Source organism: Aegilops tauschii, chromosome 1 (assembly GCF_002575655.3).
Source record: "Aegilops tauschii subsp. strangulata cultivar AL8/78 chromosome 1, Aet v6.0, whole genome shotgun sequence".
Taxonomy (NCBI): Eukaryota; Viridiplantae; Streptophyta; class Magnoliopsida; order Poales; family Poaceae; genus Aegilops; species Aegilops tauschii.
This window is the reverse complement of record NC_053035.3, coordinates 118,885,398-118,957,486: the sequence shown is the minus strand read 5'-3', so window position 1 is coordinate 118,957,486 and position 72,089 is coordinate 118,885,398. Positions and strand designations below refer to the sequence as shown.

Sequence of the window (72,089 nt, the reverse complement as noted above, 5' to 3'; positions counted from 1 at the left end):
GAAGAAGTTCAAAATGGATCAAGCAAAGAAAGGGTTCTTGCCTGTGTTACAAGGTGTGAAGTTGAGTAAGACTCAATGCCCGACCACTGCAGAAGATAGAGAGAAAATGAAAGATGTTCCCTATGCTTCAGCCATAGGCTCTATCATGTATGCAATGCTGTGTACCAGACCTGATGTGTGCCTTGCTATTAGTTTAGCAGGGAGGTACCAAAGTAATCCAGGAGTGGATCACTGGACAGCGGTCAAGAACATCCTGAAATACCTGAAAAGGACTAAGGATATGTTTCTCGTTTATGGAGGTGACAAAGAGCTCATCGTAAATGGTTACGTTGATGCAAGCTTTGACACTGATCCGGACGATTCTAAATCGCAAACCGGATACGTGTTTATATTGAACGGTGGAGCTGTCAGTTGGTGCAGTTCTAAACAAAGCGTCGTGCCGGGATCTACATGTGAAGCGGAGTACATTGCTGCTTCGGAAGCAGCAAATGAAGGGGTTCATATCCGATCTAGGTGTCATACCTAGTGCATCGGGTCCAATGAAAATCTTCTGTGACAATACTGGTGCAATTGCCTTGGCAAAGGAATCCAGATTTCACAAGAGGACCAAGCACATCAAGAGACGCTTCAATTCTATCTGGGACCAAGTTCAAGTGGGAGACATAGAGATTTGCAAGATACATATGGATCTGAATGTTGCAGACCCGTTGACTAAGCCTCTTCCATGAGCAAAACATGATCAGCACCAAGGCTCCATGGGTGTTAGAATCATTACTGTGTAATCTAGATTATTGACTCTAGTGCAAGTGGGAGGCTGAAGGAAATATGCCCTAGAGGCAATAATAAAGTTATTATTTATTTCCTTATATCATGATAAATGTTTATTATTCATGCTAGAATTGTATTAACCGGAAACATGATACATGTGTGAATACATAGACAAACAGAGTGTCACTAGTATGCCTCTACTTGACTAGCTCATTGATCAAAGATGGTTATGTTTCCTAGCCATAGACAAAGAGTTGTCATTTGATTAACGGGATCATATCATTAGGAGAATGATGTGATTGACTTGACCCATTCTGTTAGCTTAGCACTTGATCGTTTAGTATGTTGCTATTGCTTTCTTCATGACTAATACATGTTCCTATGACTATGAGATTATGCAACTCCCGTTTACCGGAGGAACACTTTGTGTGCTACCAAACGTCACAACGTAACTGGGTGATTATAAAGGTGCTCTACAGGTGTCTCCGAAGGTACTTGTTGGGTTGGCGTATTTCGAGATTAGGATTTGTCACTCTGATTGTCGGAGAGGTATCTCTGGGCCCACTCGGTAATGCACATCACTATAAGCCTTGCAAGCATTGCAACTAATGAGTTGGTTGTGGGATGATGTATTACGGAACGAGTAAAGAGACTTGTCGGTAACGAGATTGAACTAGGTATTGAGATACCGACGATCGAATCTCGGGCAAGTAACATACCGATGACAAAGGGAACAACGTATGTTGTTATGCGGGTTGACCGATAAAGATCTTCGTAGAATATGTGGGAGCCAATATGAACATCCAGGTTCCGCTATTGGTTATTGACCGGAGACGTGTCTCGGTCATGTCTACATAGTTCTCGAACCCGTAGGATCCGCATGCTTAAAGTTCGATGACGGTTATATTATGTGTTTTGATGTACCGAAGGTAGTTCGGAGTCCCGGATGTGATCACGGACATGACGAGGAGTCTCGAAATGGTCGAGACATAAAGATCGATATATTGGATGACTATGTTCGGACACCGGAATGGTTTCGGGGAGTTTCGGGCATATACCTGAGTACCGGGGGGTTACCGGAACCCCCCGGGGAGACTAATGGGCCTATTGGGCCCTAGTGGAGAAGAGGAGGGGCGGCCAAGGGCAGCCGCGCGCCCCCTCCCCCCCAGTCCGAATTGGACAAGGAGGGGGGCGGCCCCCTTTCCTTTCCCCCTCTCTCTCCTTCACTCTCCTCTCCTACTCCCACATGGAAGGGGGGAGTCCTACTCCCGGTGGGAGTAGGACTCCTCATGGGGCGCGCCTAAGGTGGCCGGCCCCCTCCCCCTCCTCCACTCCTTTATATACAGGGAGGGAGGCACCCCTTGGAGACACAACAATTGATCCCTTGGATCTCTTAGCCGTGTGCGGTGCCCCCCTCCACCATAATCCACCTCGATAAAATCGTAGCGGTGGTTAGGCGAAGCCCTGCGTCGGTAGAACATCATCATCGTCACCACGTCGTCGTGCTGACGGAACTCTCCCTCAAAGCTCGGCTGGATCGGAGTTCGAGGGACGTCATCGAATTGAACATGTGCAGAACTCGGAGGTGCCTTGTGTTCGGTACTTGATCGGTCAGATCGTGAAGACGTACGACTACATCAACCGCGTTGTGCTAACGCTTCCGCTTTCGGTCTACGAGGGTACGTGGACACAATCTCCCCTCTCGTTGCTATGCATCACCATGTTCCTGTGTGTGCGTAGATTTTTTTTTGAAATTACTACGTTCCCCAACAACAAGTTCGTATCCGCCTATTGTGCAATAGTGCTAGCGTCTCTCTAGTGTTGTGCAACAAGAGCATTTTCATGGATTCCACATTTTGGCTCATACCTTAGTTGCACGACCCCACTTATCTATTTTTGTGTGCGTTTTCGTGTACCACATCTTGCTATTGGTCTACTTGTTACATTTGCAAATTTGCGAATCTTTTCCAACATTATTGAGTCTCACTTACAATTGCATCAAATTTTTTGCCACCATCCTAACCGAGCTCCACCATAAGCTTTTACTTGTGTAGGTGTGAGAAACCGACAAGAATTGGTACCAATTGTGCTATTTCCTTGTTACACATTGGATTGATCATTGATTCATCTTCAACATCGGTCAAGGTACATTTTGTATAAGTTCTTCTCTTTCTCCCACTCACATAGTTGTTGCTATGATGGATAGGCCAAGTACTTCTACCAACCCACTCTTCCTTGAGAAAGACGACGACCCGAACAACTACGTCACCAAACTACACCTCTTCGGTACACAACGAGCTTTGCATGAAGAGCAACTAGCAATGAGCGACCGCATCGACAACCTCGCCATCGACTTGCGACTCTCCGAGCAACGTACACGAGAATACTTCGACAACAAGCTCAACGAACACAAGCATGAGAAGGACGCAAGAATGGACGAGATTCGTGCCTTGTTGGTCAACCGCTCTTCTACCACTTCGTCCTACTCAAGAAGGAGCCGCTCGAGTCGACATTCCGACGACACTATCTCCGGCTCAAGTACCCCGACATCGAATACTCTTCATCATGCCACGTGTCAAAATCGACAAGCCAACCGCAATCCTCTACACGACACCGACTCTCAAGAGCATCGACATCGTCAAAACCAAGCTACATTCGCACAAGCACAAGAACGGCAACGTCAACGCCAACAAGAACAAGAGGAGCGAGCGCGCCAACATCAAGATGCACAAGACGCCGAGGCACAACGTCAAGAACAACAACTTCGTGAAGCTCAAGCACTTGAGGCACAATGTGCCCTTCGAGATTCAAGTCATGCCGGAGCCAACCGAGGCCGACAAGCTCGTCTTCACCAAGAAGCGCTTCGCGATGAAACTCAAGAGAGAATTTTCCAAGCACGTGTGCATCAACAAGATCCTCCTCAAGTTCGACAAGCTCCTCCTCAAGCTCGACAAGCTCCTCCACAAGCTCGCCAAGAACATCAAGTTCAACAAGAGCAAGACGACAATGGAAATCCTCCAAGACAAGAGCAACATGAGTTCGACAACCCTCCTCGCCAAGAGCAACATGAGATTGTCAATCCTCAACGACATGGGCGTCATCATCCTCGACCCCAACACAATGAAGAGCAACGATACGGCAAGCTAAAGTTCACCTTGCCCAAGTTCACTGGAAGCAATGACCCCGAAGAGTACATATCATGGGCATTGAAGGTTGACAAAATCTTCCGCTTGCACAACTACGAAGAAGAAAAGAAGATCGCGATGGCATCCCTTGGATTCCAAGACTACGTCCTCATTTGGTGGGAACAAGTCATTGAGCGCCGAGAGGCAAAAGGTGAACCACCGATTACTACTTGGGCGCAAATGAAGGATGTCATGAGAGCACGATTCGTGCCAAACTACTACAACCGCGACCTCTTCAAGAAACTCCAACTCCTCAAGCAAGGAACCAAGAGTGTTGAAGAGTACTACAAGGAAATGGAGATTGCCATGATAAGATCCAATGTCACGGAAGATGATGAGCAAACTACGGCACGTTTCTTGAATGGACTCAATCATCCTATCAAGAAGATCGCTGACTTCCAACCATACTCGAACCTCATCGAGCTAGTGCATCAAGCTACCAAAGCGGAACGTCAAGTGCAAGATGACCTCAAATATGCCAAGTTCTCATCCAAGTCATATGGCTTCTCCAACTCTCAAGCGTCAATGACTCCAACACCTTCTACCTCAACCAAGCCATCTACGAGCAACGGCGACAAGTCAAGTTACAAGAAAACTTCGACAAGCTCAAGTCGTCCTCCAACTACAAGCAACTTCAAGCCGAGAGCTTCATCATCATCTACCCCAACCGATGAGACCATCAAGACAAGTTCCTTCAAATGCTTCACATGCGGCGGCCGAGGCCACAAGTCCTTTGAGTGTACAAACAAGCGCACCATGATCCTCAACGACGACAAAACCTATGACTCAATGAGTGAAGGAGAAATGGAAGCCCTTGATCAAGTGTCCATGCACCGGAAAGTGAACAACGAAGATGAAGATGATCAAATCTTTTGTGACAAAGATTCAAGCCCCACTCTTGTTGTCTCCAAGGTCTTGACTCTTCAACATTAACAAGATGAAGACCAAAGATGCCATATCTTCCACACTAAGGCCGGCATCAATGGAAGGTCCGTCAAGGTCATCATCGATGGAGGGAGTTGCCATAACCTCGCAAGTGAAGAACTATGCTCCAAGCTCCAATTGGTCAAGATGAAGCACCCGCACCCCTACAAGGTTCAATGGCTAAGCGACACCAGAACCATCCAAGTCGAGCATAGAGTACAAGTTTCTTTCAAGATCGGAGCTTACGAAGACACTTTGGAGTGTGATATCCTTCCGATGACCGTTTGCCACCTCCTTCTTGGACGACCATGGCAATTTGACCGAGGTGTCATCCACAATGGGCGTACAAATCATTATAGCTTCAAGATGAAAGGAAAGGAGGATGTGCTACGACCTATGTCACCAAGCCAAGTGATCGCCGACAAGCAAGCCACCCATCATGGAGAGAATAGCGAGAAAGCGAGCCACCGAAAAGAGAGTGAGCGCCACAAGCCCAAATTGAGTGCCTCCACGATGAGCGACAAGAAAAACTTAGTTCTATTTGCCACCAAACGTGAGATGAGAGAAGTGTGTGAGAACCCATCAAGTGTCCTACACTATGTCCTATTGTGCAAGGACGAGGCACCAAAAACTAACACCTCTCACAATCTACCTTTGATGTTATCTTCTTTATTGCAGGAATTCCAAGATGTTTTGCTCGACGAGCTACCTCCACTACGAGGCATCGAGTACCGCATCGACCTCATCCCCGGAGCGCCACTTCCAAACAAGGCCCCCTACCGAGTCAACCCCAAGAAACCAAAGAAATACAAAGGCAAGTAAAGCATCTCATAGACCATGGACATGTGTGCGGAAGTTTGAGTCCTTGTGTCGTACCGGTCATTCTTGTGCCAAAAAGAGACGGTAGCTTTCGCATGTGTTCCGATTGTAGATCCATCAATGCTATCACCGTTCGCTATAGGTACCTCATTCCACGCCTTGATGATATGCTTGATGAACTTAGCGGTGCCACTATCTTTTCCAAAATTGATCTTAAAAGTGGTTACTATCGAATACGCATACAAGAGGGTGATGAATGGAAAACCGCTTTCAAAACAAAGTTTGGTTTGTATGAGTGGTTAGTCATGCCTATGGGTTTATCGGAAGCACCCGGTACTTTCATACGTCTTATGCATTATGTGTTTCGACCTTATATTGGTGAATTTGTTGTTGTCTACTTTGATGATATCCTTGTTTTTAGCAAATCCCTCAAAGAGCATGTCACCCACCTTCCCACCGTGCTACAAACTCTTCGAAAAGAGCAACTTTATGCTAATATGGAAAAATGCCTTTTTGGTGTTGATAAGCTTGTTTTCTTGGTTTTGTAGTATCTTCTAAGGGTGTTCATGTTGATGAATATAAGATCAATGCTATTAAAACTTGGCCCCAACCAACCAATTTGCAACAAGTGCGTAGTTTTCTTGGTTTAGGCGGTTTCTACCGTAGATTTGTGAAGGATTTTAGCACTATTGCGTCTCCTTTACATGCTTTGAGCAAGAAGAATGCACCCTTTGTTTGGGGGCCATATCAAGATAGCGCATTCAATGAGCTTAAGAATTTGCTTACTCATGCTCCCGTGCTTGCATTACCCAACTTTGACAAACCCTTTGAAATTCATTGCGATGCTAGTGGTAATGGCATAGGAGGTGTGTTAACACAAGAGAAGCGCCCCATAGCATACTTTAGTGAGAAACTCTCCGGAGCGCAACTCAATTACCCCATCTATGACAAAGAGCTATATGCTTTAGTGCGAGTTTTGCATGAATGGGAACATTACCTTCGCCCTCAAGAATTTATCATCCATACCGATCATGAAACGCTTAAATATCTTAAGGGTCAAACTGAGTTGAACAAGCGTCATGCTAAGTGGAGTGAATTTATTGAGTCTTTTCCTTATGTCATCAAGTATATTAAAGGTAAGGAAAATGTTGTGGCGGATGCACTTTCCCGTATATGCATGCTTGTTACTCAACTTGAATTGAATGTCATTGGTTTTGAACACATAAAAGACTTGTATGAGCATGATCCTACTTTTGCCATCCCTTATGCCAAATGTTTGACGCATACATCTTGGGAATGCTATTACATCAAAGATGGTTATCTTATGAGAGCTAACAAACTATGCATCCCCGAGTCTTCTCTTCGTTTGTTGCTTTTGCAAGAATCTCATGGCGGAGGCCTAATGGGACACTTTGGACGCGACAAGACACTTGCTACGCTCTCCAAGAACTATTTTTGGCCAAAGATGTTTTGCGACATCAACCGCTTAACCAACCGATGCTCTACATGTCGCAAAGCTAAGTCTAAAGCTCAATCTCATGGCCTTTACATGCCACTCCCAATTACATATCAACCATGGGAAGATATTAGCATGGATTTTGTGCTTGGTTTGCCTAAGACTAGAAATGGCGAGAATTCCGTCTTTGTTGTTGTGGACCGATTCTCTAAAATGGCACATTTCATACCATGCAACAAGATAGACAATGCTTCACATGTTGCAAATTTATTTTGTGGGAAATCTTGCGCCTACATGGAGTGCCAAAGACAATTGTCTCGGACCGCGACGTCAAGTTCCTGAGTTACTTTTGGAAGACCTTATGCGCCAAGCTCGGAATCAAGCTACTATTCTCCACGGCATACCATCCACTAACCGACGGCCAAACGAAGGTGACAAACCGTACGCTCTCCACTCTACTACGCGTGTTGATAAATAAGAACATCAAGGAGTGGGAGGAATGCCTACCTATCGCCGAGTACGCATACAACCGTGCAAGACATAAGACTACCGGCAAGTCCCCCTTCGAGGTCGTCTATGGCTTCAACCCATTGTCACCATTGGAAATTCTTCCTCTACCACTACAAGAGCGCACAAATATGGACGTGAGTGCCCGAGTCAACTACCTCAAGAAGATGCATGAAGATACAAGGCACACCATCGAGCGCCAAGTACAACGACTCGCGACAAAGCTCAACGTCAACAAGCAACCCATGATATTCAACATTGGAGATCTTTTGTGGCTACACCTTCGCAAGGACCGCTTCCCCAACGAACACAAGTCCAAACTTCTACCATGAGCCGATGGGCCCTTCAAGGTACTTGCACGCTACAACAACAATGCCTACAAGGTCGACATCCCACGCGACAAGTACTCCGTGAGCGACATCTTCAACGTCAAAGATCTCTCCCCGTACCATGGTGATGAGGATTTCGATCCGAGGTCGGATCTTTCCCAAGGGAGGGGAGATGATGCGGAGCATCCCAAGGCCATCCCCATGGACCTACCTACATATCCCACGACACCACTTGGACCAATGACAAGAGCCCGTGCGAGAGCCATCGAGAACGAGGTTAACTCTCTCCTTATTGAACTTCCCTTTGACCCACTTGAGACATGGCTACTACCTCAAACGGAGATGCTTTGTGTGCTTAGGTACCATGTAAGCAACCAAGGAGAAGGAATGGTGCAAGATGGACATCAAGAGCATGGAGACAATCTGCCCAGCCCAGAAGGACCGGAACAACCGCCTAACTACTGCCCGGGCGGAACAACCGGTCGACTACCGCCCAACAACCGGTCCACCTTCTGTGATCGAGCGGTGCAAGGCCGGTACTTCACCGGATGTACCGGTAACTACCAAAAGACCGGTACTACCGCCCCGACAACCGGTACAACCGCTGGCCCCTTCGACGTTCACCTCTAGAAGCCAGCGCCTGACCTCCCAGCGGTACTACCACTCTCCAGGTTCGGTACTTCCGCCCTGCATGAGCTCCCAGCGGAACAACCGCCCCCATGACCGGTACTACCAGCGTGCCTGTGCGCAGTGAAAGGGTCAACGACCCGTGTAACCCCAACTTACCCCTTGGACTATAAGTACTCGTCCCCTAGCTCCGAATTAGGGTCAGCATTGGTTTATCTCATATGTGAGGATAGCTTTTGCTCATCCATACGGATCATCTCCTCGAGAGAGACCGCGGCCCCTCTACGGAGAAGATCCCCTTGGATTCAAGACCCCCTTTTGGGTGGCCCCATCAAGACCTCCTCTAGGAGAAGAACCGTTACCCTTTGTATCGTCCCTTGTTGGATTTGAATCTTGTATCCCCTCTCGTGTTTCGAGGATCTAGCATATGTGTGACTATATCTTGTTGGTTTAGTGATTCCTCTTGTGTTTTCCCTCGTTTCCCCCTCGTGTTCTTCATGTTCTTAGTCGGGATCCGCTCCTCTCGTGAAAGATCGGTCGTTTAGGGTCTCACCCTACATCATCTGGTGCCTACGCATGGCAATTGGTGACAACTATGCGGCAAGGAGGCACATTGGTGGGCCTACCAGTTGGAAACTGAGTAAAACACTCTGGAGAAGACAGGGAGACGATGCTTATACTCACAATTTTTGTTATCCTCCGTGTGTGTTGGTACCTACATCGCACACACATGTTTCTTAGAAAATCGCTTGAATGCTATTCCACACCGTTTAAGGAGTAGAATTGTGTGAATATTGTTGCACATATTTTATTCAAACCCAGATTGTGCATACTATAACACAAAGTTTGTTTTGTCAAGTCATGTTCGATGTGGTAAGTCATCGCACATAATTTATTTAATCGAACAATATGCATGACATCACACATAGGTCACTTAAACCAGGTGTGTGCAGTGGATTTTGCATTACACACAATTGATTTATGCAAATCATATGCACGTTAGCGCGCAAAGTTCACCTTAACATGGCATGTGTGATGAATCCACCATCGCACACATTTGTTTTTTGGTCAAGCGGTTCTATTTTTATATCATGTGCGATGCCTTCATCACACACATTTCGGCTCTGTTGTGTGCAATTGGGGGGGACTTAATAGTACTGATCTGCCTTAATGCACCATCTAGTCAAACCCATCCCACAAATTAGATCGCTCTACATACCCTTGTCTAAGCAAGAAACCTACAAAGCATGCCTTCTTATGAACCTTAACGCTAGCCTCACCCATGATGGTTTTGGCCCTAGGTTTTACAGGAAATTGTGTCACCATCTCAAACACCAGATCATCCCCTTCTTCTGTGAATTACCATTTTTTGCTTCGACACTGAACGCCTTAATAGAACGAGCATGGTCTTGTTTCCTCAATAGGACGACTGTAGGACAACAAATGATTTTAGAGCCATTTCTCTACAAAAACGCCCTAAAGGTATTGCAGAAGTCTTTACCTATAGGCAAAAAAATTCAATCTCCCTTGCTTCCGTGGAGACTAAACATGCTTCATTTATGACCACAACATCTCTCATAACTTTATCTGCGCAACTAACTTCCCTAAATGTTGTCACACTAGTAAAGCTTATGTTATGGTCATCAAGATAGACTATCGTAATGCCTTTCATTGTATTGTATCTCCTGGATGTCCATTTGAAAAATACAAGATACCCTAATGCTTATGCTCCTAGATTGATGTCATCTTAACCTCTAAACTAGTTATCCCTCTAAATTGGTTCCAAGGGACTAGATTGCTTGAGGTGATGATCTTAGACAAGATGGCCGCCCTAAGCATAGTTTTCATTATTTTTGGTCATGTTCTACGACAATTCATCCTTACCTCTTGCAATGATGGCCATCTTCAACACCCATTCACCACAGTCTTCCGCGCATGGGTCCTTCAATAGGCCAAAGATACTCTCACCATTGCCTGCTCCTCCACTCACCCTACCTTTCATATCAAATCTATCCTTTTCAGCTATTCACTCGCCATTGATCTAACCATTAACTTCATTAAGAACACCTTCATCGCTATCAATAGCTCCCAGCTGGTTGGTTGGTCCAGCACCTAGACCTTCACAATAATGCCTCATCCTTCCCACAAACCAACCTTGGCCTACCCACATGACCATGAAAACTCCCGGACGCTTCATGCCCACATATCTTCTCCAAATCCTACATGTATCTCTTCGGTCGGCATGCAAATATCCTTCGTAGAGTAGGCCCATCCTTCTCTTTCCATCCTCAACTCATTGGCAGCGTACTTCAGGTATACCCCTATCCATTCTCTTTCCTAAAACGGTCATCAAAGTAATTTATGCGCTCAAACGTACATTTTTATGCACCGTGGAGGATACATGCATTGGTGCAAAAAGTTAATTTCTTGCGGAAACATTTGCACACCAATTTATTTGGTGGGTTAGGGATCAAGAAACTTTTTATGCAAAAATTATTGCCTCCTCCTGAAATATGCCTTTAGATACTTCACTCTAGCTTACCCCAAATAAATTGGTACGATAAGAAGCACCCAACTCCATAATTGCCACGCTTTGCTAGTCCACCTTTGTCTAGAAAATTGTTAACACCAAATTACCAACACTCTAGAAATTTACCATTGTAATTACCAACAATAGGGCAACCGCCTTCTTTTGGAACAATACTTGACTCTCCACCGACCTTTAGCTAAAGGCTACACAAATATAGTTTTCACATTCCCTCGAGACAAACATCCTAACCTCTACGATCATATAATATGGGCTCCTCTCAAACATGTGTAATAGTCTAACTACTATTACGTTATGGGAGCTGGATGTTTTTTCTATGTCGTTTCGAGACTTCTGGTTGAATGATGAACAATGTCAAAGCTTCCTCGCCCATGGCATGGGGTTCTCCTCAAAGATGAGATGTGATCTATTCACACATGAAGAGTTGGAGAATGTCCACACCGACCTAATTTGACATAGCAGAGTACCAAACAAGCTGAGAAAAGTTATCACCTATTCACCAACTACCCGAAAGCCGAGTGGGTTTGGCATAACCTCATCATCGCACCTGCCCAATGCTTTCAGGATCTTTGTAGTGCCCGTATGCCTGCACACCTAGACTTTGTGATCTGGCCAGAAGTTCTACTCTATGTAGTTTGGAAAGAACTAGATAATACAGTTTGAAGATGACTGTGTTTCCTGGAGAACCAAATTTGTTTTGATGTTGACTTATGGTCTATCTATTGGAAGAACCGAATGATAAGGTCTCCGACTTCTCATGGGAGATTACCTTTCTACACACATTGTCTTGATCTTGTAATTCTCAACCTAAATGATTGCTTCGAGTAATATATTCTAGTGGGACTCCATGGGTTTCTTGAAATAAGAAAATTTGAAGCCTCTTCGTTGATCAATGCCCGTTGCCAAGTTTAGCTTAGTCATGATAGATGGGGGTGATGATTTCAAAAAATATTGCCGTAACTTCCAGTCCAATTGTGAATATTTCCCTAGAAGTCTTATACCATGTGTAGCCACACTCACCGTCCCTTTCTATTTAGTTGAACAGATCACTTCAAAATTCATATTAAAATAAAGAAAAAATCAAATTGATTGTATTTTAAGTTAAGCCGGTGTGATGTTGTTTGTCTAGTAAATAAACATGACGATAGTTCTAACTTTAAATAAAAAGTTGTGTCCTCTTCTGTCTCCATTCTATTGGTGGCATCCCTGCCCGTGAGGCTTCAGGACATGGAGTGATAGCACTCTTTAAATGCTCCCATGTATTCAATTTGTAAAAATCGCACTCATATGTTTAGAAAAAATCTGAAAAAATAATATGATTGCTCACAAGACATGTGTCTATAAATCTTTAAAAAATCGGATCCAAATACAGAACACACAATGAGAAACAGAAAAAACAAACCTAGAATGGATAGTCTCAAAAGAAGACAAAATATGAATAATGTAAAAAATGACACTAATCACATCTGGATTCGTCGTCTTCGTTTCTCAACGTGTGTTTTGAATTTGGATCTGGGTTTTTTTTAGGGGTTATAGAAACATGTCTTGTGAATGTGCACAAAAACTTTAAAATTTTCTTGAACCACTTAAATTTAATTTTTCTAATTTGGGAGAATGGGAGCATGGAAAGGCTGGTGTCACTTGATACTCTCCCGTGAAGGACTACGACCCTGTCGATTGCAGCCTCTCACGCCATGACAACACAAGACGAGACAGGTATAAGTGGAACCCAATAAGCTTATGCATCCCGAGTCATTCAGGCCGGTGTCAACTATGAGCTTTCACTTTACTTCACGTCAAACTAGAACCCGGTCAGTGGACTAACCAACCTATCGATAAAACCACAAGGCATGCAAGCCACGCGATTTTAAATTTTTAATTGCAACGAACGTAGTAGTATGTTGATCAAGTTGGCGGACACCTCGCTAGCTGCACATGGATAGGGATACATGCATGATCCAGTTAGGTATATGTCCCCACTAGAAGCAAAAAGATGAAGGAGAAAACTATGTTAGTTAACAGGTTGATTCCATTACTACCGTGCATGTTCTTGCAACTTCCTGTGTGCCACGCCGATGTAGTTTTCCCACCGGTGAAGAGGCGACTCTTCAATCTTCATGTACGTGTACTACATACTCAGCAGCTAGCCAACTTTAATGAACTCGCCATCAAAGAGGGGGAAAGTGACCTAACATCTTGCTTAGCACAAAGGCCATTTAGCCCGTTAACTTGCCTATCAACTCGATGTATGACGCGAAATGAGCATAACTGAGATGATTAGATTCCTTGTATGAAACCAATCTAACAGGGTTCAATTCCTAGACATGATATTGGTGGTCGTCCTTTCCTGGGTTTATTTTATCCCTTTCGATGATATGCGTTCAGTGGGACGAGACGTCTCCGTCGACTATGAAGACATATGTGATGACTTCATCAATCTCAAGATGTTGTGCCATCTCGCAAGGGCAGAGCGTCGGTGGGACAATCCCGGGTCCTCCCCCCTCCCAAAAAATTTAATGCAAAGAGAAGCTAATCATATTGCTAAACTCACTTCTGATTACCCAACCGCGCGTGATGTTGTTTAGCCCCCTTAGATTCTGTTCACGCTCCGCCACTACCGGTTTGGTCTCTCGGAGACGCTCATAAGAGTGTACGTGCGTTCATAGAGGTGAGTATATGTGCGTATCTATGAGCATTTGTGTCTGTACTCTGTTAAAAAAACTCGATTGTACGACGAATGTAAAAAAATAGCGGACATAAAAAGAAAAACTGGACCGCATGATGAAAAAATTGGCTGGCAAGATGGCATGTTCCTCACTATATTATGATGATACAAAAGAACGTCAATTCGAGGATGATATTAAAAACGTTAACTTGAGGATGATCTTTCTTAATGCGGTGCACAATTTGTTTGTAGTGCTGTCCCAGGCTGCACCCTCCAACGATAGGAACTGATATTTTAGATGATTTAGTAGCAAAGTCGAAACGCCACATTTGCATCCGTCCAAAAATTGCTCAGTTGATTGGTGCATAGGAAAGCAGCTCTTAACACAAAGCTTACAAAGGGAAAGATGGTAACCTGGATGATAACCACTGGGAAGCCATAGAGATATTTAATTTGACACGCTGGGCGAGTTGCTATCCACACGCGAGAGACGATGTGTCATCGAGTACATTTGAGAAAATGTACACCGCACAACTAAATATCAACATCCCAAGTGATATTTATCTGTTTATTTTCTGGGGGGGGTGGGGGGGGGGGGGGGGGGGGTTCTTTTTGTTTCTACCTGGAATGTTTGAAACCGCGACTCAAATGCAGAATATGTGTTGAACATGTTTCCCACATGCATGGTTATATAACATGGTTTATCACGGAAACTCGTAGAGGCACGCACCTGTCTAGCCGTACCGGCAGTCCGATTGCTTACCTATCCACAAAGTCATTGGTTTTCGCATGAGGGCACAACAAGTTTTAAGTTTTAGTTTCTGAAACTTACGACTTTGTCGGTTGCAGGTCCCGGAACTAACGATTTTTTCGGTTGCTCGTACCAAGTTTCAGAAGTTGAAACTTAACGGAGTTTAAAAACCCGTCAAAACGTATTCAAAATGGATCTCATTTTGAAAGTCCTCGTCGTCATCAAAAACTCAAATATGCAAATGAAATTCAAACTTTGGTTCAAAAGATATGAAAGATTGAAAGCCAAGAGAAAAAGTGGCTGGATGGCCTCGCCCATGCGTGTTACAAATCCCCTCTTGGGTTTATCACCATGGCTTTTTTGTCTTCGGTGCAAGAACCACTCTATGGTCTAGTGAAACTGGCGATGAACCTTTATTGCGACGATACTATTAAAATACTTACGTATTCCGTGTGCGTATTGTTATGAGTTGATATAAACTATGGTTCGGTGTTTGTTAGGATATTTGCTCTATTTGTATAGCTGGCTTGGGAGTTAATATATGTCACGTTCAAACTGTATCACATGTAACCTCTCTATGTTATATTAACGCACACAAGTCCCTATCTGAGCTACGGCAAACTACTCCACCAACTTTACATGGTATCAGAGTCATCTCTCTTTCTCGCACATCTCATCTGAACCATGGCGTTGTCTTCCTCCTGCTCTGTGATGTAGGCCAATTCTTTTGGTTAGCAGGTAATGGAACGCCTCACCAGGGATAACTTCCCCCTCTACAAAGCTCAAGTGCTCCCGCATATCGGAGGCTCACATGTTTGGCTATCTCGATAGAACCATCGTTGCATCATCTAAGCAGCTCATAGTGCAGAAGGCAGATAAGAGTGGCTAGAAGAAACCAACCCAGCCTATAAATTCTCCCATCAAGTGCTAGCTTACGCATGGGGTTTCTCTCCCCGGTGATCCTAGCCCAAGTCATCGGCATTGCCTCCTCTGATGCGCTATGGAAGGCCATAACCGAGATGTTTTCTTCTCAATCCCTGGCGTGTGCAATTCAAATCCACAACCAGCTCATGAAAACAAAGAAGGGAGATATGCTGGCCTGAGCTTACTTCACCAAGATGAAGGGAACCGTCGATGATATGGCTAGCATCGGTTAAAAGAACTTGAGGACCATGATTTGATTTCTCAGATTCTCTCTGAATAACGACTACAACTCATTTAGCAGCACCATCGATCTTTAATACAGTTAAATCCACCTGGCCAGTCATAGATCTCCCTCGGTGATCTCTACAGATAGTTGCCCTCGGTGGAGGGGCGGCTCGTGTCGCAGATTCCTGGATATCATCAGATCTCATGAGCAATGGGGTCTTCGATCCACCTGACTAGTCATTGATCTCCCTCGCTGGGATGCACGTGGCTATGACAGCCTGAGAAGCGGTGCCACTACCTAGAAAGTGGCGGTGGCTACCCGTCTGGCAACCGTCAGCCCAAGCAGGGCGCCAGTAGCTATTGAGGCGGCGAAGGAAGCAATGGTGCGGTTGGGGAAAAGTCCCAGATTTTCCGCCATGAGGGACATGAGGCATACCGTTGATGGAAATTGTATGACTGATGAGTGATATTTTTACACTCCTCTACCCTTTGTTTAAATCGAGATATTTCATAAAAACCGAGATATTCGCTCCGATATTGCCACTAATGACTCATGAATGCATAGGATTCCACAAATCCTATCTTTATTGTGTTTCTATAGGAAATGGGCTAAATATTGACGAAATCAAGTGAGAACATGGAAAGGAGTAAAGGAGGAGATAGAAGAAATCAGGATGAGGCGCACCATAAGAAACAACACCAAAGACGGTGTTTCATGCGACCGCGACCGCTCGCATGAGCGGTCGTATTGTATGGCAACCGAGGCCTCTCATTCACCTGAACAACTTTTATAAAGGGGTCGAGCCCGAAATGTCAACAGGACATCCGCGAGAAGAACCAAAACAGAGTCATCCTCATCCATCTCCATCAACCCTGACCGCTGCCATTTCCATCTCCATAGCCACCATCACCACCATAGTTCTTCTTCCACTAGATCATACTTGACCGAGCCATTTAATTACATTTGCCATCTGTATCTTAAAAGTATTCTGTCACATACATGCACTTAAATTGATCGATTTTCATCTGTAGTTTTTTTGGAGAGACGCTCCATTGGCAATCATCACTTCTTTATGTTTTACTGAGATATACATGCTCTTATTCCTAGGTCAGCTGAATGGAAGAAAGGATGACCACGCAAGGTGCAATTGGTTTGTTTGTTTGGTCATCACATATCAATACTGCTAGGAACATGTGTGCTCCTCCTGGTAATGTTGCTGTTGAAAAGAAGAATTTTTGGAGCACACATGTGGTTTGGAGGGCGTCACCATGGATGCTAAGGGGAACCGAGAAATGTGAAGGCGAGGAAGGAGACGGGTAGGGACTCACATAACAACTTTCTGGCGGTTGCGGTGATGGTGCATGTGAATAAAAAAGAAATAAGATGTGCCTCGCCACAAGGTTTGACGGGAACAACTAATGCCGATGTTGCACCTTGCGATGGAGGACCGGTGTGAAAGATTGTATTAGTCATTATGGCTATTAGCATCACCGAGCAAGAGAATAGAAGGGTGAAATTGGAATGTACGGATGTAGTACATCAGAGAAAAAAACATGAGATAGTATTATTGGCCTATAAGTGTGTTGCACGTGCATGCGTACTAGTCTATTTGAGAAAAAAATGCAAATTTGAAAATAAATAAATAAATAAGGACAGAGAAAAAAGTAAAAAGGTAAAAAAATGAAGAAAGAAGAAATGATGAAAAAACATGTATGTAATCATAGCTGCTGCGCGTTCTTTGCAGTTTAGGAAACAAAAAAAGGTGAAATGAGTCGGCCCAACATTATGAGGGAGTGTGTGTCGTTTGGAAAATAACGAAGGAACGGGTGCCATGGTTGCCCTTTAGGAAATACCTTCGACGCGGGAGCGACAAATTTTTTTTTAAGCAAAGGGAGGGACTGATATGTATCGCTTGTACCGAGCGAGGTCCTTCCTCTTACGTTGTTGGGCAGGGCCCACGCGATGAATCGTTCCCTCTCACCTGCCTTGGTCTGCTGATGCACGTGCGGACACTGCATACCTGAAAAAAGCGTTAGGTTCGCAGGAAAAGTCGATATTTTTTAAAATTCTTTTCAATTCGAAAAGAATTTTGGAGAGCTCATGAATTCAGAGAAATGTTCACGAATTGGAAAAAAAAAGTTCATGAACTTGAAAATGTTCGCAAAGTCAAAAAAATATTTCTCTGAATTACAAAAAAATGTTCCTCAATTAAAGAAATGTTCATGAATTCAAAAAAGGTCGTCAATTCAAAAAAGGTCGTGAACTTCAAAAATGTTCATGATGTGGAAATAATGTTCCTGAAATAGAAAAATGTGCATGAATTTGCAAAATGTTTACAAATTTGAAATATGTTCGTGAATGTGAAAAAAATGTTCACGAATTTGAAAAAATGTTTGCGAATTAGTAAAATGGTCATGAAATAAAGAAATGTTCACCAATTAAAAAATGTCCTCAAATTCTATGGATTGCAAAAACTGATCACAATTGAGAGAATGATCAAGGACTTATAAGTGTTCCCATATTCAAAAGTGTTCACGAATTCAAAAAAATGATGGATTAGGAAAAATGTTTGTGGATTCAAAATAGTTCATGAATTCAAAAAATATCATGGATTAAAAAATTGAGAATTGAAAAATGTTCGTGGATTAGAATAATATTCACGGATGCAAAAGGGGTATTAAAGAAAATAGGAAAAGGAGATAAATATGAAAACTAAAAATAAACAAAAGGGGGTATAAAGAAACATGAAAAGGAAAAACCGGAAAACAAATCGAAGTAGAAGAAAACAGAAAGAATAAACCTTCTGTAATCTTCCCAAAACCAGGTGAAAGATTCTAGAAGTTTCCTAAAATCGGCTGACGAAAGCCGCTCCCACATTGCTCGCTCAACTCTAATGGGTCGGCCAAGATATGGATGCATTGGGCGATCGCCGTGATATGTATCGCAAGGAACGATACATATCATTTGTGTCAGCGAGGCCGAACCACTCGCTACAAGCGACCCGTTTTTGAGAACTAGGTGATGCCCCGTGTTGCTATGGAAATCTTGCTAAGAAATGTCTAAATAATTGCCACCAAACTTCTAAAACTGATGGAAGTCAAATGTAAACTTAGAAAAAATGAAGCATATAAAAAGAGAAAATAAATTGTAGTTAAAAGAATGCATTTATAACAAAATGTGAAGGATGAACTCTAATGCAAAAAAATCACCTTTGAAAAATATGCATGAATTAATATTGTGATAGTGTTTTTGCATGCATAGAATAGTGCAAAAAAGTAATTTATGGCTTGCGACTTGCTTATGTGTCATGTTTGCATGATTAGAAAAAATAGGTAGTGAGTTGTAGTTAGAACTGGTAGTGGGCTGTACTAGCTATTTAGGAATAGAAGATGTGCATGAAAACCACTAATGGGCTGGTCCAAGAGAGGAATACAATGGGCGAGCGCTATAAGTGACCAAACCGCTAACTCATCTAACTCCTATTTGGGGTCTTAAGGGTTGGTCATAGTGCAATATGCAAACTGGCGCACCTCCCCACGCACTGTGTGCGTAAATGGGTCAGCTCATGTACATCTTGTTTTTAATAGTTTTTTAACCTTCCCTTGATTGTTCTGAAGGTTCTTCTGAGTTGTTTCCCCCTAGTGGGCTGTACTAGCTATTTAGGCACTAATGGGCTGGTCCAAGAGAGGAATACAATGGGCGAGCGCTATAAGCGACCAAACCGCTAACTCATCTAACTCCTATTTGGCGTCTTAAGGGTTGGTCATAGTGCAATATGCAAACTGGCGCACCTCCCCACGCACTGTGTGCGTAAATGGGTCAGCTCATGTACATCTTGTTTTTCAATATTCTTTTAACCTTCCCTTGATTGTTCTGAAGGTTCTTCTGAGTTGTTTCCCCCGGCACGGGTTTTGCCTTTTTCCCATTATCTTTTTCTTTTTCTTTTCTCTTTTATTTTTATTTTTCATTTTATTTTTATTTATTTACTTATTTTGTTCTTTCTTTTTAAATTTTACTTTATATCAAATTCATAAAGTTTTTCGAATTTGGTATTTCTTTGCCCAAATTTTTCTGAACTTTATTTGAATCCACTAAATTTTCTCAAATTAGTCGGTTTTTTATAAAAATATGATTATTTTTTCAAATTCATAATCTTTTTTCATTTTCACGAAGTTTTTTCTTTCAATTTATGCACTTTCCGAAAGCATGGTTTTCCCCAAAGTTTCATGAACTTTATTCAATTGTGTTGAGCTTTTTTACTAAAAATAAAATCAAGTTTTTCTTTACGGAAAAGCTATTTTCCAGTCGACCGGAAATTAACGATAGATCCACGGCTCGTTGGATTTGGATGGTAGGGTCGCCAGCACGCGTAAAGTGTAGGCGGCTGCTGGGCGCCGGCGCGCCGGCCCAAATTTGGGCCGGTCGGCCCACAGCCGTCTAATTTGATTAATAGAGACCGTTCGATTTGTTTCTGCATTGTCTTCTTCCCCTCGTCCCTCCCTTTCCTACGAGGCGGCATGAGCGCCCCCACCCTCCCAGTCCCCCCCTGATGACCCGATGACCACGACAACTACGAGCAAGATGGTCGGCCTTCGAACTTCGCCGGCTCGCCCCCACAGATGGCCGTGACCATGTATCAAACTCCGCCGTGGTAGCCATTGCAGCTCGCCGCATGCGCAATTCCAGCACGCCGAGTCATGGTTGCAGCACACCCCGGCCACAATTCCTAGCTCACGGCCCCCCATGCATGGTTTCCAGCTCGCCGTGGTGAAACTCCTGCCATCCTCGCCGCCGGTCAGCCGCATGAGTTTTCTTGAACAACGACCAGCAATCACACCGTGGGGAAGGATGTAGCAAAAAAACCTGCAGGTTGTAGCAAAAAGCGACATTGGTTGCAGCGAAAAACAACGTCCCCGTCGTCGCGAGTCGCGGCTCCGCCATGAATGGATGTAGCAAAAACTGCCGCCGGTCGTAGCAAATAGCGATAACGATTGCAGCAAAAAATCAGCTCGCCGCCGTCGCCTGAAGCTTATCCACCACCGGTTGTAGCTTTTTCCATCGTCGCTTGAAGCTTTTCCATCGCCGGGGTTGAAGCTTTTCCACCGATGGTTGAAGCTTTCTTCCGTAGGTTGAAACTTTTCTCTCACGCCGGTTGAAGCTTTTCCCACCGCCAGTTGAGGCTTTTCCTACGCTGGTTGAAGCTTTTTTCACTGACGGTTGAAAAAATCATCGACGACCGTCGCCGCCGGTTGCAGCATCGTCGTAGGCCGCTTCCAGCACTGTAGGTCGCTGGTTGTAGCAAAAATCCATGGCCGCCCCGCTGGGTTGAAGAGGATGGACGACGGCCATAAGCACAGCAATGGACTGCACGGCAGCTGAAAAGGATCAGACTCACGCAGTTGGCGTTGGGAAAAAAGGCATGGCGAGATGCTAGGGAAGAAGACGATAGGTGGGAAGGAGATAAATGAAAAATAGGGAGAAACGAGCGGTGGTTTGTTACTCGCGAAGCGATAAAGTTTGACTTTGCGATCCACGCCTGGCCGAAGGATCTGTTCCAATCCAACACAGCGCGTGCGACCGGCGGAAGACTCGGCCGGTGCGCCGTGTCGAAACGTTTCCCTAAAGTGTAACGCATGTTCGGAGGAAAGGGTGAGGATGGGAATCGAACCTACTACCTCCTTTTTTTTGAAACTCACACCGAACTTTATTTAAACCTCCCAACCAGGGATTTTGTCCGCTACAACCTGTAAGATACAGTCTGGTGGAACATGCATCCACACCTTCCAGAGATTATTCGTCACACACTCCCTCGCTAACCGATGAGCTGCATTATTTGCAGACCGTCGAACCCATGTAATCTTCCATCTATCCCTTGAATCCAACATTTGCTTGACCTCTTCAACAACAGGGCCGAGCGGTGATAAATCCTTCTCCTTGCTCTGCAGTTTGCATACAATCTCCCGGCAGTCCATCTCTAAATGGAGGTTTTGAACATTCAGATTCTGCGCGAGTTGTACTGCTCTTCTGCAGGCTAATAGCTCCACCATTGCCGGTTCTTTGCATTGCCTGAAAGCATGACAAGCTCCTCCTAGGAACGCCCCCTCCTGGTTTCTGAGCACGATACCTACTCCTCCCCTATCGCCAACCTTGGACATCGCCCCATCTACGTTTGCTTTCACCCACTCATCCTCTGGTGGGCACCACTTCTCCCTAGGGGCTGGATTATCGAGCTTGCTCTTCTTTCCATGGATAGCTTGCCACTCACACATTAAAGCAAAAACCCTTCTCGCAATGCCATCAGCATCTTCTATTCTCTGCCCGTCTCTGGCGTTATTACGAGCCAGCCACAACGCATAGGTTCCTTGGACCATGATCGCCCTTTCATCATCCGATGCGTCCGCAAGCCAAGATAGTAGCCATCTCGCTAATGCATTCTGGGGCTTGACCGACTCTGGTGGGATCGCCACCGGCACCCCCAACTCCAAACGCATTATCTTCCAGAACAATCTTGAATGAAAGCAGTCCCAAAACCTATGATAGTTCGTTTCCTCCCTGCCACAAGCCACGCAGAACACTCCCTCTTTAATCTTCCTCCGCTTAAGCTCTGTGCCTACCGCCAGACCATTTCGTATCAAGCGCCACATGTGAGTTTTAACCTTTCCCGGTGCTACAGTATCCCACAAGCTGAGCCACGCCTTGTGATCAGCCACCGTTGACGAAGATTCCGGCTGGCCAGCTTTGAGGCTTTTCTGCGCCGTCCGCAGATGATGCGCCGAGCGTACTGAGAACACACCATTTTTGGTGTAGTTCCATGCCAAGTAGTCCTGCATTGTTGGCCCTCCCACCGTGATATGCAAGATCTCCTCAGCCTCATCAGATGAGAACATGGCACACGCCTTATCTTGATCCCAAGCACTCCTTTGCTCATTAAGCAGGTCACCCACTCTCGTTATTCCATGTATATATCTTTGGTCCAGTGGCCTTAGACTTCCCTTCCTAGGAATCCAGTTGTCATGGTGAACCTTGATAGCTCTCCCGTCTCCTATTCTCCAAATAAGTGTTGGGGAACGTAGCAGAAATTCAAAATTTTCTACGCATCACCAAGATCAATCTATGGAGTTTACTAGCAACGAGAGGGAAGGAGTGCATCTACATACCCTTGTAGATCGCGAGCGGAAGCGTTCAAGAGAACGGGGTTGATGGAGTCGTACCCGTCGTGATCCAAATCACCGATGATCCTAGCGCTGAACGGACGGCACCTCCGCGTTCAACACACGTACGGAGCAGCGACGTCTCCTCCTTCTTGATCCAGCAAGGGGGGAGCAGAGGTTGATGGAGATCCAGCAGCACGACGGCATGGTGGTGGAAGTAGCGGGATTCCAACAGGGCTTCGCCAAGCGCTGCGGGAGGAGGGAGATGTGTCACGGGAGGGAGAGGCAGGCGCCAGGGCTTAGGTATTGCTGCCCTCCCTCCCCCCCACTATATATAGGGCCAAGGGAGAGGGGGCGCAGCCTTGGCCCTTCCTCCAAGGAAGGGTGCGGCCAGGGAGGAGTCCATCCTCCCCAAGGCACCTCGGAGGTGCCTTCCCCCTTTAGGACTCTCCCTTTATCTTATCTCTTGGCGCATGGGCCTCTTGGGGCTGGTTCCCTTGGCCCATATAGGACAAGGCGCACACCCCACAGCCCATGTGGCCCTCCCGGGGCATGTGGACCCCTTGGTGGACCCCCGGACCCCTTTCGGCACTCCTGGTACAATACCGATAATGCACGAAACCTTTCCGGCGACCAAAACAAGACTTCCCATATATAAATCTTTACCTCCGGACCATTCCAGAACTCCTCGTGACATCCGGGATCTCATCCGGGACTCCGAACAACTTTCGGGTTACCGCATACTAATATCTCTACAACCCTAGCGTCACCGAACCTTAAGTGTGTAGACCCTACGGGTTCGGGAGACACGCAGACATGACCGAGACGACTCTTCGGTCAATAACCAACAGCGGGATCTGGATACCCATGTTGGCTTCCACATGCTCCTCGATGATCTCATCGGATGAACCACGATGTCGAGGATTCAATCAATCCCGTATACAATTCCCTTTGTCAATCGGTATGTTACTTGCCCGAGATTCGATCGTCGGTATCCCGATACCTTGTTCAATCTCGTTAGCGGCAAGTCTCTTTACTCGTTCCGTAACACATCATCCCGTGATCAACTCCTTGGTCACATTGTGCACATTATGATGATGTCCTACCGAGTGGGCCCAGAGATACCTCTCCGTTTACACGGAGTGACAAATCCCAGTCTCGATTCGTGCCAACCCAACAGACACTTTCGGAGATACCTGTAGTGCACCTTTATAGCCACCCAGTTACGTTGTGACGTTTGGTACACCCAAAGCATTCCTACGGTATCCGAGAGTTGCACAATCTCATGGTCTAAGGAAATGATACTTGACATTAGAAAAGCTCTTAGCAAACGAACTACACGATCTTGTGCTAGGCTTAGGATTGGGTCTTGTCCATCACATCATTCTCCTAATGATGTGATCCCGTTATCAACGACATCCAATGTCCATGGTCAGGAAACCGTAACCATCTATTGATCAACGAGCTAGTCAACTAGACGCTTACTAGGGACATGGTGTTGTCTATGTATCCACACATGTATCTGAGTTTCCTATCAATACAATTCTAGCATGGATAATAAACGATTATCATGAACAAGGAAATATAATAATAACCAATTTATTATTGCCTCTAGGGCATATTTCCAACAGTCTCCCACTTGCACTAGAGTCAATAATCTAGTTCACATCACCATGTGATTAACACTCACAGGTCACATCACCATGTGACCAACATCCAAAGAGTTTACTAGAGTCAACAATCTAGTTCACATCACTATGTGATTACCACTCAATGAGTTCTGGTTTGATCATGTTATGCTTGTGAGAGAGGTTATTAGTCAACGGGTCTGAACCTTTCAGATCCGTGTGTGCTTTACGAATATCTATGTCATCTTGTGGATGCTACCACGCGCTACTTGGAGCCATTTCAAATAACTGCTCTACTATACGAATCCGGTTTACTACTCAGAGTCATCCGGATTAGTGTCAAAGTTCGCATCGACATAACCCTTTACGACGAACTCCTTTTCACCTCCATAATCGAGAAGATTCCTTAGTCCACTAGATACTAAGGATAAGTTCGACTGTTGTCATGTGATCCATTCCCGGATCACTGTTGTACCCCTTGACCAACTCATGGCAAGGCACACTTCATGTGCGGTATGTTGGAAATATGCCCTAGAGGCAATAATAAATGGTTATTATTATATTTCTTTGTTCATGGTAATTGTCTATTGTTCATGCTATAATTGTGTTATCCGGAAATCATAATGCATGTGTGAATACATAGACCACAACGTGTCCCTAGTAAGCCTCTAGTTGACTAGCTCGTTGATCAACAGATAGTCATGGTTTCCTGACTATGGACATTGGATGTCATTGATAACGGGATCACATCATTAGGAGAATGATGTGATGGACAAGACCCAATCCTAAGCGTAGCTCAAAGATCGTGTAGTTCGTTTGCTAGAGCTTTTCCAATGTCAAGTATCTTCTCCTTAGACCATGAGATCGTGCAACTCCCGGATACCGTAGGAGTACTTTGGGTGTGCCAAACGTCACAACATAACTGGGTGGCTATAAAGGTGCACTACGGGTATCTCCGAAAGTGTCTGTTGGGTTGGCACGGATCAAGACTGGGATTTGTCACTCCGTATGACGGAAAGGTATCTCTGGGCCCACTCGGTAATGCATCATCATAATGAGCTCAATGTGACTAAGGAGTTAGTCACGGGATCATGCATTGCGGTACGAGTAAAGAGACTTGCCGATAACGAGATTGAACAAGGTATTGGGATACCGACGATCGAATCTCGGGCAAGTAACATACCGATTGACAAAGGGAATTGTATACGGGATTGATTGAATCCTCGACATCGTGGTTCATCCGATGAGATCATCGTGGAACATGTGGGAGCCAACATGGGTATCCAGATCCCGCTGTTGGTTATTGACCGGAGAGGCGTCTCGGTCATGTCTGCATGTCTCCCGAACCCGTAGGGTCTACACACTTATGGTTCGGTGACGCTAGGGTTGTAGAGATATGAGTATGTGGAAACCCGAAAGTTGTTCGGAGTCCCAGATGAGATCCCGGACGTCACGAGGAGTACCGGAATGGTTCGGAGGTGAAGAATTATATATAGGAAGTCAAGTTTCGGCCACCGGGAAAGTTTCGGGGGTCACCGGTATTGTACCGGGACCACCGGAAGGGTCCCGGGGGTCCACCGGGAGGGGCCACCTATCCCGGAGGGCCCCATGGGCTGTAGTGGGAAGGGAACCAGCCCTTAGTGGGCTGGGGCACCCCCCATGGGCCTCCCCCCTGCGCCTAGGGTTGGAAACCCTAGGGTGGGGGGCGCCCCACTTGCCTTGGGGGGCAAGTCTCCCCCCTGGCTGCCGCCCCCCATTTAGATGGGTTCCAGGCCGGCGCCCCCCCCAACCAGGGGGCCTATATAAAGGGGGGAGGGAGGGCAGCAATACTACAGCCTTTGGCGCCTCCCTCCTCCCCTGCAACACCTCTCCCTCTCGCAGAAGCTCGGCGAAGCCCTGCCGAGATCCCGCTACATCCACCACCACGTCGTCGTGCTGCTGGATCTCCATCAACCTCTCCTTCCCCCTTGCTGGATCAAGAAGGAGGAGAACGTCGCTGCTCCGTACGTGTATTGAACGTGGAGGTGCCGTCCGTTCGGCACTCGGTCATCGGTGATTTGGATCACGGCGAGTATGACTCCATCAACCCCGTTCATTGGAACGCTTCCGCTCGCGATCTACAAGGGTATGTAGATGCACTCCTTTCCCCTCGTTGCTAGTATACTCCATAGATGGATCTTGGTGATGCGTAGGAAATTTTAAAATTCTGCTACGATCCCCAACAGTGGCATCATGAGCCAGGCCTATGCGTAGTTACTATGCACGAGTAGAACACAAAGCAGTTGTGGGTGTAGATGTTGCCAATTCTTCTTGCCGCTACTAGTCTTATCTTGTTTCGGTGGTATTGTGGGATGAAGCGGCCCGGACCGACCTTACACGTACGCTTACGTGAGACAGGTTCCACCGACTGACATGCACTAGTTGCATAAGGTGGCTAGCGGGTGTCCGTCTCTCCCACTTTAGTCGGAACGGATTCGATGAAAAGGGTCCTTATGAAGGGTAAATAGAAATTGGCATATCACGTTGTGGTTTTACGTAGGTAAGAAACGTTCTTGCTAGAAACCTATACAAGCCACGTAAAAACTTGCAACAACAATTAGAGGACGTCTAACTTGTTTTTGCAGCATGTGCTATGTGATGTGATATGGCCAGAAGATGTGATGAATGATATATGTGATGTATGAGATTGATCATATTCTTGTAATAGGAATCACGACTTGCATGTCGATGAGTATGACAACCGGCAGGAGCCATAGGAGTTGTCTTTATTGTTTTGTATGACCTGCGTGTCATTGAATAATGCCATGTAAATTACTTTACTTTATTGCTAAACGCGTTAGCCATAGAAGTAGAAGTAATCGTTGGCGTGACAACTTCATGAAGACACGATGATGGAGATCAAAGGAGCAAAATGATATTGGCCATATCATGTCACTATTTGATTGCATGTGATGTTTATCATGTTTTGCATCTTATTTGCTTAGAACGACGGTAGTAAGTAAGATGATCCCTTATGATAATTTCAAGAAAGTGTTCCCCCTAACTGTGCACCGTTGCGAAGGTTCGTTGTTTCGAAGCACCACGTGATGATCGGGTGTGATAGATTCTAACGTTCGCATACAACGGGTGTTGACGAGCCTAGCATGTACAGACATGGCCTCGAAACACACGCAATACACTTAGGTTGACTTGACGAGCCTAGCATGTACAGACATGGCCTCGGAACACGGAGGACCGAAAGGTCGAGCATGAGTCGTATAGAAGATACGATCAACATGGAGATGTTCACCGATCTTGACTAGTCCGTCTCACGTGATGATCGGACACGACCTAGTTAACTCGGATCATGTTTCACTTAGATGACTAGAGGGATGTCTATCTGAGTGGGAGTTCATTGAGTAATTTGATTAGATGAACTTAATTATCATGAACTTAGTCTAAAATCTTTACAATATGTCTTGTAGATCAAATGGCCCACGTTGTCCTCAACTTCAACGCGTTCCTAGAGAAAACCAAGCTGAAAGATGATGGCAACAACTATACGGACTGGGTCCGGAACCTGAGGATCATCCTCATAGCTGCCAAGAAAGATTTTGTCCTAGAAGCACCGCTAGGTGAAGCACCAATCCCAGAGAACCAAGATGTTATGAACGCTTGGCAATCACGTGCTGATGATTACTCCCTCGTTCAGTGCGGCATGCTTTACAGCTTAGAACCGGGTCTCCAAAAGCGTTTTGAGAAACATGGAGCATATGAGATGTTCGAAGAGCTGAAAATGGTTTTCCACGCTCATGCCCGGGTCGAGAGATATGAAGTCTCCGACAAGTTCTTCAGCTGTAAAATGGAGGAAAATAGTTCTGTTTGTGAGCACATACTCAGAATGTCTGGGTTACACAACCGCTTGTCTCAGCTGGGAATTAATCTCCCGGATGACGCGGTCATTGACAGAATCCTTCAGTCGCTTCCACCAAGCTACAAGAGCTTTGTGATGAACTTCAATATGTAAGTGATGGAAAAGACCATTCCTGAGGTATATTCAATGCTGAAATCAGCGGAGGTGGAGATCAAAAAGGAACATCAAGTGTTGATGGTGAATAAAGCCACTAAGTTCAAGAAAGGCAAGGGTAAGAAGAACTTCAAGAAGGACGGCAAGGGAGTTGCCGCGCCCGGTAAGCCAGTTGCCGGGAAGAAGTCGAAGAATGGACCCAAGCCTGAGACTGAGTGCTTTTATTGCAAGGGAAGTGGTCACTGGAAGCGGAACTACCCCAAATACTTAGCGGACAAGAAGGCCGGCAACACCAAAGGTATATGTGATATACATGTAATTGATGTGTACCTTACCAGTACTCGCAGTAGCTCCTGGGTATTTGATACCGGTGCGGTTGCTCATATTTGTAACTCAAAGCAGGAACTGCGGAATAAGCGGAGACTGGCAAAGGACGAGGTGACGATGCGCGTCGGGAATGGTTCCAAGGTCGATGTGATCGCCGTCGGCACGCTACCTCTGCATTTACCTACGGGATTAGTTTTAAACCTCAATAATTGTTATTTAGTGCCAGCTTTGAGCATGAACATTGTATCTGGATCTCGTTTAATTCGAGATGGCTACTCATTTAAATCCGAGAATAATGGTTGTTCTATTTATATGAGAGATATGTTTTATGGTCATGCCCCGCTGGTCAATGGTTTATTCTTGATGAATCTCGAACGTGATGTTACACATATTCATAGTGTGAATACCAAAAGATGTAAAGTTGATAACGATAGTCCCACATACTTGTGGCACTGCCGCCTTGGTCACATTGGTGTCAAGCGCATGAAGAAGCTCCATGCAGATGGACTTTTGGAGTCTCTTGATTACAAATCATTTGACACGTGCGAACCATGCCTCATGGGTAAGATGACCAAGACTCCGTTCTCCGGAACAATGGAGCGAGCAACCAATTTATTGGAAATCATACATACCGATGTGTGCGGTCCAATGAGTGTTGAGGCTCGCGGAGGATATCGTTATGTTCTCACTCTCACTGATGACTTAAGTAGATATGGGTATGTCTACCTAATGAAACACAAGTCTGAAACCTTTGAAAAGTTCAAGGAATTTCAGAGTGAGGTTGAGAATCAACGTGACAGGAAAATAAAATTCTTACGATCAGATCGTGGTGGAGAATATTTAAGTCACGAATTTGGTACGCACTTAAAGAAATGTGGAATCGTTTCACAACTCACGCCGCCTGGAACACCTCAGCGAAATGGTGTGTCCGAACGTCATAATCGCACTCTATTGGATATGGTGCGATCTATGATGTCTCTTACCGATCTACCGCTCTCATTTTGGGGCTATGCTTTAGAGACTGCCGCATTCACTTTAAATAGGGCTCCGTCGAAATCCGTTGAGACGACACCGTATGAATTATGGTTTGGGAAGAAACCTAAGCTGTCGTTTCTAAAAGTTTGGGGATGCGATGCTTATGTCAAGAAACTTCAACCTGAAAAGCTTGAACCCAAGTCGGAAAAATGCGTCTTCATAGGATACCCTAAGGAAACCATTGGGTATACCTTCTACCTCAGATCCGAGGGCAAGATCTTTGTTGCCAAGAATGGGTCCTTTCTGGAGAAAGAGTTTCTCTCGAAAGAATTGAGTGGGAGGAAAGTGGAACTTGATGAGGTGATAGTCACCCCTTCCGAACCGGAAGGTAGCGCAGCGCGGGAAGATGTTCCTGTGGTGCCTACACCGACTGGGGAGGAAGTTAATGATGATGATCATGAAGCTTCGGATCAAGTTACCGCTGAACTTCGTAGGTCCACAAGGACACGTTCCGCACCAGAGTGGTACGGCAACCCTGTCCTGGAAATCATGTTGTTAGACAACGGTGAACCTTCGAACTATGAAGAAGCGATGGCGGGCCCGGATTCCGACAAATGGCTAGAAGCCATGAAATCCGAGATAGGATCCATGTATGAAAATGAAGTATGGACTTTGACTGACTTGCCCGATGATCGGCGAGCCATAGAAAACAAATGGATCTTTAAGAAGAAGACAGACGCGGATGGTAATGTGACCATCTATAAGGCTCGACTTGTCGCTAAGGGTTATCGACAAGTTCAAGGGGTTGACTACGATGAGACTTTCTCACCCGTAGCGAAGCTGAAGTCCGTCCGAATCATGTTAGCAATTGCCGCATACTATGATTATGAGATATGGCAGATGGACGTCAAGACGGCATTTCTTAATGGCTTCCTTAAAGAAGAATTGTATATGATGCAGCCGGAAGGTTTTGTCGATCCTAAGAATGCTAACAAAGTATGCAAGCTCCAGCGCTCAATCTATGGGCTGGTGCAAGCATCTCGGAGTTGGAACATTCGCTTTGATGAGATGATCAAAGCGTTTGGGTTTACACACACTTATGGAGAAGCCTATGTTTACAAGAAAGTGAGTGGGAGCTCTGTAGCATTTCTCTTATTATATGTGGATGACATACTATTGATGGGAAATGATACAGAATTCTTGTAAAGTATAAAGGCCTATTTGAATAAGTGTTTTTCAATGAAGGACCTTGGAGAAGCTGCTTATATATTAGGCATCAAGATCTATAGAGATAGATCAAGACGCCTCATTGGTCTTTCACAGAGTACGTACCTTGACAAGATATTGAAGAAGTTCAATATGGATCAGTCCAAGAAGGGGTTCTTGCCTGTATTGCAAGGTGTGCAATTGAGCACGGCTCAATGCCCGACCACGGCAGAAGATAGAGAAAAGATGAGTGTCATCCCCTATGCCTCGGCCATAGGGTCTATTATGTATGCCATGCTGTGTACCAGACCTGATGTAAACCTTGGCGTAAGTTTGGTAGGAAGGTACCAAAGTAATCCCGGCATGGAACACTGGACAGCAGTCAAGAATATCCTAAAGTACCTGAAGAGGACTAAGGATATGTTTCTCGTTTATGGAGGTGACGAAGAGCTCGTCGTAAAGGGTTACGTCGACGCTAGCTTCGACACAGATCTGGATGACTCGAAGTCACAAACCGGATATGTGTATATTTTGAATGGAGGAGCAGTAAGCTGGTGCAGTTGCAAGCAAAGTGTCGTGGCGGGATCTACATGTGAAGCGGAGTACATGGCAGCCTCAGAGGCAGCACAGGAAGCAGTCTGGATGAAGGAGTTCATTACCGACGTAGGGGTGATTCCCAATGCGTCGGGCCCGATGACTCTCTTCTGTGACAACACTGGAGCTATTGCCCTTGCGAAGGAGCCCAGATTTCACAGGAAGACCAGGCATATCAAGCGTCGCTTCAACTCCATTCGTGAAAGTGTTCAAAATGGAGACATAGATATTTGTAAAGTACATACGGACCTGAATGTAGTAGATCCATTGACTAAACCTCTCCCTAGAGCAAAACATGATCAACACCAGGACGCAATGGGTGTTCGATTCATCACAATGTAACTAGATTATTGACTCTAGTGCAAGTGGGAGACTGTTGGAAATATGCCCTAGAGGCAATAATAAATGGTTATTATTATATTTCTTTGTTCATGGTAATTGTCTATTGTTCATGCTATAATTGTGTTATCCGGAAATCGTAATGCATGTGTGAATACATAGACCACAACGTGTCCCTAGTAAGCCTCTAGTTGACTAGCTCGTTGATCAACAGATAGTCATGGTTTCCTGACTATGGACATTGGATGTCATTGATAACGGGATCACATCATTAGGAGAATGATGTGATGGACAAGACCCAATCCTAAGCGTAGCTCAAAGATTGTGTAGTTCGTTTGCTAGAGCTTTTCCAATGTCAAGTATCTTCTCCTTAGACCATGAGATCGTGCAACTCCCGGATACCGTAGGAGTACTTTGGGTGTGCCAAACGTCACAACGTAACTGGGTGACTATAAAGGTGCACTACGGGTATCTCCGAAAGTGTCTGTTGGGTTGGCACGGATCGAGACTGGGATTTGTCACTCCGTATGACGGAGAGGTATCTCTAGGCCCACTCGGTAATGCATCATCATAATGAGCTCAATGTGACTAAGGAGTTAGTCACGGGATCATGCATTGCGGTACGAGTAAAGAGACTTGCCGGTAACGAGATTGAACAAGGTATTGGGATACCGACGATCGAATCTCGGGCAAGTAACATACCGATTGACAAAGGGAATTGTATACGGGATTGATTGAATCCTCGACATCGTGGTTCATCCGATGAGATCATCATGGAACATGTGGGAGCCAACATGGGTATCCAGATCCCAGTGTTGGTTATTGACTGGAGAGGCGTCTCGGTCATGTCTGCATGTCTCCCGAACCCGTAGGGTCTACACACTTAAGGTTCGGTGACGCTAGGGTTGTAGAGATATGAGTATGCGGAAACCCGAAAGTTGTTCGGAGTCCCGGATGAGATCCCGGACGTCACGAGGAGTTCCGGAATGGTCCGGAGGTGAAGAATTATATATAGGAAGTCAAGTTTCGGCCACCGGGAAAGTTTCGGGGGTCACCGGTATTGTACCGGGACCACCGGAAGCGTCCCGGGGGTCCACCGGGTGGGGCCACCTATCCCGTAGGGCCCCATGGGCTGAAGTGGGAAGGGAACCAGCCCTTAGTGGGCTGGGGCACCCCCCATGGGCCTCCCCCCTGCGCCTAGGGTTGGAAACCCTAGGGTAGGGGGCGCCCCATTTGCCTTGGGGGGCAAGTCTCCCCCTGGCCGCCGCCCCCCATGTAGATGGGTTCCAGGCCGGCGCACCCCCTCCCAGGGGGCCTATATAAAGGGGGGAGGGAGGGCAGCAATACTACAGCCTTTGGCGCCTCCCTCCTCCCCTGCAACACCTCTCCCTCTCGCAGAAGCTCGGCGAAGCCCTGCTGAGATCCCGCTACATCCACCACCACGCCGTCGTGCTGCTGGATCTCCATCAACCTCTCCTTCCCCCTTGCTGGATCAAGAAGGAGGAGAACGTCGCTGCTCCGTACGTGTGTTGAACGCAGAGGTGCCGTCCGTTCGTCACTCGGTCATCGGTGATTTGGATCACGGCGAGTACGACTCCATCAACCCCGTTCATTGGAACGCTTCCGCTCGCGATCTACAAGGGTATGTAGATGCACTCCTTTCCCCTCGTTGCTAGTATACTCCATAGATGGATCTTGGTGATGCGTAGGAAATTTTAAAATTCTGCTACGATCCCCAACACGGTACACAGCATAGCATACTGTAGAGCCTACGTCTAAAGCATAGGGGACGACCTTCGTCCTTTCTCTCTCTTCTGCTGTGGTCAGGTCTTGAGTCTTACTCAATACTCACACCTTGTAAGACAGCCAAGAACTCCTTCTTTGCTGATCTATTTTGAACTCTTTCAAAATCATGTCAAGGTGTGCGTTCCTTGAAAGTATCATCAGGCGTCTTGATCTATCTCTATAGATCTTGATGCCCAATATGTAAGCAGCTTTATCTAGGTCTTCCTTTGAAAAACTCCTTTCAAACAACCCTTTATGCTTTCCAGAAATTCTACATCATTTCGGATCAACAATATGTCATTCACATATACTTATCAGAAATGTTGTAGCGCTCCCACTCACTTTATTGTAAATACAAGTTTCTAACAAACTTTGTATAAACCCAAAAACTTTGATCACTCCATCAAAGCGTATATTCTGACTCCGAGATGCTTGCTCTAGTCCATGGAAGGATCGCTGGAGCTAGCATACCTTTTAGCATCCTTAGGATCGACAAAACCTTTCTGATTGTATCACATACAACCTTTCCTTATGAAAACTGGTAAGGAAACTTGTTTTGACAGCCATCTGCCAGATTTCATAAATGCAGCTAATGCTAACATGATTCCGACGGACTTAAGCATCACTACGGATGAGAAAATCTCATCGTAGTCAACTCCTTGAACTTGTGAAAATACTCTTTGCCACAAGTCGATCTTCATAGACGGTAACATTACCGTCCATGTCCGTCTTCTTCTTAAAGATCCATTTATCTCAATGGCTTGCCGATCATCGGGCAAGTTCACCAAAGTCCATGCTTTCTTCTGATACATGGATCCTATCTCGGATTTCATGGCTTCTAATCATTTGTCGGAATATGGGCCCACCATCGCTTCTCCATAGCTCGTAGGTTCAGTATTGTCTAACAACATGATATCTAAGACAGGATTACCGTACCACTCAGGAGTAGTACATATCCTTGTCGACCTACGAGGTTTGGTAGTGACTTGATCCGAAGTTTCATGATCACTATCATAAGCTTCCACTTCAATTGGTGTAGGTGCCACAGGAATAACTTCCTGTGCCTTGCTACACACTAGTTGAAGTTATGGTTCAATAACCTCATCAAGTCTCCACCATCCTCCCACTCAATTCTTTCGAGAGAAACTTTTCCTCGAGAAATGACTCGTTTCTAGAAGCAATTACTTTTGCTTCCAGATCTGAAATAGGAGGTATACCCAACTGTTTTGGGTATTCTATGAAGATGCATTTATCCACTTTGGGTTCGAGCTTATCAGCCTGAAACTTTTTCACATAAGCATCGCAGCCCCAAACTTTTAAGAAACGACAACTTAGGTTTCTCTAAACGGTGTCGTCTCAACGGAATTGCGTGGTGCCCCTTTTAACGTGAATGCGGTTATGTCTAATGCCTAACCCATAAACAATAGTGGTAAAGAGACATCATGGTATGCACCATATCCAATAGGGTGCAGTTATGATGTTCGGACACACCATCACACTGTGGTGTTCCAGGCGGTATTAATTGTGAAACACTTTCCACAATGTCTTAATTGTGTGCCAAACTCGTAACTCAGATAGTCATCTCTATGATCATATCACAGACATTTTATCCTCTTGTCACGACGATCTTCAACTTCACTCTGAAATTACTTGAACCTTTCAATAATTCAGACTTGTGTTTCATCAAGTAAATACACTCAACATCTACTCAAATCATCTATGAAGTAAGAACATAACGATATCCACTGCATGCCTCAGCACTCATTGGACTGCACACATCAAAATGTATTACTTCCAACAAGTTGCTCTCTTGTTCCATCTTACTGAAAACGAGGCTTTTCAGTCATCTTGCCCATGTGGTATGATTTGCATGTCTCAAGTGATTCAAAATCAAGTGAGTCCAAACGATCCATCTGCATGGAGTTTCTTCATGCATATATACCAATAGACATGGTTCACATGTCTCAATCTTTTCAAAAACGACTGAGTCCAAAGATCCATCTACATGGAGCTTCTTCATGCGTTCTATACCAATATGACTCAAATGGCAGTGCCACAAGTATGTGGTACTATCATTACTATTTTATATCTTTTGGCACGAACATGTGTATCACTGCGATCGAGATTCATTTTAGGTGCAAGACCATTGAAGGTATTATTCAAATAAACAGAGTAACCATTATTCTCCTTAAATGAATAATCGTATTGCGATAAACATAATCCAATCATGCTTAACGCAAACACCAAATCTCGATGGTAGAGGGAGCATGCGATGCTTGATCACATCAACCTTGGAAACACTTCCAACACATATCGTCATCTCACCTTTAGCTAGTCTCAGTTTATTCGCAGCTTTTATTTCGAGTTACTAACACTTACCAACCGAACCGGTATCTAATACCCTGGTGCTGCTAGGAGTACTAGTAAAGTACACATTCATATAATGTATATCCAATATACTTCTGTCGACCTTGCCTGCCTTCTCATCTACCAAGTATCTAGGGTAGTTCTGCTTCAGTGACCGTTCCCCTCATTACAGAAGCACTTAGTCTCGGGTTTGGGTTCAACCTTGGGATTCTTCACTAGAGCAGCAAATGATTTGCTGTTTCATGAAGTATCCCTTTTGCCCTTGCCCTTCTAGAAACTAGTGGTTTTACCAACCATCAACAATTGATGCTCCTTCTTGACTTCTACTTTCGCGGTGTCAAACATCGCGAGTTCCTCAAGGATTATCATAGCTATCCCTGATATGTTATAGTTCATCACGAAGCTCTAATAGGTTGGTGGCAGCGACTATGGAGAACCATCACTATCTTATCTGGAAGATTAACTCCCACTCGATTCAAGCGATCGTAGTACTCAGACAATCTGAGCACATGCTCAACGATTGAGCTTTTCTCCCTCAGTTTGCAGGCTTAAGAAACTTGTCAGAGGTCTCATACCTCTTGACGTGGGCACTAGTCTGAAATCCCAATTTCAGTATTTGAAACATCTCATATGTTCTGCGACGTTTCAAAACCGTCTTGTCGCCACAATCTTAAACCGTTAGAATTACGCACTGAACTATCACGTAGTCATCAAAACGTGTATGTCAGATGTTCGCAACATCCACAAACGACGCTCGAGGTTCAGCACACCGAGCGGTGCATTAAGGACATAAGCCTTCTGTGCAGCAGTGAGGACAATCCTCAATTTACGGACCCAGTCCACATAATTGCTACTATCAACTTTCAACTAAATTTTCTCTAGGAACATATCTTAGTAGAACTAAAGCGTAAGCTACGACATTATTTGCAAAGACCTTTTGACTATGTTCATGATAATTAAGTTCATCTGATTATTCAATGAACTCCCACTCAGATAGACATCCCTCTAGTCATCTAAGTGATACATGATCCGAGTCAAACTAGGCCGTGTCCGATCATCACGTGAGACGGACTAGTCATCATCGGTGAACATCCCCATGTTGATCGCATCTACTATACGACTCATGTTCGACCTTTCGATCTCTTGTGTTCCGAGGCCGTGTCTGTACATGCTAGGCTCGTCAAGTCAACCTAAGTGTTTCGCATGTGTTCCGAGGCCATGTCTGTACATGCTAGGCTCGTCAACACCCGTTGTATTCGAACGTTAGAATCTATCACACCCGATCATCATGTGATGCTTCGAAACAACGAACCTTCGCAACGGTGCACAGTTAGGGGGAACACGTCTCTTGAAATTTTTAGTGAGGGATCATCTTATTTATGCTACCGTCGTTCTAAGCAAATAAGATGTAAACATGATAAACATCACATGCAAATCATAAAGTGACGTGATATGGCCAATATCATCTTGCGCCTTTTGATCTCCATCTTCGAGGCGCGGCATGATCACCTTCGTCACCGGCATGACACCATGATCTCCATCATCATGATCTCCATCATCGTGTCTTCATGAAGTTGTCTCGCCAACTATTACTTCTACTACTATGGCTAACGGTTAGCAATAAAGTAAAGTAATTACATGGCGTTTTCATTGACACGCAGGTCATATAATAAATTAAGACAACTCCTATGGCTCCTGCCGGTTGTCATACTCATCGACATGCAAGTCGTGATTCCTATTACAAGAACATGATCAATCTCATACATCACATATATCATTCATCACATCCTATTGGCCATACCACATCACATAGCATACCCTGCAAAAACAAGTTAGACGTCCTCTAATTGTTGTTGCATGTTTTACGTGGCTGTGGTGGGATTCTAGCAAGAACGTTTCTTACCTACGCAAAAGCCACAACGTGATATGCCAATTTCTATTTACCCTTCATAAGGACCCTTTTCATCGAATCCGATCCGACTAAAGTGGGAGAGACAGACACCCGCTAGCCACCTTATGCAACTAGTGCATGTCAGTCGGTGGAACCTGTCTCACGTAAGAGTACGTGTAAGGTCGGTCCGGGCCGCTTCATCCCAAGATGACACCGAATCAAGATAAGACTAGTAACGGCAAGTAAATTGACAAAATCGACGCCCACAACTACTTTGTGTTCTACTCGTGCATAGAAACTACGCATAGACCTAGCTCATGATGCCACTGTTCGGGAACGTAGCAGAAATTCAAAATTTTCTATGCATCACCAAGATCAATCTATGGAGTTTACTAGCAATGAGAGGGAAGGAGTGCATCTACATACCCTTGTAGATCGCGAGCGGAAGCGTTCAAGAGAACGGGGTTGATGGAGTCGTACTCGTCGTGATCCAAATCACCGATGATCCTAGCGCCGAACGGACGGCACCTCCACGTTCAACACACGTACGGAGCAGCGATGTAACGCCCGGATAATCAAGCTACAGTAATCCCACGCTAATGGTACCACGTCACCACAGTTGCTGTTGCTAATCTACCGTTAGGTCAAACCGTTTCAAAATTCAAATTTAAATTAATGTCGACAATAAAGTTTTTCAAAATTTAAAACAAAAATGTTCGGGAGATGCCAAATTTTAAACACATTTTTAGAAAACTCCTAAATATTTTAAAATGATGTAAAACAGAAAAGAAAATAAATAAAAAGAAAAGAAATGCAAAAGGAGGAAGAAAAGGAACCCCCCTGACCTCCCTGGGCCTTAGTCATCTGGGCGGCCCAAACCAGTAGCCCACCTCCCCCGGTCGCCTCCCTCCTCCCTGTTCACCCGACCCAGTGACCGCGCTCGCCGGTCGCCGCCGAACCCTCTCGCCGTCCCCGTCGGCGAAGGAATAAGGGCGACGCCCTGCACCCCCTGGCCCCCTGCCCCCACTCCCCCCTCGACGCCCCCTCCCAGATCCACTTCTCCTCCCCCTCCGATCCCCTTCCCCCCCACCTCGCCCGAACGCCACCGCCGCCATGCCTCCGGCCTAGCCACGGCCACCGTGCCCACCTCGCCGCCCCACGGTGTCTCCAAGGGCCGCCGTCGCCCGCTGCTTCGACTGGTGCAGCCCGTTGGAGATCGGAGCCCCTGCAACGAGCACACCGAGCTCGTCTTCAACTTCGGTCGCCGGCGATCCCTTTCTTCCCCGGCGCCGATCTGCAGCTACTAATCCGTCGAGGGCCTACGTGAGTGCCGCACGGTGAGCTTCTCCTCCCCCTGCTGCTCCTCGTTGGCCCCCTAGCGCTCCGTAGATAGCTGCCGTCGTTGCCGAGCTCCGGTCGCCGCCAGGCGCTTCACTGTCGCGGCCATGCTCGCCGTCGAGCTCAGCTGAGCCCGGCTTCGTGCTCAGCACGTCTGTGCGGGCCAGATGCACCCATCCACGCACTCCGTCGAGCCCCGTAGCGCCGACCCCGAGCTTCACCCGAATACACCACCCGCCGCCGTCGAGGTAGCGGCCGTTCCCGGCCATCCCCGTGCTTTTCGCGGCCACCAACGGACGCGTCGCGTCACGCCCGTCCCGTAGGAAGAAACCGCGGGCCAAATGGCCCCCTGTGCGCCGTTTCCGCGCAACGCCGCCGTCTCGGGTGGTCGCCGGAGCGTGCGCCGGCGTTTGAACGCCGGCCGCCGACGTGGCTGGCCTGGGGCCACCCCAGTGCCACTGCCAGTGGGCCCCGTGGGTCCCAGTTGACTGGGTTGACCCAGTCAACTGCTGACTGGGCAGGCCCCAGCCACTGACGTGCGGGCCCCACCGCTTAATCCGGTAATTAAAACATTTTAATAATTAAAACTATTAGTTTAGATGATTAGCCAATGACAGGGTGGGGTCCAGTAGTTAACTAATCTAATTTTAGTTAGTTTAATCTTCTGTTAGTCCACTGTCTATGACAGGTAGGACCCACCTGTCTGGTTTGACTGGTCAGCCGACCTGTTGACCTGCTGACGTCAGCGTTACCTCATGCTGATGTCATAATTCATTTTTGCTAAAATTCAAATAATTCCAGAAATTCAAATAATCTTTGAAAATTCATATCTTTTAAACCGTAACTCGGATGAAAATGTTTTCTACATGAAAGTTTCTCAGAACGACGAGACGAATCCGAATACGCAGTCCGTTCGTCCACCACACCTCCCTAACCTATCGAACTCGCAACTTTCCCCCTCCGGTCCATCCGTCCGAAAACGCAAAACATCGGGAATACTTTCCCGAATGTTCCCCCCCTTCGCTGGTACCACCTACTGTCGCGTTAGGGCACACCTCGCAATGCTCATTGTCATGTCACGCATCGTCATGTTTATGTTTGCATTGTATTTACTGTTTCTTCCCCCTGTTCTCTCCGGTAGACTACGAGACCGACACTGCTGCTGCCTAGTTCGACTACGGAGTTGACGACCCCTCCTACTTGCCAGAGCAACCAGGCAAGCCCCCCCCCCCCCTTGATCACCAGATATCGCCTATTCTTCTCTATACTGCTTGCATTAGAGTAGTGTAGCATGTTACTGCTTTCCGATATCCTATCCTGATGCATAGCCTATCCTTGCTACTACTATTGTTACCTTTACCTGCAATCCTACATGCTTAGTATAGGATGCTAGTTTTCCATCAGTGGCCCTACATTCTTGTCCGTCTGCTGTGCTATACTATCGGGCCGTGATCACCTGGGCGGTGATCACGGGTATATACTTATATACTATATACATGACACATGTGGTGAATAAAGTCGGGTCGGCTCGTAGGAGTACCCGCAAGTGGATCTTTGTGGCGGAGTGACAGGGCAGGTTGAGACCGCCTAGGTGAGAGGTGGGCCTGGCCATGGTCGACGTTCGCGGTTACTTAACACGCTTAACGAGATCTTGGTATTTGATCTGAGTCTGGCCATTTGGTCTATACGCACTAGCCATCTACGCGGGAGTAGTTATGGGTATCCCGGCGTCGTGGTATCAGCCGAAGCTCTTTTTGACGTCAGCGATGGAGCGGCGCGCGCCGGATTGGACTGGAACGCCACTAGGCTAGGTCTGCTTCCGGCCGCCCTCGCAACGTGCAGGTGTGCATAGGGCGATGGGCCCAGACCCCTGCGCGCATAGGTTTAGACCGGCGTGTTGACCTCTCTGTTGTGCTTAGGTGGGGCTGCGACGCGTTGATCTTACGAGGCCGGGCATGACCCAGAAAAGTGTGTCCGGCCAAATGGGATCGAGCATGTTGGGTTATGTGGTGCACCCCTGCAGGGAAGTTTAACTATTCGAATAGCCGTGTCCCTCGGTAAAAGGACGACCCGGAGTTGTACCTTGACCTTATGACAACTAGAACTGGATACTGAATAAAATACACCCTTCCAAGTGCCAGATACAACCCGGTGATCGCTCTCTAACAGGGCGACGGGGAGGGGATCGCCGGGTAGGATTTATGCTATGAGATGCTACTTGGAGGACTTCAATCTACTCTCTTCTACATGCTGCAAGATGGAGATGGCCAGAAGCGTAGTCTTCGACAGGATTAGCTATCCCCCTCCTATTCTGGCATTCTGCAGTTCAGTCCACTGATATGCCCCTTTACACATATACGCATGCATATGTAGTGTAGCTCCTTGCTTGCGAGTACTTTGGATGAGTACTCACGGTTGCCTTTCTCCCTCTTTTCCCCCTTTCCTTTCTACCTGGTTGCCGCAACCAGATGCTGGAGCCCAGGAGCCGGACGCCACCGTCGACGACGACTCCTACGACACTGGAGGTGCCTACTACTACGTGCAGGCCGCTGACGACGACCAGGAGTAGTTAGGAGGATCCCAGGCAGGAGGCCTGCGCCTCGTTCGATCTGTATCCCAGTTTGTGCTAGCCTTCTTAAGGCAAACTTGTTTAACTTATGTTTGTACTCAGATATTGTTGCTTCCGCTGACTCGTCTGTGATCGAGCACTTGTATTCGAGCCCTCGAGGCCCCTGGCTTGTATTATGATGCTTGTATGACTTATTTATGTTTTAGAGTTGTGTTGTGATATCTTCCCGTGAGTCCCTCATCTTGATCGTACACATTTGCGTGCATGATTAGTGTACGGTCAAATCGGGGGCGTCACAAGTTGGTATCAGAGCCGACTGCCTGTAGGAATCCCCCTTTCCACACTCCTTGGCCGAAGTCGAGTCTAGACATTACAAAACTTTTACTAACATGGCTGTGTGTCTTACGGGCCCACGTCGCCATTGGGTGGTACTAGGATCTTTTTACTCCTCGACCTTTACTCTGGGACTCTGAACTCTCTTCTACTCGGGTTAAACGAATTTACTAACTCTAACACTAGGATCCCGTGACCGCATTCACCCCAAAGTTGGATAAGCCATAGTTGTTTCTTAGAATAGTATTTTGAACAATTCACACACTGTCATTTGACTCCTTTGAAACGTCTTTGCTTTCAGATGGAACCCACGAGGCAGGTCGTGCGCCACACGACGGCCATTGGTGCCTCGGGATCACCTGCGGTGCTAGCTGAGATGATGACCTATCTGGGTTATCGCTGGCACCCTGAGTACACCGTCTACGAGGAGTACCAGGACTTTAACCAGGAGCAGTACCGTGCCATCGTCCACCTCTACTCTCGGGAGTATGACTCCACTACTGTGCTGCACACCGCACATGGTGTTGGTGTGACCATCGATATGGCTGTCCACGATGCTGCCTATGCTGCTCTGACACGTCTTCGTGGAGAGTATCGGGAGTTGGACACCTCCCCTTTCAGGCACATTGCTATCGCATCTGATGTTGGTGCGGAGGGATACTATACTGCTGCCTACTCCACTGTCACCCGAGAGCCCTTCTACCATCAGAACCTGGTTCTGCATGCTGATGGGCTGGATCGAGCTAACCGAGCTCTTCGCCACGAGATGTACACCACCCGTCAGCACCTTTACCGTGCTCTGACGCTGCTGCACCCCTTTGTCCGATCTGGACAGCTACCGCGTACTGCGATCTACCTAGCCAGGACCGTGATGCCCCACGGTGTCGGTTGGCCAGAGGTGGGAGGCTACTCTCCCGCACTTGGTCCTCTTCTGCCACCTGAGCGTCGGGCTCTACACCTGAGTATCCGCGGCCCCCAGTCTGCTGACGTGGAGGGCTATCCATCTTTTTTCCCACCTTCAGAAGAATGAAGCATAGATAGTTCAAATGCGAAGACGGTATAATAATCCGCTATGATGACAATGCTGCGGTTATAATTGATCAAAAAGGCAATCCAAAAGGAACTCGAGTTTTTGGCGCGATTGCCGAGGAATTGAGAGAATTGCCTCACTACCAGCTGTCGGGCTACGATTACCTCCACAGTACCTCTTGGGACTGATATAGGCTTGCTTGTAGTGTTAGATGCATTCGCCGCGAGCCTGTGTGCCGCCTATGATGTTGTAGTCTATGTACTGAACTCTGTGTACTGAACTCTATGCATGACCCCTTTTGTAAGTTATGCCGACTACTATGTAGTAGCTATCGTGCTCCTTTCATTATGCATGTTTCATCATGAATGATCCTTGTCCTTGCAAATTTCTCAATGCTGAACCCCTGTTATATATTAGCAGGATGGTTAGACCAGGTGGTCGTGGTAGTGGTGGCAATGCCCCACCACCACCTGAGTACATGGCTGGTATGATCCAACAGTTCGAACTGAACCGCCAATTCATGGAAAATATGATGGCTCAGTTTCCTCGCCCCAATATGGACCAGCAACCAACCCCAGTAACTCTGCAGGATTTCATGCGCCTCAATCCAACTGTGTACCGCAGCTCAACTCAGCCTCTGGATGCTGATGACTGGCTCCGTGACATCACCTATGAGATGGAGTCTGCCGATGTAGCCCCTGCCAGCTATGTCAACTTTGCTTCCTTCTTTCTGAAGGGACCCGCAGCTCAATGGTGGGACAGCCACAGGCGTACTCTGCCAGCTGGAACAATCATCACCTGGCCAGACTTCCAAGCTGCTTTCCGTGCCCGCTTCATTCCTCAAGGAGTCATGGACCGGAAGAAGCGTGAGTTCCGCAACCTCACCCAAGGCAACAAAACTGTTGAAGCTTATCAGCGGGAGTTTCTGGACTTGTCTCGCTATGCTGAGGAGGACATTGCAACTGATGCACGCAGACAGGAGAAGTTCCGTGATGGCCTTCAAGCTGACATCAAGCTCGCACTTCTAGTGCATGACTTTGCTGATTTCGCCACCTTGGTGAACAAGGCCATCAATGTCGAAACTGGTCTAAGGAATACCAGAGCTCTCACAGGCGCAACCGTGACACGGGCTCGTCTTCGGGCTCGCCCTCACAGAAGCGTAAGATATGGATCCCGAACAGCATGTACCGTCCAAATGCATCTGCCCCAAGGCAGACCTATGCTGCACCTCGTCTGCCTCCACCACCATCTAGGCAGTCAAGACTTCCAGCCCCACCGTCCCAAGCCCCTGTTCCCACTCCCAATAATGGCTTGTGCTTCAGGTGTGGTCAACCAGGGCACCGTGCTAGAGAATGCAACCAGAACCAGAATCAACTGGCCCTTCCAGCAACGGGCCGTGGTAACAACCAGCCCCGCAACAACAATGCTAAGTCTTATGGTCTTGCTCATGCCAACCACGTTGATCTCAACGAAGCTCAAGACCAGCCTGCTACTGTGATGGGTACACTCCTCGTAAATTCAGTACCAGCATCCGTTTTATTTGATACAGGTGCATCACATTCATTCATGTCAGAAGATTTTGCATTCATGCATGGCATTAGAAGCGAAGACATGAATGCTTCACTTTTAGTACACACCCCTGCGGGCCAATGTCGAACCTCCATGATTTGCAATGACGTCCCCGTTGAAATCGAAGGACTGGAATTTCTTGTCTCTCCCATCGTACTGAAGTCCTGTAGCATTGATCTCATTCTGGGACTGAATTGGCTAAAAGCGCATACTGCTTCAATCGTTTGCACCACTAAGACCGTCCATCTGCTACACCCTTCAGATGAGATAGTTACTTACCAAGCTCATCTGGTGCAAAATGCCGAGGCCAGGCTCTATGCATTGAACGCTGCACCACTCGAGGGCATTGAAAACATTCCCGTCGTGCGTGAATTCCTCGACGTGTTTCCTGAAGAACTTCCAGGGATTCCCCCTGCTAAAGCTGTCAAATTCATCATCGACTTGAAACCAGGCACCACTCCTATAGCCAAGCGACCCTACAAAATGCCGCTGCATGAACTCCTTGAGCTTAAGGAGGAAATCGACAAATCTCTTCACAAAGGATTCATTCGCCCAAGTTGCTCTCCTTGGGGAGCACCTTCTCTCTTTGTCAAGAAGAAGGATGGGACAAACCGGTTAGTTCAAGACTACCATCCTATAAACCAAGCTACCATTTAGAATAAATACCCTCTTCCTCGGATCAATGATCTGTATGATCAACTGGCGGGTTCGTCAGTGTTCTCTAAGCTCGACTTGAGGTTGGGTTACCACCAGATCCGTGTTCGCGAAGAGGATATCCCAAAGACCGCCTTCGTGACTCGATATGGTTCATACGAGTACACCGTCATGTCTTTCGGTTTAACCAATGCTCCAGCCACCTTCTCTCGTCTGATGAACTATATATTCATGGATTACCTCGACAAGTTCGTTGTGGTTTATCTGGATGATATCCTGGTATTTTCCAAGAACGAAGAAGAACATGCTGAACATCTTCGACTTGTGCTGGAAAAGCTACGAGAGCATCAACTATATGCCAAGTTCTCCAAATGTGAATTCTGGCTACCGGAAGTAACCTATCTTGGGCATGTCATCTCTAAGGATGGTATTGCCGTCAACCCTGAACGAGTCCAGGCTATCCTTGATTGGACTCCTCCCAAGAACGTTAAGCAAGTCAGAAGTTTTCTCGGTCTCGCCAGCTATTGCAGTTGATTCGTCGAGAACTTCTCCAAGATCGCCAGGCCTCTAACTAACCTGTTGCATAAGGGCGTCAAGTTCCAATGGACAGACAAATGTCAGGAAAGTTTCCAGGCACTCAAAGACAAGTTGACTTCTGCCCCAGTTCTAGCTCCTCTTGATACTAAGAAGGACTTCGTCATTTACTGCGACGCTTCCCGTCAAGGATTAGGCTGTGTCCTAATGCAAGACCGCAAAGTGATTGCTTATGCCTCTCGGCAATTGCGCCCTCACGAAGAGAACTGCCCAGTTCACGACCTCGAACTTGCTACTGTCATTCATGCGCTGAAGCAGTGGCGACATTACCTTCTTGGTAATCGTTGCGAGATCTTCACTGACCACCAAAGTCTGAAGTATCTGTTTACTCAGCCAGATCTGAACCTCCGTCAGCAGAGATGGATGGAGCTTGTTGCAGACTTTGACTTGGGTATTTCCTATACGCCAGGCAAGGCTAATGTAATGGCTGATGCCTTGAGCCGCAAGTCTTACTGCAACCACCTCCAGGTTCACAAAGTTCAGCCCTCGCTTGTTGAAGAATTCAGGAAGCTGAACCTCCATATTGTTCCTCCGGGTGCACTCGCTCCCCCTCCTAAGGAGTTTGGCAAGGTGAACCTCCACATTGTTACCCAGGGTTCCCTCAATACCCTAGTTGCTAAACCAGATCTCGTGGATAGCATCAAAAGGCTACAGAAGTATGACTCTGAAGCCCACAAGATTAAGCGCTACCTCGCAGAAGGAAAGCCCTCATTCTTCACCATTGCTGAAGATGGCACCCTATACTTCAAGGGCCGCCTAGTGGTGCCATGTGCAGAGAAAAACCTGGATATGACACAGGAAGTTATGAAAGAAGCTCATGATACGCCTCTATGTATCCATCCTGGTAGTACAAAGATGTACCAAGACATCCGTCAGAGATTCTGGTGGTCTAATATGAAGCAAGACATTGCTCGTTATGTTGCTGAGTGTGACGTTTGCCGTCGTATCAAAGCAGAACATCAAAGGCCTGCTGGAACTCTGCAACCTATCTCTATTCCTGAATGGAAATGGGACCATGTTGAGATGGACTTCGTCACTGGATTTCCCAAATCACAGAAAGGTAATGATGCTATTCTTGTCGTCATTGACCGGCTTTCCAAAGTTGCACATTTTCTGGCGGTCAAAGAAACGATCACTGCTAGTCAGTTGGCAACGCTCTATATGTCCAGGATTGTTTCACTCCACGGTATTCCATTGGTTATCAGCTCAGACCGTGGTAGCTTGTTCACTTCAAGATTCTGGGCAAGTTTCCAAGAAGCTATGGAAACTCATCTGTCATTCAGTACTGCATTTCATCCTCAGTCGCAAGGGCAAGTTGAATGTGATAACCAAGTTCTCGAAGACATGCTTCGAGCTTGTGTTATTTCCTTCGGCAAGAAATGGGAGGAATCTCTCCCGTATGCTAAGTTCTCTTATAATAATAGCTATCAAGCTAGTCTGAAGATGGCCCCCTTCGAAGTGTTATATGGACGAAAGTGCCGAACCCCTCTGAACTGGTCAGAAATTGGGGAACGTCCACTCTTTGGTCCGGATATTATCCAACATGCCGAAGAACAAGTCCGCATTATTCGCGAGAATCTCAAGACTGCTCAGTCACGTCAGAAGAGTCAGTATGACCATCATCATAAAGACATGGTCTATCAACCTGGCGAAAAGGCTTATCTTCGAGTCACACCTATGAAGGGTGCTCACTGCTTCGGAATCAAGGGCAAACTAGCTCCTCGATATATTGGCCCATTCACTATTCTCGAAAGGCGTGGAAAAGTGGCATACCAACTGGAGCTTCCGCCAAACCTTTCTCAGGTTCACGATGTGTTCCATGTGTCACAGCTCGCCGTTGCTTCAAGGACCCAATCCGAGCAGTGGATCATGAAGTGCTCGAGTTGCAGCAAGACCTCTCCTATAAGGAGCATCCGGTCCGCATTCTCGACCAAGCTGAACGCCGCACACGTCAGAAGGCGATCAAGTTTCTCAAGGTCCAGTGGTCGCACCATTCTGAAGATGAGACCACTTGGGAACGCGAGGATCGTCTGCGCGAAGAATACCCCGCACTGTTTCCTTCTACCTCCTAAATCTCGGGATGAGATTTCTTGTAGTGGAGGAGATTTGTAACGCCCGGATAATCAAGCTACAGTAATCCCACGCTAATGGTGCCACGTCACCACAGTTGCTGTTGCTAATCTACCGTTAGGTCAAACCGTTTCAAAATTCAAATTTAAATTAATGTCGACAATAAAAGTTTTTCAAAATTTAAAACAAAAATGTTCGGGAGATGCCAAATAAGGCATAGTTAATTATGGTAAAGTAAACACATTTTTAGAAAACGCCTAAATATTTTAAAATGATGTAAAATAGAAAAGAAAATAAATAAAAAGAAAAGAAATGCAAAAGGAGGAAGAAAAGGAACCCCCCTGACCTCCCTGGGCCTTAGTCATCTGGGCGGCCCAAACCAGTAGCCCACCTCCCCCGGTCGCCTCCCTCCTCCCTGTTCACCCGACCCAGTGACCGCGCTCACCGGTCGCCGCCGAACCCTCTCGCCATCCCCGTCGGCGAAGGGATAAGGGCGACGCCCTGCACCCCCTGGCCCCCTGCCCCCACTCCCCCCTCGACGCCCCCCTCCCAGATCCACTTCTCCTCCCTCTCCGATCCCCTTCCCCCCCACCTCGCCCGAACGCCACCGCCGCCATGCCTCCGGCCTAGCCACGGCCACCGTGCCCACCTCGCCGCCCCACGGTGTCTCCAAGGGCCGCCGTCGCCCGCTGCTTCGACTGGTGCAGCCCGTTGGAGACCGGAGCCCCTGCAACGAGCACACCGAGCTCGTCTTCAACTTCGGTCGCCGGCGATCCCTTTCTTCCCCGGCGCCGATCTGCAGCTACTAATCCGTCGAGGGCCTACGTGAGTGCCGCACGGTGAGCTTCTCCTCCCCCTGCTGCTCCTCGTTGGCCCCCTAGCGCTCCGTAGATAGCTGCCGTCGTTGCCGAGCTCCGGTCGCCGCCAGGCGCTTCACCGTCGTGGCCATGCTCGTCGTCGAGCTCAGCTAAGCCCGGCTTCGTGCTCAGCACGTCTGTGCGGGCCAGATGCACCCATCCACGCACTCCGTCGAGCCCCGTAGCGCCGACCCCGAGCTACACCCGAATACACCACCCGCCGCCGTCGAGGTAGCAGCCGTTTCCGGCCATCCCCGTGCTTTTCGCGGCCACCAACGGACGCGTCGCGTCGCGCCCGTCCCGTAGGAAGAAACCGCGGGCCAAATGGCCCCCTGTGCGCCGTTTCCGCGCAACGCCGCCGTCTCGGGTGGTCGCCGGAGCGTGCGCCGGCGTTTGAACGCCGGCCGCCGACGTGGCTGGCCTGGGGCCACCCCAGTGGCACTGCCAGTGGGCCCCGTGGGTCCCAGTTGACTGGGTTGACCCAGTCAACTGCTGACTAGGCAGGCCCCAGCCACTGACGTGCGGGCCCCACCGCTTAATCCGGTAATTAAAACATTTTAATAATTAAAACTATTAGTTTAGATGATTAGCCAATGACAGGTGGGGTCCAGTAGTTAACTAATCTAATTTTAGTTAGTTTAATCTTCTGTTAGTCCACTGTCTATGACAGGTAGGACCCACCTATCTGGTTTGACTGGTCAGCCGACCTGTTGACCTGCTGACGTCAGCGTTACCACATGCTGACGTCATAATTCATTTTTGCTAAAATTCAAATAATTCCAGAAATTCAAATAATCTTTGAAAATTCATATCTTTTAAACCGTAACTCGGATGAAAATGTTTTCTACATGAAAGTTTCTCAGAACGACGAGACGAATCCGAATACGCAGTCCGTTCGTCCACCACACCTCCCTAACCTATCGAACTCGCAACTTTCCCCCTCCGGTCCATCCGTCCGAAAATGCAAAACATCGGGAATACTTTCCCGAATGTTCCCCCCCTTCGCCGGTACCACCTACTGTCGCGTTAGACCTACCCAAGGAGCTGTCAGACGTCCATGACGTATTCCACGTCTCGCAGTTGAGGAAATGCGTGAGTAACCCGGAGAAACATGTACCTCATGAGGACATTGATATGCAACCAGATCTCACCTACAGAGAAAGGCCAGTAAAGATTTTAGAAGAGTCTGAACGGAGGACCCGTCAGAAAACGACAAGATTTTTCAGGGTTCAGTGGAGCAACCACACTGAGGATGAAGCCACATGGGAAAGGGAAGATTTCCTCCGAGCAGAGTATCCATATCTATTTGAGGAGCAGCAGAAATCTCGAGGACGAGATTTTTCCTAAGGGGGTAGGTGTTGTGACACCCAAGTTTTTATTTGGATTTTTCAAAAGATTTTTATTTGACTTGAGGGGGGTGATTTAAATTTTTCCTTTAAGAGAACTCTCCCTCTCAAATATTTTTTTTATGGCAAAAGTTTTATTTGGATTCACCCAAGATCTGTCTTTGGTCTTGGAGGTTCTTGCTTTTCATTTGGACTCAAGACCAAATGTTTTTCTTTTGGGGAAAACAACTTTTAAAAATCTTTTTGGAAATGCACTATGGCTTTTGGAAAACTCCTTTGCCACTTTCAACAATTCCTTCTTGCCATGGCCTTAGTGCAAATCCTCTCTCCTAACCCTTCCCTCACCTTTGGATCATGATCTGCATCAAATCCAGCAAGTTGGACCTCCCCATGTGATCATTTCCATTTGAATCTTATTCAAACAAATTTCTGTCTTCTATCCTACTACTTGGAGATTTACAAAGGAACTCCATTTTCTGTTTTGATTTTTGCCCCCAAACCAACTCTCCTCCCTAGTCCTTTGAACCCTCAACCAAGATCCATGAAGATCCACTGGTCTTCAGTTCAAAAGTTTCAAACTACACTTGTAGCAAGTTTGGACCAGATTTGTCAAATTTGGTGAAATTCATTCAAAACCTTCTCCAAAAATTCCAAGTAAAATCAGGCAGCCTCTGGGTGCATTGAGTGGTCATCTCACCAAGTTACAGCTCCAGAAAAATTCATCTCATTGCAAAATCTCTCTGTCGAACACCTGCAGTGCATGGTCATGTCAAGTTCAGAAAGTTCAGAGATTCAGTCAGTGGCCTGGTGTCGTTTTCTTCAGAGAAGGACGTCGATCTCGCCAGTGCCTCTGCGTCGCCTTGCTCCTCGTCCCCTCCCCCTTGTTCCTGCACCGCACGAACGCCTGGCGCCTTGCGGGCGTCGGCGACGAGCAGCAGAAGGTGCGCCGCCCCGTGACCGACGCCGGCGGCGGCTTTGCGGACGCCAGCGGGAGACACGGCGCCGACGACGCCACCCAGCGCCGCCCAAACCACCGGAGCTGGCCGCGTGGCCTTCCACTCCCCCGAACGCGCTGACCACCCTCGTCGTGAACCGCAGGGCGCGGAGCGCGCTCTCTGCCGCCGTCGAGCCCGTGCGGTCACCACACCGTGGACCGACGCCATTACGCCAAGACCATCTCCGTTTAGCTGTAAAACGACTCCAGTAACCTCCACTGATGCTGCCTGGCCGCTCAAACCCCCTGCCAATCCACTGCTCCGCCGTAATCGCTCGCCGGAGATTCTCCGTTCACGGCCACCCCGTCGATCCGCCTATAAATAGAGGCCCCGAGCTTCAACTCGAGCACCCACCAGCCCTGCACTCCCCCTAGAGCACGCCTAGCCACTGGAAGAGCCCCGAGGAGGTCTCCTTCCTCGACTCCGGCCGCCGGGACCCGCCACGGGATCCAGCCCGATTCGCCCCCGTGTGTGCTCCTCCGCCTCCATTCTCTTACCAGTAGCTTCACCATGCATCCCTCTTTCTGACCCGCACTTCAATTTGAAGCTTGCAGCCCTCCACCGGAGTTCCCCATCCTCACCCGAGCCGCCGTCCGCCGGAGAAAGTGTCGCCGTCGACGTGGTGCTCCCCGTTGGACGAGTCCACCACCCACCGACGCGGAAGAAGACGCTGAAGCTCTTGGTACCCTCCGTTTCTCCTAACTCGCCGTGGTTCGACGCCGGCGTCCACCGCAGTCTTCGGGCGCCGGCGAGCTTTTCAAACCTGACATGTGGACCCCGCGTGTCAGCCTCTGTTTTATTCCACCTCGAACCGTTTTCTGTTGACGCCTTCGGGCAAATACGTTTTCTCCTTTGCGCTTGCGCATTCCCAATCGAACCGTTTTCTGTTTTCTCAGTTAAAACCCTGGAACTTTTCTGTTTCATTACAGATAAGTCCCTGGACAGAAACCTTTATAACTTTTTAATAAAAAGGAATTTTTGAGTGATTCTTTTTCTGACAATCTTCAAAATTTGTCTAGTTTTTTATGGGATTTATTTGAAAAATATTTGGAAAAGTTTCTGTGCACCCATTGGTTTTCACGTTAGTACCCGTTTCGTGATTGCCGTAGGTTCCGGAAGAGGTGACGGAGCCGCGAACTTCGCCGAGCTAGACTCCGACTTCTCCGAACCAGGCAAGCATGTTTTGAACATTTGATATGACAGGTGTTTTGCATGTTTGCGTGAAAGTTTGTGCGTGGCATATGAGTGTCGGTAAATACCTCGTTGCTTGTAAGGCAACAACCCGGTTGTTCCAAAGTTGCGATGACCTCTGATGAGAGGTGGCCTAATCATGTGGTGACATGAAGGGCACCAAGGTGGTACTGTTGTAGCATACCAGCCTTGCGTCATCCGACTTTCTCCGACGTCAACGTGGTTGGAGTCACGTTATCGTTCTTTTCCCGCATGTTCCAAAGTTGCGATGATCTCTCATGAGAGATGGCCAAATCATGTGGTGACATGAAGGGCAGCAAGGTGGTACTGTTGTAGCATACCAGCCTTGCGTCATCCGACTTCCTCCGACGTTAACGTGGTTGGAGCCACGTTACCGTTCTTTCCCCTTTCCGTGCTACCACATGTCTCATTGCCAGGATGCGGTTTAGTAAGTTGGTAACCTCTTTCCGTGTACACACCAAACAGAGAGGCCGGGATGATGGTACCTTGGCCCAGGATTAAAGCCAGTCATCCGGTCAGGGGGCATGGGTGTTTCCGGTTGGGACCGAGAGGGGGGGCACCCCCTTAGAGCGCGCGTATAGAAATTTGATCCCATGCTACGCGAGGTTGTAGCCTCCCCGTCTCAAGGTTTTTCTTGAACGTTGCCGAGGGTGATCCCTGGCTTCGGATGGTTGAATTGGGTGTGTACTGGTTAGACGTGTTTCTTCCAAAACACCGTAGACGGAACTAGTCCCCGTGACTACTGAAATCCGTTGGCTGTGGTTAAGTACAAACTCTGCAGAGTCAATTCTTTCCAAATCATCGTATCCATGATCAAGTAGTGTAAACATTATATCCATATCTATCCGCGTGGAAAACTTGTCCCCGGTGAACAATCTCAGGTGGTAAATCCAGATTTATTGTTATTCCTGTGGATGGACTAACTTTATTTTTGCCTTATGCTTGTGATAATTTATGTTCCCGAACTGTTGTATTATTGAGTTATGATATAAGCCCTTTATGTGACGTCGTGCAGACGTCCGACTGTGGCGTGTTCTTGTTCCTTACTTTAAATATAAGCCCTTTTTGTGATGTCGCTCAGACGTCCGACTATGGCATGCACTGTATTTATTTTCTGTTATAAGCCCTTTATGTGGTGTCGCCCCGACGCCCGACTGTGGCATTATTATTCCGCATTTTCCGCTCGAGGAGTCTTTCAGACACTCGTTTGGCACCCGCATTATTATTCCGCATTTTCCGCTCGAGGAGTCTTTCAGACACTCGTTTGGCACCTGTATCATTATTCCGCATTTTCCGCTCGAGGAGTCTTTCAGACACTCGTTTGGCACCAGTATTACTATTCTGCAGTTTCCGCTCGAGGCGTCATTCAGACCCTCGCTTGGCACCCAGTATTTATTATCTCTATGTCTGAACGCACGGGTTAACTTGTTCATGTGCTTCATGTTTACATTTGTTATATCTTATGTCCGAGCTGTCTTGCGAGTACTTTCATAGTACTCACCTGGCTTGTTGATTTGGCCAGATGTTAACGAAGGCGATCTCTTGGATGAAGAGTTTGATAGCACGTCCGATGCCTAGAGGAGTCCCAGTCAGTCCTGCGCGATCCCGGATATTGGTCACTTTGTATACGCTTCCGCCACCCGCAATAAGTCTCCTCGAGCCTCACTCCGACGCTCGAAGAGCTGTAGTCTTCTGGAATCATATCACTCGCTTCGCGGTGATATTTCCACCACCGTTATTATCGTGAGTTAGTAGTTGCCACCCTATCCGCCGTATTGTTTTAGCGGCGTGCATGTAATAAATTGTTGGGCAGTCTCTGCTCAACCTTGTATTATATTTAGTACTCTGGTATTTTTCTTCTGTGACCAAGATATTGTCTACCAGTGAGAAGAAATTCTTCCTCGCTGGTCCGTAAAAGGGATTGGTCTCTCAATAATTATTTTATTGAAAAACCGGTCGTGACACCCTCCCTCCCCCCACTATATATAGGGCCAAGGGAGAGGGGGCGCAGCCTTGGCCCTTCCTCCAAGGAAGGGTGCGGCTAGGGAGGAGTCCATCCTCCCCAAGGCACCTCGGAGGTGCCTTCCCCCTTTAGGACTCTCCCTTTATCTTATCTCTTGGCGCATGGGCCTCTTGGGGCTGGTTCCCTTGTCCCATATAGGCCAAGGCGCACACCCCACAGCCCATGTGGCCCCCCGGGGCATGTGGACCCCTTGGTGGACCCCCGGACCCCTTTCGGCACTGCCGGTACAATACCGATAATGCACGAAACCTTTCCGGCGACCAAAACAAGACTTCCCATATATAAATCTTTACCTCCGGACCATTCCGGAACTCCTCGTGACTTCCGGGATCTCATCCGGGACTCCGAACAACTTTCGGGTTACCGCATACTAATATTTCTACAACCCTAGCGTCACTGAACCTTAAGTGTGTAGACCCTACGGGTTCGGGAGACACGCAGACATGACCGAGACGACTCTCCGGTCAATAACCAACAGCGGGATCTGGATACCCATGTTGGCTCCCACATGCTCCTCGATGATCTCATCGGATGAACCACGATGTCGAGGATTCAATCAATCCCGTATACAATTCCCTTTGTCAATCGGTATGTTACTTGCCCGAGATTCGATCGTCGGTATCCCGATACCTTGTTCAATCTCGTTACCGGCAAGTCTCTTTACTTGTTCCGTAACACATCATCCCGTGATCAACTCCTTGGTCACATTGTGCACATTATGATGATGTCCTACCGAGTGGGCCCAGAGATACCTCTCCGTTTACACGGAGTGACAAATCCTAGTCTTGATTCGTGCCAACCCAACAGACACTTTCGGAGATACCTGTAGTGCACCTTTATAGCCACCCAGTTACGTTGTGACGTTTGGTACACCCAAAGCATTCCTACGGTATCCGGGAGTTGCACAATCTCATGGTGTAAGGAAATGATACTTGACATTAGAAAAGCTCTTAGCAAACGAACTACACGATCTTGTGCTAGGCTTAGGATTGGGTCTTGTCCATCACATCATTCTCCTAATGATGTGATCCCGTTATCAACGACATCCAATGTCCATGGTCAGGAAACCGTAACCATCTATTGATCAACGAGCTAGTCAACTAGAGGCTTACTAGGGACATGGTGTTGTCTATGTATCCACACATGTATCTGAGTTTCCTATCAATACAATTCTAGCATGGATAATAAACGATTATCATGTACAAGGAAATATAATAATAACCAATTTATTATTGCCTCTAGGGCATATTTCCAACAATAAGACCATCGAGCAAAAGGTCCCTTCCGTGAACAATACTTCCGAAGGTGAAAGAGCCCCCCTCCGGGCATGTTGCATTTAGAATGGACCCCTCAATGAAATATCGAGCCTTTAACACTTGAGCACATAACGAGTCCGGAACCTGGAGTATTCTCCAAGCTTGTCTTGCAAGCATGGCTTGGTTGAAAGCCGCCGGATCCCATAACCCTAGCCCACCCTCATGCTTCCTCTTGCAAATTTTCTCCCATGCAATCCAGTGTACCCTTTTTTGACCATTCGCTTCACCCCACCAGAAGTTCGAGGAGATAGATGACAAATTCCCGCACATTTTCTTTGTGAGTTGAAAACAGCTCATGGTAAAAGCTGGGGTAGACTGGAGTCCCGACTTTACAAGCACCTCTCTAGCCGTCTTGGACAGCCCTTGTCCTTTCCAACCGGACACTTTCCCTCTCGCACTTTCTTCTACATACTTGAAAGTACCGTCCTTCGATTTCCCTACAACTGTGGGGAGCCCAAGATACCTTTCTCCTAGGGCTTCCATTGCAATGCCGCTGACCTGTTGCACCTCTGCCTTCACTTCATCGGAGCAGCCCTTGCTAAAAAATATTGCTGATTTTTGAAGATTAACTTTCTGACCCGAAGCCACCTCGTAATCATGCAATATGTCGCGGAGAACCTCAAAATTTTCCCGGCACCCCTCCAGGAAAACCACACTATCGTCGGCGAACAAGAGATGGGTAACCGTAGGCCCCTGTGACCCAAAAGATACTCCCTTGAGCCGATTTTCCTGCTGTGCATTCTTCAACATCGCAGAAAAACCCTCTACACAGAAGAGGAAGAGATATGGTGAGTGGGGGTCTCCCTGCCTAAGCCCACGCGAGGGTATAAACCTGATAGAGAAACCCCCATTCAGCTTCACATAGAAAGTAGCTGATTTGACACATCTCATGACCATCTCCGTCCAGTGACTGGAGAAGCCAAACTTCAGCAAGATTTGTTCAAGGAAATCCCATTCCACCCTATCGTAGGCTTTCATCATATCGAGCTTCACCGCACACAAAGGTTTCCTCCTCTTCCTCTTCCTTATTGCATGTACACACTCATATGCCACCAAAACAGTATCGGTTATTAGCCTTCCAGGAACAAAAGCGCTCTGTTCTTCGGAGATCATAAAAGGCAGTACCACCTTGAGGCGGTTAGCCAGTGCTTTCGCGGCGATTTTGTAGAGAACATTACAGAGACTAATAGGTCGGAACTGCGAGAGAAGCTCCGGAGAGCTTACTTTCGGTATCATGACGATAACAGTGTCATTAAAACCTGTCGGAGCCGCCGGTTTAGCAAGAAACTCACGTATCGCATTGCACACATCTTCTTTAACAAGCTCCCAATGCTTCTGATAGAATATGGCCGGAAGCCCATCTGGCCCCGGAGCCTTAGTAGGGCCCATCTGGAATAGGGCTACCTCAATTTCCCTGTCAGTAAAAGGAGCATCCAGCTTACCATTCATCTCCGCTGCGACCGCACTTTCAATATGCTGCAAAACCCTGGCACCCTCACGCGAACCCTTGGATGCAAAGAGTTGCGCATAGAACTACGCAGCCATCGCCCTCATTCCCTCGTCATCAGTACATCTTGATCCATCTTCTCTTTTGAGAGCCTTAACCGTGTTTTTCCTCTTGCGGTGAGACGCACGATTCTGAAAATACTTAGTGTTTTGGTCTCCATAGGTAAGACAGTCCACTCGGGATCTCTGCTTGTAATATACCTCCTCCCTCTCATATAACTCATGTAATTGATCCTCAATATCTTTGATTTCTTGTCCATACCCCGTCCGAGCAGCACGTTCCTTGGCATCAACCAACTGAACCTTCAAGTGGCCTATTTGTTTTTTGATAGATCCGAACACTTGGCGGCTCCAAACCTGCATAGCTCTTGACGTGAGCCTGAAGCGACTGCATGCCGCCCCAAGTGCACCACTCGCCTGATTGGCTGCTTGCGCTTCGGCCCATGCACTAGCAATCATTGCTTCGTATCCTTCATGCCTGGTCCATGCTTCTTCATACATGAAAGGCCGTTGGCCTCCTTGGTGCCCCGCAGCCAGTGCCGTCTGCACCTTAACCACCAGCGCCTGGTGGTCAGACTCCTCCGTCATAACATGAAGAACTTCAACCGCTGGGTAGAGCTGAGAAAACTCAGCATTGCAAGTAGCCCTGTCCAAACGCACTTGTATGTTGTCAAGGCCGTCCCTCTTATTGTCCCAAGTAAAGGGGTAGCCCGAGAAACCAAGATCAGCAAGCCCGCAGTCAGACAAGCATTCCGCAAAAGTTGCCATTTGGCTCAAGCTCCTCGGATTACCACCAATTTGCTCTTTTTGGAGAAGCGCTTCATTAAAATCCCCCGCGCAAATCCACGGGAGGTTATCTTGTGAACGTAGGTAGCGAAGTACCTCCCACGTCTTCGTCCTTCTCTCCACACATGGTTCCCCGTAGATTCCAGTGAATCTAAAGGTGACCCCGTCAGCCACAATCTGTACGTCAACATAGTATTGGCACCAAGGCCTCACCGTCACCTCGACCGACTCCTTCCACCACAACGCTAACCCCCCACTCTTGCCATTGCAATTAATAGCTACCCCATGTCTGAACCCTAGGCTCCACTTTAGTCTCTCCATAGCACGTGAGGTCTTTTTTGTTTCAGACAAGAATAGCACCGCTGGGTTGTATGACCTGATCAGGTCCCTTAGCTTGCCCACTGCCGGGTCCAACCCCAACCCCGACAGTTCCAAGCTAGAATGTTCATTGCTCCCGGCGGCCCTCCGTCCTGGGAGGGTCCGCCGATGAACCATTGTTCTCTTCAATACGATCAAACACAGACGCGGTTTTCTGCCTCGTGTCTCGAACAAAAGTATCAATTCCCACCTGTCTATCCAGATCACCCTTAGCTACCAGTGTTGTTTCGGTCTCCTTTTCCTCTCCATCTGAGCAAAATGTCTTGGACTATTTGGAGTTCGCCTTTCCACATAGTGCTCTGGCCTCGGTTTCCTCACGTAATACCCTTGCCTGCGCTCCCTCCCACTGACTTGGCTCGATGATCCAGCTTCCCCATGGTCCCGTGTGCCATACTGCTTATACCTGCTCCTCAGTTCAGCTTGCTTCTCCTGTTGCCTCTGTCGGAGCTCCGACCTCATATCTCTTTCTCTCTTCTGCTCAATCTCATCCCACAGATCCCTTTCGCAAATCGTCGGACCCCCTTGCATTTGCTGATTGTGGGCACCAGATCCCTCATGCTCCCGCTCGCCAACCTCGCCAGTGCGAGATGCAGCCGGTGTAGTGAACTCATTCTGCAGGTTTCTTTTCGTAGGTAGATCGCGCACAGTACCCGATTTCCTCCTCCTCTGATCTCCCTCACTTGACCTGACACTCCCATAGCTATTTGCACTGCCCGAGGGCCCCCTGAGTGATGCATCTTTTGTCCCCCATGACCGACCTGGGGATGCCCGAAGCCATTCTCCCCATTGCTGATCAGGGTCCGCCGCCGGCACACAGCCCTTGTCACCGTGGACCAGTCTTCCACAGTCAAAACAGAAGTGTGGGATCTTTTCGTACTTAAAGTCGAACCAGGTTTTCTCTACATCATCTTCAGTTTTCTTCAGGTAGAACCCCCTCACCAACGGTTCGAACACTAGTAGCTTAACCCTAAACCTCAGTTCAGACCCTTCTGCAAATCCATCTTTTTCCACGTCCACCCTCACAATTTTGCCCAACCAATTCCCTAGTGCTTCCCCAAACTCCTTCGTCCGCCTATCCAGGGGGAGATCTTCAACCCTTACCCAAACGTCCACCGCTTCAAACCTCATCTCCGATGGTCTGGTTGCTCCATCATAGTCCTTGAGCACCAGCACATTAAAATCATATTGCCATGGGCCGTTGTTCAGTGCATGTTTCCAGTCTCCCTCGCTCCCAAACGACACCGCAAACAGGTTCCTCCCAATTACCTTGAACTGCGCCTCTCTATGCAGGCCCCAAGCCCTCGACATCGACTTCTCCAAAGCAACTTTGTTCATCGGACGAGGGGTAAACGCTTTCCCAATCGCCGACCACTTCGCCGGCCTAGCCTGCTCATGCTCAGGCTCCTTGAATACAAAGCCACCCGCTTCCTTCTCCGTCAAGACCAGTCCACCCAATCTGGCCGTCAGACCCAGCGACACAGAGGCGTGCCTGCTCTGGGAGCCCAGTGGCGTCCCCGTCGCAGGTGTCTTCGACTCCTTCACCGTCGGCGCCCTTGGTGTAGCCGCCGTCTTCTGAGCTTTCGTTCCTGCCGCCAACACAGGTCCGCCCGCCGCCGTCGCCGCTCTCGGTGTTGCTTCGCCGTCTCTTCTCCTATCCGCCATGGCTGCCCCCTCGTCGGGAGGTTCTCACTCCGGTTCCAGCACGTTCAGATCCGCCGCCGTCTCCTCCCGTGCTACCGAGATCCACACCACCACCGCTCGCAAAACCCTAACCCTAGCGTTCAAGACGATCGCCTCGCGATCGCCTCAATCGCCCCTCCGTGTTTTATGTACGAGGTGGACCCACATATTCCATCCTTGTTGCGGCCTCAGGCATGGCAAGTGTGGTAACCATCTTGAACCTACCTCCTGTAGGTACCTACTACCTCCCGTAGGTACAACACCACACTAACCATCCTGCCCAGGTTTTGATCTTAAAAAAATCGTAGAGGGAAGATTCCATTCTTTAATCGTAGAGGCTCTTTGTTTAAGATTAAAAATCTCAGAGTTGCTAACTTGGTGGCGCGTTTAGAGGGAAGATTTCTGGATACGTTGACGTTGACCACCTCGATTTTGTCTCTGGATTGGAAGATCCACCATGATTTTTTTTCTGTGCGCCAAATCTATTGGTAGACTTTGTTTACAAGGATTTTTATAGTCAAAAAACGATGCTAAATTTGTGATTCGAACCCTCACCAAGCAGCTAACGTGGAACACGTAATAACCAGCCCAGCTAGACTAATTGTTGTGCAAACGTGAGCATATCGCACTATTTTGACCATTCCCTGATGTTTTCTTTTTCTTTGTTCTTTGAGGAATCTCCGTCACGTCCTTGTCTCCCTATTTCTTTCTTATTTGCTTTATTTATCGTTTCATAAGCACGCAATGATGACGATTCAAAGGAAATAATCTTAGATCATGAAAAAGAGTGTTCAATCAATCATCTGATTTCTGAAAACAATGCTTCAGTTTGCACTTGATTTGGGAGGAGTTAAGTAGATTAGGAATCTCCATCGTCCATCCTCTTCCGCACCAAACTTTTGAAGAGTGGACAAGATGCTCCATCCCATAACATGGTTATTATGCGTTATAGTTACCAACATGGTTATTATGTGGTTATCGGGTAGATGTACTATAGTTACCAACATGGTTACTACGTAGTTATCGGGCTAGATTTACTATAGTTATCAACATGGTTATTATGCAGTTATCGGGCTAGATGTACTATAGTTATCAACATGGTTAATTTTGTAGTCATCGGGACTACATGTGGTATAATACACCCCTGGTAGCTTATGTGTAAATATCAACATAATTTACACATCACAAACCAGATAACTCATGCACAAACAATGTGATAACTTTTACCCGAGGGAAAATAGCTATTTGAAAAGATCCCCTCGCAGCTTATGTGTAAAGAACTTAATAATTTACACAACGGTCACATCACAGACCTGATAACTTATATACCCCGGTCTTGGTAAATATGGCGACCGGGTGGGGGGAGCGCGTTTGATGAAATATACCCCCGGTAACTTCTTGTGTGAATAGAATGATAACTCACACATGGCAGACCTGATAACTTATGTTCCCCAGTCCTGGTAACTTTGGCGACGGTGTTGAGGGATGGGGGAGGACGTTGAAAAAAAAAAGTTGAATACACCCCCCCCCCCCCCCCCGGTAATTCATGTATAAGCACCGTAAACCTGATAACTTAGGTACAAACGCCACAGTAACTTTAGACCCTGAAAGTGCTAGTAATCGACTAGAGGGGGGTGAATAGGCGATTTTTATGAAAGTCTTCAAAACACGGGGGCTTTGAAGACAAATAGTAGAAATGAACCTATTGATATGCAGCGGAAGGTAGACTACACTAGACAAGCCATAGTCAAGTAAGCAATGAAGTGAAAGCACGAAGACTATCAGCAGCTAGGTAGTATGGATCAGGATGGAAGATAGTATGAAGCCAAACAGCAAACGGTCTTTACACAGAGAAGCCAATCAGTTTAAGCAATCAGGCAATGACTTCATGAAGACAAACTGTAAAGTAGAGAGATGGGAAGGATAGAACCAGTAGCTTGGAGAGGACACAGATTTGGTAGACCAGTTTCAGTTGCTGTGACAACTGTACGTCTGATTAGGGAGGCTGAGATTCAACTCAGAAGACCGCGTCTTCACCTTATTCCCCTTGAGCTAAGAACACACAGTCCTCGCCCAATCACTCTGGTAAGTCTTCAACGTAGACTTCCAAACCTTCACAGACTTCATTCACCGGCAATCCACAATGGCTCTTGGATGCTCAGAACGCGACGCCTAACCGGCTGGAGGATTCACAGTCCTCAAGTGTAACAAGTCTTCAGATCACGGGGACAGAAAGACTTCAGTGATGCCTAACACTCTTTGGCTCTGGGTGTTTTGGGCTTTGTCCTCGCAAGGATCTCTTTCTCAAATGCTTCGGAGGTGGGTTGCCCTCAAACGACAAAAGCTGTGTACTAACTCTGAGCAGCCGCCAATTTATGGTGTAGGGAGTGGGCTATTTATAGCCAGGAGGCAACCTGGCCTGATTTGTCCAAAATGACTCTGGGTCACTAAGGAACTGACACGTGTCCAACGGTCAGATTTCAAACACATGCGGCAGCTTGACTTGGGCTACAAGTAAAGCTGACTCATCCAGCTCTGGATAAGATTTGCTCTCATTGTCTTCGCTCAAAGACATAGGATTTGGTTGAGCATCACATCAGTCACTCTGACTTTGTTCACTTGGACCCCACTTAACAGTACGGTGGTTCCTATGACTCAACAAAGAAGAAAAGGAAACTACGAAACCACTATGTCTTCGCACTCCATAGTCTTCATACGATGTCTTCTCATGTCATAGTCTTCAATGTGAATCTCTTCACAGACCACCATTGTCTTCAATGTCTTCACACATTTTTAGGGGTCATCTCTGGTAGGTAAACCGAATCAATATGGGACTACTACCTATGTTATCCTGCAATTCTCACAAACACATTAGTCCCTCAACCAAGTTTGTCATCAATACTCCAAAACCAACTAGGGGTGGTACTAGATACACTTAGAGACCCGAATAAAAATTTGTTGAACATACCCCGGTTACTTCTATGCAAATAGCATGGTAATGTATGCATCGCGGGCCTGATAACTTGTAACACCCCAAAAATTTTATTTGGTTTTATTAATTTCCTTTTTATGGGAAGGAGGTTATTTATTTATTTTTTAAACCTCTCCTTCTCAAAACCTTTAAGGCAAGTATTTTATGTGTTTTTCTCAACATTTACTTTGGTCTTGAGGGCTTTTCATTTAGTGTTGACTCAACACAAATATTTTTCTTTGGGAAAGTTTTTGAAATCCTTTCTTTTAAAAATAACCCTATGGCTTATGGATTGATTCTTCCTCATTCAAATAAAATTCTTGCCATGACCTAGGTTGAAAATTTTCTTCCAAAACCCCTCCCTCCACTTTGGGTCAAGTCAAATATCCAATCCCAGCAAGTTCAACCCATTTTTGATTTTTACTCTATTTAGTTTATCCTCAAAACTATTTCTGTCATTTATTTTGAACCTTAGTGATTTACAAAGGAACCACCAGATCCCTTTTGAGTTTTGGTTCCAAACAAACTCCTCTGACTAGTCCTTAGTACCCTCAACCTAGATCCATCAAGATCCACTGGTCCACAGTTCAAATTTTTCAAATTCTGCTTGCTGCAAGTTTGGACCAGATTTGCCATTTTTGGTGAAATTCATTATCTTTCTTCCCCAAAAATTCTGAGAAAAATCATGCGGCCTCCAGATGCATCAAGAGACCTCTCCACCAAAGATCAACTCCAGAAAAAATTTCCACGTGCTTGAAACATGTCGTCGAACACCTGGCATGCACTGTTTCTGTCAAATTCAGAAAAGTTCAGAAATTCAATGTTTCAGTTCAGACGACAGTGTCGTTTCTTCAGAACCGCGGCGTCAATCTCACCAGTGCACGCGTTGGCGCCTTGCTCCCTGCTCCTCCTTCTTATCCACCGTGCCTCACGGTCGCTTGGACGGTTGCGAGCGTCGGCAGTGAGCTGGCAGAGGTGCATCGCCCCCGTGAGCGGCGGCAGCAGCACTTGCTGCGGCTGCCAGAGAGGCGCAGCGAGGGACGGCGCCGTCCAGCACCGCCCACACCACCATAAGCCTACGCGTGGCCGTCTTCTTCCCCGTGCGTGCTGCAGCACAGTCACCGTGGCCTGAGAGGCGCAGAGCACGCTCTCTGCCCCCGACGGGCCCGTGAGGCCGTTCCGTCGAAGACTTGGAGTATCGCCCAAGTCTAGCCAAGTTTAGCTACGGGATGAAGCCAGTGATCCAATCCGCAGCTGCCCCGACCCCTAAAACCCCGTTCGACCACTGCCTCGCCGTAATCATCGCCGGAGTTATCCCGTTCTCGGCAACCGCCTCGGACCGGCTATAAAAAGGAGCCCCGAGCTCGCCTTCGACCCAGCACCACTCCTACATCTCACCAGAGCCACGCCTAGCTACTAGGGAGACCTCGGGGAGGCCTTCTTCCCCGACTCCGACCGCCCCGATCCGCTTCGGTCTCCGGCACGATTCCCTCTGGTGAGACCACCCCCGCCTCCCAGACCGTGCCAGTCGCCTCCTAGTACACCCACTCCTCTAACCCGAGCCTCAATTTGACATCTGCAGCCCTCCCCGGCGAGATCCACCACCGCCCGAACCACCGTCCGCCGAAGTGGAGGCCGCCGTCGACGTGGTGCTCGCCGACGACCAACTCCACCACCCACAGACGCGGGAGAGTGAAGGAAATATGCCCTAGAGGCAATAATAAAGTATTATTTATTTCCTTATATCATGATAAATGTATATTATTCATGCTAGAATTGTATTAACCGGAAACATAATACATGTGTGAATACATAGACAAACAGAGTGTCACTAGTATGCCTCTACTTGACTAGCGCGTTGATCAAAGATGGTTATGTTTCCTAGCCATAGACATGAGTTGTCATTTGATTAACGGGATCACCTCATTAGGAGAATGACGTGATTGACTTGACCCATTCCGTTAGCTTAGCACCCGATCGTTTAGTATATTGCTATTGCTTTCTTCATGACTTATACATGTTCCTATGACTATGAGATTATGCAACTCCCGTTTACCGGAGGAACACTTTGTGTGCTACCAAACGTCACAACGTAACTGGGTGATTATAAAGGTGCTCTAATGGTGTCTCCAAAGGTACTTGTTGGGTTGGCATATTTCGAGATTAGGATTTGTCACTCCGATTGTCGGAGAGGTATCTCTGGGCCCACTCGGTAATGCACATCACTATAAGCCTTGCAAGCATTGTGACTAATGAGTTAGTTGCGGGATGATGTATTACGGAACGAGTAAAGAGACTTGCCGGTAACGATATTGAACTAGGTATCGAGATACCGACGATCGAATCTCGGGAAAGTAACATACCGATGACAAAGGGAACAACGTATGTTGTTATGCGGTCTGACCGATAAAGATCTTCGTAGAATATGTGGGAGCCAATATGGGCATCCAGGTCCCGCTATTGGTTATTGACCGGAGAGGTGTCTCGGTCATGTCTACATAGTTCTCGAACCCAAAGGGTCCGCACGCTTAAAGTTACGATGACAGTTATATTATGAGTTTATATGTTTTGATGTACCGAAGGAGTTCGGAGTCCCGGATGAGATCGGGGACATGACGAGGAGTCTTGAAATGGCCGAGACGTAAAGATCGATATATTGGACGACTATATTCGGACTTCGTAAAGGTTCCGAGTGATTCGGGTATTTTTCGGAGTACCGGAGAGTTACGGGAATTCGTATTGGGCCTTAATGGGCCATACGGGAAAGGAGAGAAAGGCCTCAAAAGGTGGCCGCGCCCCTCCCCATGGTCTGGTCCGAATTGGACTAGGGAAGGGGGGCGCCCCCTTCCTTCTTCTCCCTTCCCTTCTCCTATTCCAACAAGGAAAGGAGGAGTCCTACTCCCGGTGGGAGTAAGACTCCCCCTTCTGGCGCGCCTCTCCTCCCTAGGCCGGCGGCCTCCCCCTTGCTCCTTTATATACGGGGGCAGGGGGCACCCCATGGACACACACTTGATATACGATATTTTAGCCATGTGCGGTGCCCCCCTCCACCAGATTACACCTCGATAATACCGTCGCGGAGCTTAGGCGAAGCCCTGCGTCGGTGGAACATCATCATCGTCACCACACCGTCGTGCTGACGAAACTCTCCCTCAACACTTGGCTGGATCGGAGTTCGAGGGACGTCATCGAGCTGAACGTGTGTAGAACTTGGAGGTGTCGTACGTTCGGTACTTGATCGGTCGGATCGTGAAGACGTACGACTACATCAACCGCGTTGTGATAACGCTTCCGCTGTCGGTCTACGAGGGTACGTGGACAACACTCTCCCCTCTCGTTGCTATGCATCACCATGATCTTGCGTGTGCGTAGGAATTTTTTTGAAATTACTACATTCCCCAACAGTGGCATCCGAGCCTGGTTTTATGCGTTGATGCTATGCACGAGTAGAACACAAGTGAGTTGTGGGCGATATAAGTCATACTGCTTACCAGCATGTCATACTTTGGTTCAGCGGTATTGTGAGATGAAGCGGCCCGGACCGACATTACGCGTACGCTTACGCAAGACTGGTTTCACCGTTCGGAGCACTCGTTGCTTAAAGGTGACTGGCGGGTGTCTGTCTCTCTCACTTTAGTTGAACCGAGTGTGGCTACGCCCGGTCCTTGCGAAGGTTAAAACAGCACCAACTTGACAAACTATCGTTGTGGTTTTGATGCGTAGGTAAGAACGGTTCTTGCTAAGCCCGTAGCAGCCACGTAAAACATGCAACAACAAAGTAGAGGACGTCTAACTTGTTTTTGCAGGGCATGTTGTGATGTGATATGGTCAAGACATGATGTGATATAATGTGTTGTATGAGATGATCATGTTTTGTAACCGAGTTATCGGCAACTGGCAGGAGCCATATGGTTGTCGCTTTATTGTATCAGATGCAATCGCCAGGTAATAGTTTTACTTTATCACTAAGCGGTAGCGATAGTCGTAAAAGCAATAAGTTGGCGAGACGACAACGATACTACGATGGAGATCAAGGTGTCGAGCCGGTGACGATGGTGATCATGACGGTGCTTCAGAGATGGAGATCACGAGCACGGTGCTTCGGAGATGGAGATCACAAGCACAAGATGATGATGGCCATATCATATCACTTATATTGATTGCATGTGATGTTAGTCCTTTATGCATCTTATCTTGCTTTGATTGAAGGTAGCATTATAAGATGATCTCTCACTAAAATTTCAAGACAAAAGTGTTCTCCCTGAGTATGCACCGTTGTGAAAGTTCTTCGTGCTAAGACACCACGTGTTAATCGGGTGTGATAGGCTCTACGTTCAAATACAATGGGTGCAAAACAGTTGCACACGCGGAATACTCAGGTTAAACTTGACGAGCCTAGCATATATACAGATATGGCCTCGGAACACAGAGACCGAAAGGTCGAGCGTGAATCATATAGTAGATATGATCAACATAGTGATGTTCACCATTGAGACTACTCCATCTCACGTGTTAATCGGACATGGTTTAGTTTCTTTGGATCACGCAATCACTTAGATGATTAGAGGGATGTCTATCTAAGTGGGAGTTCTTAAGTAATATGATTAATTAAACTTAAATTTATCATGAACTTAGTCCTGATAGTATTTTGCAAATTATGTTGTAGATCAATAGCTCGTGTTGTTGCTTCCCTGTGTTTATTTTTGATATGTTCCTAGAGAAAATTATGTTGAAAGATGTTAGTAGCAAAGATGCGGATTGGATCCGTGATCTGAGGATTATCCTCATTGCTGCATAGAAAAATTATGTCCTTGATGCACCGCTAGGTGACAGACCTATTGCAAGAGCAGATGCAGACGTTATGAACGTTTGGCTACCTCAATATGATGACTACTTGATAGTTTAGTGCACCATGCTTAACGGCTTAGAATCGGGACTTCAAAGACGTTTTGAACGTCATGGACCATATGAGATGTTCCAGGAGTTGAAGTTAATATTTCAAGCAAATACCCGAGTTGAGAGATATGAAGTCTCCAACAAGTTCTATAGCTAAAAGATGGAGGAGAATCGCTCAACTAGTGAGCATGTGCTCAGATTGTCTGGGTACTACAATCGCTTGAATCAAGTGGGAGTTAATCTTCCAGATAAAATAGTGATTGACAGAATTCTCTAGTCACCATCACCAAGTTAGTAGAACTTCATGATGAACTACAGTATGCAAGGGATGACGAAAGTAATTCCCGAGCTCTTCGTGATGCTGAAATCGACGAAGGTAGAAATCAAGAAAAACATCAAGTGTTGATGGTTGACGAGACCACTAGTTTCAAGAAAAGGGCAAAGAGATAGAAGGGGAACTTCAAAAAGAACGGCAAGCAAGTTGCTGCTCAAGTGAAGAAGCCCAAGTCTGTACCTAAGCCTGAGACTAAGTGCTTCTACTGCAAAGGGACTGGTTACTGGAAGCGGAACTGCCCCAAATATTTGGTGGATAAGAAGGATGGCAAAGTGAACAAAGGTATATTGGATATACATGTTATTGATGTGTACTTACTAGTGTTTATAGCAACCCCTCGGTATTTGATACTGGTTTAGTTGCTAAAAGTAGTAACTCAAAACGGGAGTTGCAGAATAAACAGAGACTAGTAAAAAGGCGAGGTGACGATGTGCGTTGGAAGTAGTTCCAAGATTGATATGATCATCATCGCACACTCCCTGTATTTTCGGGATTAGTGTTGAAACTAAATAAGTGTTATTTGGTGTTTGCGTTGAGCATGAATATGATGTGATCATGTTTATTGCAATACGGTTATTCATTTAAGTTAAAGAACAATTGTTGTTCTGTTTACATGAATAAAAACCTACTATGGTCATACACACCAACGAAAATGGTTTGTTGGATCTCGGTCGTAGTGATACACATATTCATAATATTGAAGCCAAAAGATGCAAAGTTAATAATGATAGTGCAACTTATTTGTGGCACTGCCGTTTAGGTCATATTGGTGTAAAGCGCATGAAGAAACTCCATTGTGATGGGATTTTGGAATCACTTGATTTTGAATCACTTGATGCTTGCGAACCGTGCCTCATGGGCAAGATGACTGAAACGCCGTTCTCCGGAACTATGGAGAGAGCAACAGATTTGTTGGAAATCATACATACAGATGTATGTGGTCCAATGAATATTGAGGCTCGTAGCAGGTATCATTATTTTCTGACCTTCACAGATGATTTGAGCATATATGGGTATATCTGCTTAATGAAACAGAAGTCTGAAACATTTGAAAAGTTCATATAATTTCAGAGTGAAGCGGAAAATCATCGTAACAAGAAAATAAAGTTTCTACGATCTGATCGTGGAGAAGAGTATTTGAGTTACGAGTTTGGCCTTCAGTTAAAACAATGTGAAATAGTTTCGCTACTCACGCCACCTGGAACACCACAGTGTAATGGTGTGTCCAAACATCGTAACCGTACTTTATTAGATATGGTGCGATATATGATGTCTCTTACCGATCTACCACTATTGTTTTGGGGTTATGCATTAGAGACAGCTGCATTCACGTTAAATAGGCTACCATCTAAATCCGTTGAGACGACATCTTATGAACTGTGGTTTGGCAAGAAACCAAAGTTGTCGTTTCTTAAAGTTTGGGGTTGCGATGCCTATGTGAAAAGGTTTCATCCTGATAAGCTCAAACCCAAATCGGAGAAATGTGTCTTCATAGGATACCCAAAGGAAACAGTTGGGTATACCTTCTATCACAGATCCGAAGGCAAGACATTCGTTGCTTAGTATGGATCCTTTCTAGAGAAGGAGTTTCTCTCGAAAGAAGTGAGTGGGAGGAAAGTAGAACTTGATGAGGTAACTGTACCTGCTCCCTTATTGGAAAGTAGTTCATCACAGAAATCTGTTCCTGTGACTTCTACACCAATTAGTGAGGAAGTTAATGATGATGATCATGTAACTTCAGATCAAGTTACTACCAAACCTCGTAGGTAAACCAGAGTAAGATCCGCACCAGAGTGGTACGGTAATCCTGTTCTGGAGGTTATGTTACTAGACCATGACGAACCTACGAACTATGAAGAAGCGATGGTGAGCCCAGATTCCGCAAAATGGCTTGAGGCCATGAAATCTGAGATGAGATCCATGTATGAGAACAAAGTGTGGACTTTGGTTGACTTGCCCGATGATCGGCAAGCAATTGAGAATAAATGGATCTTCAAGAGGAAGACGAACACTGATAGTAGTGTTACTATCTACAAAGCTAGAATTGTCACAAAAAGGTTTTCGACAAGTTCAAAGTGTTGACTACGATGAGAGTTTCTCACTCGTATCTATGCTTAAGTCTGTCCGAATCATGTTAGCAATTGCCGCATTTTATGAAATATGGCAAATGGATAAACAAAACTGCATTCCTTAATGGATTTATTAAAGAAGAGTTGTATATGATGCAACCAGAAGGTTTTGTCAATCCTAAAGGTGCTAACAAAATATGCAAGCTCCAGCGATCCATCTGTGGACTGGTGCAAGCATCTCGGAGTTGGAATATACGCTTTGATATGTTGATCAAAGGATATAGTTTTATACAGACTTGCGATGAAGCCTGTATTTACAAGAAAGTGAGTGGGAGCACTACAGCATTTCTGATAAGTATATGTGAATGACATACTGTTGATCGGAAATAATGTAGAATTATTCTGCAAAGCATAAAGGAGTGTTTGAAAGGAGTTTTTTCAAAGAAAGACCTCGGTGAAGCTGCTTACATATTGAGCATCAAGATCTATAGAGATAGATGAAGACGCTTGATAAGTTTTTCAATGAGTACATACCTTAACAAGATTTTGAAGTAGTTCAAAAGAGAACAGTCAAAGAAAGAGTTCTTGCCTGTGTTACAAGGTGTGAAATTGAGTAAAGACTCAAAGCCAGACCACGGCAAAAGATAGAAAGAGAATGAAAGTCATTCCCTATGCCTTGGCCATAGGTTCTATAAAGTATGCCATGCTATATACCAGATCTATTGTATACCCTACACTGATTTTGGCAAGGGAGTACAATAGTGATCTAGGAGTAGATCACTGGACAGCGGTAAAAAATTATCCTTAGTGGAATAAGGATATGTTTCTCGATTATGGAAGTGAAAAAAGGTTCGTCGTAAAGGGTTACGTCGATGCAAGTTTTGACACTAAATCTAGATGACTCTAAGTCTCGGTCTAGATACATATTGAAAGTGGGAGCAATTAGCTAGAGTAGCTCCGAGCAGAGCATTGTAAACATAGAAATTTGCAAAATACTTACGGATCTGAATGTGACAGACCCGTTGACTAAAATTATCTCACAATCAAAACATGATCACACCTTAGTACTCTTTGGGTGTTAATCACATAGCGATGTGAACTAGATTATTGACTCTAGTAAACCCTTTGAGTGTTAGTCACATAGAGATGTGAACTATGGGTGTTAATCACATGGTGATGTGAATTATTAATGTTAAATCACATGGCGATGTGAACTAGATTATTGACTCTAGTGCAAGTGGGAGACTGAAGGAAATATGCCCTAGAGGCAATAATAAAGTATTATTTATTTCCTTATATCATGATAAATGTATATTATTCATGCTAGAATTGTATTAACCGGAAACATAATACATGTGTGAATACATAGACAAACAGAGTGTCACTAGTATGCCTCTACTTGACTAGCTCGTTGATCAAAGATGGTTATGTTTCCTAGCCATAGACATGAGTTGTCATTTGATTAACGGGATCACTTCATTAGGAGAATGACGTGATTGACTTGACCCATTCCGTTAGCTTAGCACCCGATCGTTTAGTATGTTGCTATTGCTTTCTTCATGACT

General features: G+C 46.7%; 1 protein-coding gene across 1 annotated transcript; it reads right to left on the bottom strand.

Moving 5' to 3' along the window:
* Nucleotides 1–20,955: 20,955 nt before the first annotated feature.
* On the bottom strand, nt 20,956–58,178 carry LOC141027788 (uncharacterized). The gene is made up of 4 exons (XM_073505202.1): nt 57,612–58,178; nt 56,327–57,410; nt 21,485–22,771; nt 20,956–21,104 (listed from the first exon to the last, which is right to left on the bottom strand). Exons 1-4 carry the CDS (start codon nt 58,176–58,178, stop codon nt 20,956–20,958), a joined length of 3,087 nt encoding a protein of 1,028 aa, XP_073361303.1.
* Between the last annotated feature and the right edge of the window lie 13,911 nt (nt 58,179–72,089).

Excerpts from the sequence above, each read along its gene's own strand:
- LOC141027788 (XM_073505202.1), bottom strand. The coding sequence starts at position 58,178 with ATGGCAACTTTTGCGGAATGCTTGTCTGACTGCGGGCTTGCTGATCTT. Across the intron at positions 22,772-56,326 it reads TGTAGGGAAATCGAAGGACG|GAGACGGGAGAGCTATCAAG; the intron begins GTACTTTCAAGT and ends TTTGGAGAATAG. Across the intron at positions 21,105-21,484 it reads GATGCATGTTCCACCAGACT|CTGCCGTGCAGTCCATTGCT; the intron begins GTATCTTACAGG and ends GATCCTTTTCAG.